At 39.2% G+C, this 53,055-nt stretch overlaps 2 protein-coding genes across 3 annotated transcripts; one reads left to right on the top strand and one right to left on the bottom strand.

Annotated features, from left to right (window-relative positions):
• Nucleotides 1-26,232: 26,232 nt before the first annotated feature.
• LOC143555311 (UDP-glucose 6-dehydrogenase 3-like) lies at nucleotides 26,233-28,990 on the top strand. 2 transcript variants are annotated; one of them, XM_077044882.1, is made up of 2 exons: nucleotides 26,233-26,264; nucleotides 27,357-28,990. In XM_077044882.1, exon 2 carries the CDS (start codon nucleotides 27,369-27,371, stop codon nucleotides 28,809-28,811), a length of 1,443 nt encoding a protein of 480 aa, XP_076900997.1. In that variant the 5' UTR covers nucleotides 26,233-26,264; nucleotides 27,357-27,368; the 3' UTR covers nucleotides 28,812-28,990. The 2 variants fall into 2 exon arrangements, with proteins under 2 accessions (XP_076900997.1, XP_076900998.1); XM_077044883.1 differs by having other exon boundaries at nucleotides 27,342-28,990.
• A 361-nt stretch (nucleotides 28,991-29,351) lies between these two features.
• Nucleotides 29,352-30,610, bottom strand: LOC143555316 (uncharacterized). Its single transcript, XM_077044888.1, has 6 exons — nucleotides 30,554-30,610; nucleotides 30,435-30,477; nucleotides 30,285-30,365; nucleotides 29,992-30,178; nucleotides 29,649-29,916; nucleotides 29,352-29,558 (listed from the first exon to the last, which is right to left on the bottom strand). The coding sequence occupies exons 1-6, from the start codon at nucleotides 30,608-30,610 to the stop codon at nucleotides 29,352-29,354; spliced, it is 843 nt and encodes a 280-aa protein (XP_076901003.1).
• Nucleotides 30,611-53,055: the final 22,445 nt, after the last annotated feature.

Here is a 53,055-nt window from a genome sequence, read left to right as displayed (position 1 = left end):
CGCTTCAATGGAAGGGTTTGACGGCAGTACAGAAACCCCCCTGGGTATCCTATCTTTCCCCGTCACTCTTACAGATGGAAAACACTCCCGCACAGAGGATGTGGACTTCGTCGTGATGAGGAAGCCACACCACACATACGACATCCTCTTCGGGAGAGACGGGATGGCAAGGTTCAACGCCGTGGTATCTTCAGTCCACGGCATGATGGGATGGCCAACAGCTGAGGGTGTGGCGATGATCACTGGCATTCCCCAGGTATGCATCGCATCTGTCTCATCTAAACCCAAACCAAAGATGGCTAAACCAACCATCACCGAACCGGAAAAATGGGCCTTCAATGGCAAATACCCCGACCAGGCCGTTACCATTGGACCAACAATCGTTGATCCCACCCGCACCTTACTCAAACGCCTACTGCAGAAAAACGCTGACATCTTTGCGTGGACACCAGCTGATATGACTGGTGTACCCCGAAGTAAGGCGGAGCATAAGCTCAAGTGCGATCAGGCTGTTACGCCAGTCGTACAAAAGCGCAGAGTAATGGGGCCTGAACAAACTAACGCGTGTAGAACCCAAGTCAAGGAACTCCTTGACGCAGGCATCATACGTGTTAGTAGATATCAAACATGGGTTGCAAATCCCGTAATGGTACCGAAGAATGACAAACAATGGCGCATGTGCATAGATTTCAAAGATTTGAACAAAGCATGCCCCAAAGATTGTTATCCGTTACCAGAAATTGATCTTAAGGTGGATTCGTTGGCACCATTTCGCCTTAAATGCTTCTTGGATGCGTATAAGGGGTACCATCAAATCCACATGGCCGTAGATGACCAGGACAAAACCGCGTTTCGGACGCCCGATGGTACATTTTGTTATAAAATGATGCCCTTCGGACTTAAGAATGCAGGGTCCACGTACCAACGCCTGATGGACAAAGAGTTTCATGCCCAAATCGGGAGAAACTTAGAAGTCTATATGGATGATTTGGTCATCAAAAGCCCCGAGCCAGAAGCGATGTTGAAAGACATTGAAGAAACCTTCAACACGCTCAGAAAGATAAACATGAAGCTCAACCCGAGCAAGTGTTCATTTGGGATGGAAGAAGGGAAGTTCTTGGGAGTCATTGTTACTAAAGATGGCTTCAGAGCGAACCCTGAAAAGGTCGAAGCCATTGTTAAAATGGAATCACCTACCACCATCAAACAGGCTCAGACACTGAATGGACGACTAGTCGCACTTAATCGCTTTTTGGCAAACCATGCAGATAAGTCGTTTCCTTTCGTGTCAACATTAAGAAACTGCTTGAAGAAAACGCACTTCCGCTGGACACCAGAAGCGGAAGCAGCTTTTCAGGAGATTCGGTCACGCCTGATCGAACTCCCAACACTTACAGCACCACAAGCGGGAGAGGAGTTAATCCTATACCTTTCCGCAACAGATAGAGCAACCGGGGCAGTACTGCTAACGGAACGAAAAGGCATCCAGATGCCAATCTATTATGTTAGCCGTGTACTAACAGACGTAGAAACCCGGTACTCTACCCTCGAAAAATTAGTCTTGGCACTTATACACGCTTCACGCAGGTTAAGACGATATTTCCAGGGCCACCCAATCACCATTCTCACCAACTTCAAACTCTCAAACGTTCTAGGCAAACCCGAATTATCGGGACGTCTAGCCAAATGGGCAATTGAATTGGGAGAATATGCAATTAAGTACAAGCCAAGACCAGCCATAAAAGGCCAGGTCCTGGCCGATTTTATTGCAGAAGTCCCCGCTACGCGGGAGAAAGAGTGCCAGGAGGAGGCTCAACCCTCCCCAGCACAGGACATCAACGATATCTGGCGACTCTATACTGATGGAGCAGCCAACAACGAGGGTTCAGGCGCAGGGTTAAAATTAACCAACCCAGCGGGCCAAGAATATACTTACGCTATTCGGTTGGATTTCCCAAGTACGAATAACGAAGCCGAATACGAAGCATTCTTGGCCGGATTGAGAATTGCGCGTAAAATGGGAGTGAAAAACTTGGAAGCCCACGTGGATTCCATGCTGGTGGCCAACCAAATAAATGGGACGTACACGGCTGTGAACGACATAATGGACCTGTACCTCGCCCAGGCAAAAACCCTTATGCGTGATTTTAATGATTGTAAAGTCATACACGTTAAGCGCAGCGAAAACAAATCTGCGGATGCGTTAAGCAAGCTTGCATCACTGGCCTTCACCCACTTGGGAAAGGACATCCGCATTGAACTCCTCGAAGCACCATCAGTCCCGCACAAGGAAATTTGTGTCATCCAAACTGGTACAGAAACGTGGATGACACCAATAATAAATTACCTTGCAGCAGGAACACTACCAGAATCAAAAACACAGGCAAGAAAACTACGCTGTAAAGCACTAAATTATCAACTCATCAATGATAACCTTTACAGACGTAACTTTCTTGGCCCACTTTTAAGATGCGTGGACAACCAAGATGCTGACTACCTCTTAAGGGAAGTACACGAGGGCATCTGTGGAGTTCACGCAGGTCCCCGCGCTGTTGTGGCTAAGCTGAACAATGCGGGATACTTTTGGCCGGGGATGCATATGGATGCACTGGCATACACTAGAAAATGCAGGTCTTGCCAGCTTTACGCACCCAACACGCATCGCCCGAAGAACGAACTTGTTCCAGTCACTTCTTCGTGGCCATTTCAGAAGTGGGCAATCGATGTGACAGGCCCATTTCCCACAGCAGCAGGAAATGTCCAGTTCCTAGTGGTAGCCATCGATTACTTCACCAAGTGGATAGAAGCAAAACCTTTAGCCCAAACAACCGCAAAACATATTAAAAAATTTATTTGGGAATTTATTATCTGTCGTTTTGGACTTCCACAGAATCTGGTGAGCGATAACGGCACCAACTTTGCTGACAAGAAGCTACAGCAGTGGCTGAAAGAACTTCAAATCACCCACACCTTTACCTCAGTGGCACACCCGCAAGGTAACGGTGAGGTGGAAAGAGCAAACAAGAGCATCTTCGATGGCATAAAGAAAAGACTCCTGAAACACAGATCCGGCTGGGTGGACGAGCTCCCGCACGTCCTTTGGGCAAACAGAACGCTGAAAAAGGCCAGTACGGGGGAAACCCCGTTCAGTCTCACTTATGGCACTGAAGCCATGATCCCAGTCGAAATTGGTTTACCCTCACCAAGGGTCTTGATCCAGCCAGAAGACAATGATGCGGAAAGACGGTTAGACCTTATGCTAACCGAGGAACGCAGAGACTTAGCCGCAGTGCGTGAAGAAAATTACAAACGACAAATGCAAAAGTACTACAACACGCGGGTAAAACTCTGCAGCTTCAATGAAGGAGACTACATACTGCGTAACAACGAGGCTTCAAACCAAGAGCGCCCAGGAAAGCTGGCCCCGGTCTGGGAAGGGCCATACATTATCAAAAAAGTCCTGGGAAAAGGCGCATACCGGCTTGAAAGGCTCGATGGCACTCCTATCCCAAGAACATGGAATGGAGCTCAATTACGCAAATGTTATATGTAGATCAATTCCAAACTTGTAAAGAAAAGGCCTAGAGCCACTTCTAATGGAAATGATTCTCCTTACACAATGTATTGATAGCCTAAACTTATGAACTTCCCATGTGTCGGTATTCACCGCACCAATGCGTGAAGAAGTAAGTAATTGCGTGTGGAAGGCGGCAAAACCCGCATAAACACAACGCTAAAAATGTTAAAAAGTTCTAAGGAAAACCTACACGCAGGTCAGATGTAAGTAAAGTTTAGCCATCCTTGTAAGTGCAAGTGACGGTCTTACCCGCACAATCACAAACAAGGAAGCAAAACTTCAACCTATCATCTACCACGTTCAAAGGTTAACTTATTCTGAACACTTAGAAAATTTCAAGGAAAAGATAAGGAAAACTTCCACGCATGATAAATGTAAGTTTAGCCATCCTACTAAGTGCAAGTGACGGTTCCACCCGCACAATCATGAAAGAGGAAGCAAAAATAAACTTATAATTTACCATGTCAAAAAGTTAACTTATCTAAGTACTAAAGAAATTACTAAGTGTAAACATGCGTAAAATAAACAAAGAAAAGGACATTCTTTATTTCATCAACTTGAATATTACAAACATTGCTGGGTATATACCCGCATACAGAAGAAGTACAAGAGCAAATATCTACGCTAGTGGCGGAAAGGGATCTTTTGGATCATGCTTCAGGACCACTCCCACTTGGACCCGCACCATCAGCAGAGGGTGACGGTTCAAGGAAAGCTCTAAGGACAGCAAGCCAATCATCAGCAGCAACAATTTCATTTACCTTCTCCACCACCGGATGCGGGAAGGCAGCATACTGGTTCACTGCTTGGTCATAAATAGTTTCGGTATCCGCATTATACAAAGGGAAGTTGGAAGGCGGGACGCCTTTCTCAGCAAACCCTAGACCAAGCAGGAAGCCGGTCCGTTCCCCATCCTCATGAGAAGCGTTGAGGGCTGCGCTCATAGCATCGTCGTAAGATGTCTCTGAAAAGACCCGATGCACAACCTACAAAAAATGTACAAGTATAAGAACTTCTATCCTACAAAGGAAAGCGTGACGACATAAAGCTAAAATACCTGAGGCAACGCTTCTCGAAGAAGCCATTCCTTGGCAGCCAGAGCTTGGGTGCAGGCGCGTTCAGCTTCGTTCTTATTAAGATTAGCGAGAAGCACATCCTTTGCAGCGGCCTCTTCAATGCCCTTAAGCTTTCGCTCGGTGTGCGCAAGCACACCCCTCTGGTCCAGGATTTCTTGAAGCTTCTTCGCATCCTCCATGGCCAAGGCATCATGAGCCTGTTGAAGAGCCTCTAACTTAGCTTTAAGTTCTTCATTCTCCAGGCGGAGAGGCTCAGCAACAGCTTCAGCCTTGGTGGCCCTCTCGGTCGCGTTCCTCGCAGTCTCCTTAGCTAGCCGAAGCTGTTCGTTAACAGCTTGGGCAGCCTTGGAGCGGGCCTCGAGTCGCGCTTGAACCTCAACCTCGAGGGCCTTGAAGGCCTTCTCCTTCTCCGCAGATGCTGCGGTTAGTTTTTGGTTCTCCTCCCGGAGAGCACGCGCCTGAGATACTTCTTTAACGCGAGCTGCTTTCAACTTGTCGTTTTCACGACAAAGCAGCTCGACGCGTGGCTGCATCCGGGCCAGGAGAACCCGAAGCTCGTTGGTTAGCCTACCCTCCTGGTAGCTAACCATGGCTTCCCCCAACGCACCATGGGGAGCAGCGTGGCGAGCCCAGTCCACGCACTCCACAGGTGTGCGAAGGGTTGTTCCTCGGCGTATGTTCCATCTTGGAACATACACTTCATTGGAATCCGACACTGCAAAAGAAACAAAGCAGTTAGGAAAAGATGATAAAAATTACATAAAAGGACAAAAGAACCCTACGCACCTGTAGGGTCGATCACAGGCCGATAGCCACCGAACCCATCACGTGAACCTAAGGGAAATCCATTCAAAAGGTCAGGCAGATGGGAAGGTAACCAATATCGGCGAGAAGCCCCGCGCGTACCTGAAGGTCCAGCCGTCGAGGCCGATGGCGGAGGCGGCATGGTTTCCGCCGCAGTCGATGGCGGAGGCATGGTGTCCGCCGCGGACGCCGCCGAAGAGTCAGCAGCAACCGTAACCGCCGGCTCGGTGAACGATGCTGTAAAAATTGCACTCACCGCCGGCGGTGACGTCATCTCGGCTGGAACAGTTGGCTCAAAGGATTGAGCAACTGGACCAGCGGAAGCAGGCGAAGGTGCCTGGGTCGACGCCTCAGGTAGGCTGACCGAGCCTACCGTCATTGGCGGAGAGGTACTCCCCTGCGCTCCACCCTGGAATGCGTCAACATCCACGCCTGCACAAGAAGATAAGTGTTAATAAATTTATGAAGTGAAATCTACAAAAAGAATGTTTGTACTTACGGGTTTTCTTGAGCCTGAACGTACGGAGGGGCGGGGACAAGCCCGATGGGGCCGGTCTCTTGATGCCGGTCACCGTCGTCGTCGGTTCTCCGGAGGTAACAGTCGTAGCCTCCGGAGCAGTGGTCTTCTCACCACCGGGGTTCCCCGCCACCTCTTCATTATCTGACTCGGTGTCAGATAGAAGCACCGGATCAGCTGTGGAGGCCACCTTCTCCTTCCCTTTCCCGCCGGCAGCCTTCCTCTTCCGCACTAGCGGAGGACCATCTGCGGATTCCTCAGAAGAAGAAAGGACGTAAGGAATTCCAGCAGCGGGTACAGCATTGAGGGGTTGAGGATAGAATATCGCCTTACCTGGCCGCCGGTGGCTCAGGATCTCTTGGCCCGGCGGATAGACCTCCACAAACCGATCCGCCATTTGTTCCAGGATGGGCAACTCGTTCTCGTCTAGAGCACGAGTACCCATCCGCGCGGGACCGTCAGCTTCCCGCGGGTACAGGAGCGACTCCAAGTTGTTCCCCTCTGAAAGAAAATAAACAGTTAGAAGATAAACTCGTATAAGCAAAGAGAAACGGAGCATACCGTAAGGGATAGAGTTCGAACCGTATTCGAGGACGATTGGAACCTTTTGCGCGTCAGCCTCTTTCCACACTCGGCTCATCCCCAACATCACCATCCCGGACTCCGGAAACCGGAAAACCGGAGATTGGACCAGGGATATCTTTGCAAACCATTCCGCCTCCTGGTAGTTTGTGGCGTGGTGGCTCGGAATGGCTTGGCCATTTTTAAACTTCATGGCAATGGGGACGGCTGCGAGCAGAAATGTAGAAGAACTCCCGCTTCCACGATCGGAGACTGCGCTCTGTCGCGCAAATCTTCAAACCCTTGATTCGGGTTGTCAGGGTGTACCACCCCTGGATGCACCTCCAAGTATAGAAGGTCATCAGGCGGTCCACGTAGGGCTCAACACCCAATATCTGGCACACCCACTCGAAGTGGCCAATCTTCGCGATCGCCATTGGGTGCAGCTCGGTCAGATGAACACCGTGCCTTTCGAGGACACGGTAAACAAACTTTGTCAATGGGAACCTAAGGTTCCCATAAACAAAGAATGCAGCATATACCCCGATCTTGCCACTGGGGGCATCGTACACGGTCTGGTGGGGTTCAGGAAACTCAGGCTCGAGAGGATCGAGCATGAACTTCCTAACAACATACCGGTACTGATCGCCGGGCAAAGCACACTGGCACTCACCAGCAGTACTCTTGTCATCGGCCGAAGACTCAAGATCACGAGAAGACATTGTGCAGAAAAAAGAAAGCGATTTCGGGAAAATGCTAGCCTGAAAAGGGGAGTATTTGCCGGAAATCGCTAAAGAAGAAGAAGAGAAGGGTGAAAGTGTGGATTACAAACAGCCCTCTCCCCCTTTATATACTAATCGCAATTAATGCGATGAATTTAATGCGGAGGAGAGAGAAATCGAAGGTGCAATGAAACTATGACACGTGGCATAAAGCAGGCTGGCAACAGCTGTTGACAGGACGTGTGCCAGCAATTTCGCGGCCACGCGCCCGAAAAATCGCGCCCACGCGCCTGAAAAAGAGACTGGAATGACCATATAATGTCACGTCACCATAACTTCCTGCACGTCCTGACACAGTCAGAAGAAACCGTCGCACGACGTTTCAGACGTTTGGACTGTTCCTATCTTTCTACAAACTCTTCGAATTTTGAAATTCAAAATTCAAAAAAGATTCAAAAATAAGCGGGAAAACACCCCTTACCTTGGCAAACAAGTAACCATAAGCCGGGTGCGGGTACAGTGTTAAGGCAAAACCCTTCACATACCTAGCACCCGCAGGGAATTGAAGCCAAGAATACCTTGGCAACCAAGTAACTATAAGACAGGTGCGGGTACAGTGTTAAGGCAAAACCCTTCACATACCTAGCACCCGCAGGGAATTGAAGCCAAGAATACCTTGGCAACCAAATAACTATAAGACAGGTGCGGGTACAGTGTTAAGGCAAAACCCTTCACATACCTAGCACCCGCAGAGAATTGAAACCAAGAAGGATCTTCTAGGCAATGCTTGCGGATAGAGGAATAACATCCCCGCATAACGGGAACGTCGAGAATTATATTGTTTGAAACTCCGTAATGGAATTGGTGGTCTTAGCATAATTGATCACTATGTTGAAAACCACCAGAACCTCATGGAGACTATATACAAGTAAGCCTCAACGCTCCTGCCTTGCGAGAAGGTTACATACCTACCCGCATCATACCCAAAGATCAAGCAAAAAAATCGGGAATTTTTGCAAGTGACACTAGGAAACCCGCGGGAAGAATCCCCACGGAGAACCTTAAAACTAAAAAGCCTTTTCAAAACCCCTTGCTCAAAGTCCAAATGTTCACCTCACTTTATTAAACATTCATGAGAAGAACATTGGACTGGGGGGACTTGAAGAGGTAGGTCCCAGCAGAGCCCAGTTGGTCCCGCAAGACTCACCTTAAACAGGGACGTCTGCGCAAAGGCCATCTGCTTCCGCAGGACCCACCATGCTCAGAGAACCTTACGCGCAGTACGCAAGCTGTACACGCAGGGAAAGCCTCCCAATGGTGAAGTACCCCGCCTGTTCCCGCAGTTGCGGATACAAGCCATCAGGGAAGGCTGCCCGCAGACAGCAGGGCTACACGCACAAGACAATAGATACTTCAGTAGTCACATGAAGGAATGAGCAAGACGGGAACAATCCCGCCAAAATGAGCCAGTCCGTATGATTCTGAAAGATCTGTACTATACCTACCAAGGTATGGATAGGACAGACAATCTGACCAGAACAGCCCATGAGCCAATCACAGGGTGACAGCTCACCGACAACAGTACGAGGATGAGCACCCTCTAGTACTGTTTGTTATTATTAGCCGCTGCCTACTCACCAACCCTTACTGCAGGGCATGCGCAGCCTACAGTTGGTGAAATAGTGTTACTGTGGGCCGTAACTTATTCACCAACCAGCATGGCCTGCGTATAATCCACAGTAGGTAGGACGTGCATAATCTACAGTTGGAGGAATAGTGCAGCCGACATAGTTACTGTTGGCCGTAACCTATCCACCAACCAGTATGGCCTGTGCATAGTCCACTGTTGGTAGAACAGGAATACTATTCAGCCGGCTATACCTTCTAACCTACCTTCAGCTATAAATACTCCAACATCTTGGAATGGTAAGATCATCTGCTACCCAGTTATCTAGCAATCTCTTAATATACACTTATATTCAGAGCAACCTAGTCTGATTCTCACGCCGGAGGGTGGTCACAAGGAGGAACCCCCCCCCCCCCCTTCTCAGTGACGAGCTTACGGTGTTTGTTTTGCAGGTCTCCTGAAGAACAGCCTTCTCAGCTAGATCTCATCCGTGGGAAACATTACTTAACCCCCAGATTATCTATAATCTGTCTAGATTATCTATAATCTGTCCAGGGTTCACTTAGTGTTTCTTCAATAAGTTATTTAAACTTTATGCTAATGGTTACAAGGTGTTGCACCACATTGACAAGACTGGACCACCCCTGAGAGTTGAGATACATGACAAAAAAAAAGAACTCAAACAAGCATGACATAGACCATTTTAAATAGTACTTAGTAACTTTTGAGTATGATCACATCTTGCCGTCTTATAAAAGTAATTAGTTACACCTAATATGAACGTTTTAAGTAAAGCTTTTTTTTTTTTTTAACTATTTTTATGTATATTAAAGGAAAAATGAGTTTGAAAAACTGAATATCCTATTTTCTCACTAGTGTGTTCTAAATAAAGTATTCTACTAGAAGTGATAGAGAACTTGAAAAAGTATGATGGAAAATATGGAACAAAGAAATACATATTACATGTTTATAATATCAAACTTACACCCCGATCATGATTGCACTTGGACACGTGTTCACTTCGTTAAACGTTTTGTTGTTCCTTGCTCCCCAATACTCCGTAATACAACCTGAAAAATTACTTGGATTATCCTACTGTGAGTTGGCCTTTGGCCCAAGTGACTATTGTAATCCATGACATCCGACACTGAAGTGGCATAAAAGGGTGGGGTTCTACACCATTTAGCGATACCTTTCACACCGTATCCGCCAACAAACACATAATAAGTAGATGTTTAATATTTTCTGCATGGTCTATGCAAAAAGGACACTCCACCATCCCAACATGAATGTTCCTTCTCATTAATGCGGGTCGGGTAGCTTTCCTCTCTAATAAAGTTCGCCTACAAAAAATATTCACCTTGTAGGTATCAAACAAAGCCATTCGTATGGACGATGATTGTTTGTCACAAATTGATTTTGTGACAATTTGTGGGCTGATTTGAAGGCGAAGACAATACACCATCCGGGTCAGCCAGCCGTACCCATTTATTATCCTCGCTAGTAACCTTAACCGATCCAAGAAGTGAACACTCGCAATTGTGACCTTTCTATTTGTAGCTTTTGAATGACCCATCTTGTCTTATAAAAGTAAATTCAATTACACCTAACACTAGTTGACAAAAGGCACAAGAATTCATTTGTCACCGACAAGCACGCAGATTTTCATTACAATCACTTACCACCCATCATAGTTAATAATAACAAAAACCACCCCTCAAGTCATCAACAATTGTTGGACTTACATTTATGCTTAAGCCATATCTACACCAAGTAGGGGTGTCGTTTTTACCAGAACCCAAACACCGACCCTGAATAGCGCTTAACCTAACCTGACTAAACCCGAAAATGAACAAATGGAGCCCAAAACCCAAAGATAGTATTCGGTTTGGTAGTTGAGGGGTTAAAAAAGATAACCTGGTTAACCCAAATTTACATAATACACACACGCACACACATGTTGCTTCTAACTCCATCCCAAATAAGCAATTACTTATTGTGTTGGTTGTTTGAGTGACTAAGAAGATTTGGTTTCATTAATACGATTTGAAAAATCATATTGGGAGTGTTTTTATATGACATGTGCTTGTTATTTAATATTCCATGTTAAATTAAATTGTAAAGTATGCGTTATAGTTTATGCATAAAAACCCGCATACCTGATGTTCGGTTTATTTGTACATATTTAATTGTGTTAACGTACTTGTTTTACGTGTTTAGTTTAGGAACTTTGGTACTTCATACGTGTTTGTTGTGTTTCAGGTCACAGGTACTTAACGCGTTTAATTTGGACCTGTACGAGCATGGAATGAAGACCCGGGATGTCCAGCACGCTTACCGAGGCAATCATGTGAAGTTGCTGAGAAAGGAGACCCATCGCGTAGCGCGATGGGTGTTGAAGGTGGGGCATCGCGCTACGCGATACCCTGTAAATGACTGCGTTGACTTTTGGTCCATCGCGTAGCGCGATGGACCAGGAGAGGAGGCCATCGCGTTACGCGATGATCCCCAGAATCGTGAAAGTTAGGGTTTTGTTTTATATTACGTTTTGACGACCCGAGACGCCATTCTTGACCTTCCAGGCGATTTCCAGAGCAGAAGAGCAAGTCCCGATCATCTCTAAGTGTCCTACATGGCCTACCAGATCATAACCGAGGCCCGAGAGATGCCGATGCGCGGCTAGTTTCTTCGAGTCATACCTGGGATGTAGAGCATTGTATCTTTCAGTTTTTCTCATGTATTTAGAACGAATTGATTGTAATGATCTTTGATTAATCTATGAGTATTGATGTCTAGTATTATTGTGCACTCAGTCAGTTTAGGTTTATTTCGATCAGAACGATTATTGTGCCAATTGCTATGATAATTGCTTATAGGATTGTTTTGACTAGTTGAATGTAATGAAGCATACGCTTTCCCTTAGTTGAGTCACACTGGCAGGGACTGTTTGATAACCAGTGTCGTGTGTTAGTAAACGTTGATGCCTAAGGTTTGTCTAGTTAGTCAATCGGTGTTAATCAGTGATTGTTAATATGTTAAGTTGCATGAGTTTGCTGTTAAGTTAATTACTTGGATTCCCGGGTGTGATTTGTCTTTGTTAATTGATTTGAACACGTGATTACTTGCTTGCTTGTTACAACATATAAACCAATTGCTAGCGTGATCAGCACTTTAATTGATTACTTCATAAGTTTAGAAATTGATTTCACTTCACACTGACCACATACTCCTGGTGGATTGATAACTGACTTTCCCTAGCTGCTTAAGTTAATTAGGTTTTTGCATGACTCAAACGATGGTCATCAATACCTAACCTGAATTAATTAAAGGCGAAATCGAATAACCTGAAATCAATTAACATGAATCTTATTTGTGGTAATCGGGTAGGATTCCTATAAGAAAAAACCCGAAACCCAATTAAAAAAATCCTAACAAACACCTTAGTGGCTAAGTATAGCATGCTCAACGCCTTTGAAGATATATGGAAGAGTTAAGTGCCATTTTAGTACCTGCGTTTTGTCCAATTACGCAACTTTAGTACCGTTTTTGAATTTTGTGCATCTGGCTACTTCACTTTTCTAAAACTTGCCATTTTAATACTTTTTTCTAACCCCGTTTGTTTTTTTCGTTAAGTCAAAGGGTAATTTGGTAACTTCATTATTAGTTTCTTTAAATTTTTTTGTTTCTTATAAAGTACTTCCCACTTTTATATCCTTAGATTCCTAAAAATCTCCAAATCTTAAATCCAAACCCCCCAAATCCCTAAATCTATCGATCACAACCCTTTCTCCTCTATTGATTTATTTCTTGGCCCTATGATGCATTTACAGTTGAGTTCATTTCAAAACAAAATTTCAGTTATAATTTGTATATATGTGGAGTTGATAAAGTTTAGGAGATTTTGCTCCAAACACTACCTCTTATGAAAGCCAATCACACAAAATTATCACAGAATGTAACAAATCACAACAATCCAAACTTTTCTAACTTAAACTCCAAAGAATCAAACTCAAAAGCACAAAAATAACAAATCTAGATGAATAGAAACCCTAATTTGGTGATCGCCGGAAAATCGCCACTAAGGAAATCGTCGGAATTTCGGTCTAAGTACATATCGATCTCCTTAGAGGCGATTTTCCGGTGACGTCGATTTCCTAAGCTTTTCTATGTATGGATCGATCTCGTGATGGTCGCCTTTGAAGATCATGCGAACCCTAGCTTCTTCGGAAGCTGTAGTTTCTCGTCGGAGAATGGTTTGTTCAGTGGTTTCATAGGTATAGAATCGGTCTTTGGTAGCTCCATGTACACGGTATATTACAGTCAGGTATTTGAATCTTTGTATAAAGTACCAAGAAAGGATTGAAGGGCAACAGGTTTGATTTATACGGTGAAGGAAAGTGAGGTTAGGAGTTGTATCTGTATGAACACATGCTATGATTTAGGGATTTACAGTACTATAAAGTGGGGAAGGAGTTAAATGAAAAAAAATAAAGGAAATAACAAAGTTACCAAATTACCCTTGCTTAACGAAAAAATAAACGGGGTTAGAAAAAAGTATTAAAGGACAAGTTTTTGAAAAGTGAGGTAGCCATATGCATAAAATTCAAAAACAGCACTAAAGTTGCGTAATTGGACAAAACACAGATACCAAAATAGCACTTAACTCTAACATACTCTATATGGAATTTAGAATAGTAACTAGTAAGTCATGTACATGAGAATCTCGATGGATAATTTTCAATAAACCATATAAACTTATATACTCAATATTTGATGTTTAATTGGTAATAGCTATTCATTTTTATAATCAAGGAAAATTGGTTTTTATTGGTCCCAACTATTCCATTTTTGTCGGCGCTGGTCCCAACTTTCATTTTGGCTGGCAACGGTCCCAACTTTCACATACATTTCTTCCACCAGTCCGCGACTAACGGAGTACTAACTCCGTTATGTCATTGCTGACGTGTCCATCCTACTTGTCAAAAACGTATGAAATGGTAGCCTACGTGGATGTTGATTATACTTAAGCCCTAATCTCTCTCTCAATAAACATAACATGTTAGATAACCATCCAATGATTAGTTTAGTTGATCACACCTCACTCATTTGCTTACTCAAACTCAACCTCTCCGACAACAAACAATATCCAACATTCTCGCTGTCTTCATCAACTCTCCACTGTTCTTCCAAACCCACATCCCAAACCCCTCTTCGCATCTTCCCCAACACCAAACCCTCCCATCAAAATCATTCCTTCTAGTCTCCGCAGCATCCGACAACGGCCCGGGAGCCTCAGGCTTAACCACGGATCACATAATCAACAACGGAACCAAACTGATCACAATTACCACTGATTCGGGTTCAATTGAGGTGGATGAGGTGACAGAGGCCGATCTAAAGGAGAATGGGTTTAGGAGTACCCGGCGGACGAAGCTCATATAATCAAGGAGAATGTTTATTGAGTTGTGATCAATTTGGGGATTTTAAGAATTAGGGCTTGAGAGTGAATGAAAGTTGGGAGAGAGATTAGGGCTTAAGTATAATCAACATGCACAGACATAATATCTATGTAGGCTTCCATGTCATATGTTTTTGACAAATAGGATGGACACCTCAGCAATGACATAACGGAGTTAGTACTCCGTTAGTCGCGAACTGATAGAAGAAACGTATGTGAAAGTTGGGACCAACGCCGATCAAAATGGAATAGTTGAGACCAATAAAAACCAACTTTCCTATAATCAATTATGAGACCGAGATTCCTAATAGTTGTTCCAAACCGTCTCATTGTCGTCACTAAAAATATTTAAGTCAAATGTTTCGAGTGGATAATTAATAGCAGTAATATGCTTGTAAGGGTTCGAGTCTTATTCTAAACAAATGGTGTATATTTAAAAATAGGTTTAGAGGTATATATGAATTTGTTGCTTTGTGAATTTCAAAATTAAGGAAAAAATGGCTCCATTAGTCCATTAATAAATAAGTTTTGTTATTTATATGAACGTTAAAAATATATATTTTGGTTGGAGAATTGAGACTTAGGTTTCACTCAATTCCAGCTATGTTGCCATAATGCCATTGCCCCCAACTTTCAATCTTGATGTTCAAGTTACCTTTTATTAAATTTCTTATACAAATCTTAAATAAATCTATTATGTTTAAACTTTAGAGACTTTGCAACTGCTTTAATTATATACTAGATAGATATTTAAATAATATTATGACAATTTAAAAACATTTCTATAGCATGCACGGCATATTCTATTTACATAAAACTCTTTATTTGCGTCCAACTATGATCTTTTTTATTTTTTTCTATTTTGTTTTTAATTAAAATATGTTCTATATTTTTTAAAACTTTTAATATAGTTGTTTTATATAAACCTGAATACTACGTCACAAAAATTCACTAATACAAATTTTAAAAATTAAAACAGGTTTTGAGACGAAAACAGAATACATGCTTCCTAATTATTTTAGAGCACCTGCAATGTTAAAAACTACAAACCTCCACGTCAGTATTTCATATCATATTCAAACCTCCCTCTAAATTCTTTTTATAACACCAGACATTCACAAACCCCACTAAAAACTATTAAAATCTCGTTTGACCCTTGCAATTTTTTTTCATGGGCCCACCACTGTGTGTGAGAGTGGTGGCAGCCCATATCTCGTCGGACTCTAGTTTGCCGCCACAAACTAATTAAATTGGCTAAGCATGATGTGACACGGTAAATATATAGTATATTGGCTTTACATTTACGTGAACAGTATCAACGTCTCTTGAAAGTACTTAGATAGAAAAGTGTTAAATATAAAAACAAGCTACCATAAGTCATGCATCATAAAAAAGGTGTTCCAAATTTTTGTTGAAATTCGTTTTGCAAAGGTTCTCTAATACATAATCCTGATTTTTATACATGCAATCCACTAAAAGTTTAAGATTAATTTTAATAAAGAGTTATTAACCCGTGTGTTACACGGGATTCGTCAGATGATAAAAATAAATAAGGTCTTTTATTTGAAGTATGAACAAACTTAAATATAAAAAAGAAATGAAATATATAATACAAACAATAAGAAGTCTAAAGTCTTAATTTTATAAATTTGAGAAAATCTCTTTATATAAAGCATTTGTTGTTTTATCACAAATATTCTCATTTTCATCAAATGTTAACAATTTTAGACCACGTATGCTAGTTATTCTTGATAATACAACATGTAGTGTCCATGAGAAAAAACTAGACATCGTAGGAACAACCCACCCTAGAAAAAAGATTGTTCTTGGCTATTTTATACTTTTTTAACTTTCATATTTCTACTTGTTTGATATTCAATCGCTATTTTACTTTTAATCTTCTGACTATTTTCTAACCTAGTTGTCAAAATAGTTTTGACTCATAACTACGGATAGCTAGGATGAATGAGATGAGAGATCAAAAGATTTTGAGGGAAATTAACTATTTTATAACTCATTTACCAAAATGGTTTTGATTCATGATTCGTGGATAGCTAGGATAACGAGATGAGAGATTAAAGATTATGAGGGAAAATTATGCTATCTACCTATACTAATAAAAGAAAATAATTTTGAACACATGGCATTCAGAGATTAATTCTCACTATTAAATTCCCTCATAAATCACTTCTCTTCTATTGATGGAAAAGAAAAATAAAATATTTTAGTTCTAAATATAGTATTGATTATAAATTCAACATACCGTATATTAATTCTAAAAATTATATTGTAAACATACTTAATAGAAAAATATTAATACATATAATAATTACGTGTCATAAAAATATTTTTTTTAAATTAAAAAATATATAAAAGAGTTTATGTTTAAAGACTACACTAACATTTAATTTTTGAGACATATTAATATTGAAGAAAACTATAATAATTTTATTTATTTTTTACAAATATTCAATGTTTAATAAGTTTTAAAAATCATAGACAAATTTTTCATTTTTTATATATAGTATAAGACTATTATGACAGTTGAAGTGTTGAACAACAGTGTGTTTATAAGGATATCATGAAAGCTGTTTAAAAAGAAAAATCAGGTGTCTTTTTTGGTTTATAGTTTAGCGTTTAGCGTTTAGCGTTTAGGGTTTAAGGTATGGAGTGAAACACATTTTTGTGAAAGACTTTAACTACATCTACAGATCTAAAGGCCTCATTGTTTTAAATGTTGTTTTTAGTGACATTGCTTCATTATTGTATCCCGATGGTAGAAAAACTCATTCTCGATTTAAAATTCAAATACATTTGATGATATAAAACTTGTAATACATTTTTTACATAATATAAAGAGACTTAATTATCTTTTATTTTATTTGTATTAAATTATTCATTATAATTTATATATTAACTTATACTATGTAATACACGAGTTTCAAAAGCTAGTAGTTTAATGTGAGCTTACACTTAAGCGTCGTTATTTTACGTTGTTAGAAGAGTAAGATAAGATGTTTGTTCATTACAACTTTCTGTTTTGGAAATAAGCTTCGACATGAGAAATAGTGATATACTATTAATAACTAGGTTATTGACCCGTGCACGATACAGATGGAAATATAGAAATCGTCAAGTAAACATATATACAATTTCAAACGACAAGTTATTTTTTAATATATTTTTTGAAACAACATGATTTTTAATTGCAATTCATATTCATACGCAAACAAGGTACTTAAATACATAAACTTACAAAAAATGACTTTATATACTAAAATGTTTATGAAGAAAATTTAAAACTTTAAAACATAAGCTTCATAAACTTTAAAAACTAATATTAATATAAAACAAACAAACTTCGCTAACATTATTCTGGAAAGTAAGCAAATCAGAAAATAAGCATTCAGGAAAGATTCCCAATAAGGATCCAAGCATCCAAGAATGATCCGGGCTTCTTTTATTCCTGGATCGGGAACACAGTTGACGGCATAAACATTCACATACCAATCTAACAAACATGGTGACTAACTGGCTACGAAAACTGATTTTACATTTCATGTGAAAAGTCATGCATCTTCATAAACTGAAGCATATTCAAAGCTCATTTAAGAACCAGAACCAATTCTAAACCTTTTTAAAATGACATGTTTTGACCAGAATCAATCGATACATTTTGAGAATATGTCATTTTAACCCGAACCAAATCGATATATTCTAAAATTGACCTGGTTTGACCCGAACCAAATTGATTCGATTTTAAAAAGACCCGTTGAAACCCGAACGAATACCTTTTTATATTGACTCGTTAGGCATAACTAAGCTGATAACCTTTTAAAATAATCCATTTTGACCTGAGCCAAAGCAAATCGAAATATTTCTAAAATGACCCATATTCATAAATGAAAATTGAAATAACACACTTAAAGATTAAGAAGAAAAATAAAGGGTAGCACATACAGTGTTCTTAATTAGATTTTGAAATCATTTCTACCAAATGCGAATTCATTATATTATTACTGGTTGTGAATATCCAAAATAAATAAATAAATAAAGCTTCAATGATTTCAACCCACGTGAAAGTTGAAACTCATGAAAACATTTCACTAATTAATTTGTGATCCTTCATATTCTTTCATTTTTTCAATAGACACTTAAACCAAACATCAAACAAACCAAATACAAATTGAAACGAAACTAAATTGAAAAAAAAACAAACAAAACCGAAAACCTAAATAAAACCAAATACCAATAAAAGTAAATGAAAAACCGAAATGAAACTGAAAAACTAAAACCGAACAAAAAACAAAACTTGTAAAAACCGAAACAAAAAACTGAATAAAATCAAAACCATCTAAAACAAAACTAAAAATAGAAAACTGAAAAGAAACAAATTTATAAAAACTAAAACCGAACAACAACCAAAAACCAAAATTAAACCAAAATAATAAATAATTATCATGAAACTTTGAAAAGAAAAACCCCAATTCATTAAGGAACACTTGCATTAATAATATAATAGATTAAAATATATTGAAAATAATTAAGTTAAATGTAATTTAATTTAATTTTGAAATATTTTATTAGTAGAAAATTATAAGAATGAATGTTATTTATGAAAAAAATTATTTTTTTAATAGTATATAAGTAGATAGTGATTTAATCATGGAAAGCATTCAAAGTTTTAAAAAGGGAAATATATTTGTACATTTGTGCATAAGACTTTTTGATGGCATAAAGCAATGTAAAATAAACTGGAGATCTCAAAAAGTATGTGAAGAAATGTGCTTTATGACCACATATTCTCAAGTATGATAGGATAAAACTTGTCAATGAACGGGTTACGGGTTTGTGATTTTTATTTATAAACAAAGAAGTGAAAATAAAATTGATGATTAAAAAGCACTTTGAAGGTAAAAGAAATCTTCCAGAAGGTACCGTTGTTCGAAGTAATTGAATAAAATTAAGTGTAAAAAAATAAATGAAATATGTAGTACAAACAATAATAAGAAGTCTAAAGTCTTAATTTTATAAACTTGAGAAAATCTCTTTATATAAAGCATTTGTTGTTTTATCACAAAAATTCCTCCATCTTCATCAAATGTTACCAATTTTAGACCACGTATGCTAGTTATTCTGGATAATGCAACATGCAGTGTCCATGAGAAAAAACTAGACATCGTAGGAACAAACCAACCCTAGAAAAAGATTGTTCTTGGCTATTTTATACCTTTTTAACTTTCATATTTCTATTTGTTTGATATTCAGTCGATATTTTACTTTTAATATTTTGACTATTTTATAACCCAATTGTCAAAAAGGTTTTGACTCATGACCTATGGATAGTTAGGATGAATGAGATGAGAGATCAAAAGATTTTGAGGGAAAATTAACTATTTTATAACTCAATTACCAAAATGGTTTTGATCCATGATCCGTGAATAGCTAGGATAATGAGATGAGAAATTAAAGATTATGAGGGAAAATTATGCAATAACTAGATTTTATCCCCCGTATTACGGGGTTGTTTTACATTATTCGTTTTTTAATATTTATATATGTATATTTGGATTTAATTTTATTTATTGTAAGAAAGTTAATAATTAACATACTTGAGGTTTGATGATGAAATGGTTTCACAAATAAATGATATGTTATAATCCGATGTAAAAGTTATCTGGGTTTGGTGATACCCATTACCCGTTTATTTTCTTTATTATAAAATTGTTTCTTAATTATAAATAATATCTTTTTTTAAAATAAAATAGGATATTAATTTTTAGTATATTCCTATTTTATAGGATTTTCATATCAAATATTTGATAAGATTATTTTTTTTAATATAATGAGATGTTATAATTCGTTTAAGAGCTATTTGGGTTTGGTGAGACATTTACCCGTGAATTCGGGTCAAATGCGTGAGAAACCTTCATTTACAAATAAAGTAATCTGATGGCTTGAGAGAATGGTTGTTTTACATTTTTCGTTTTTTAATATTTATTTTTTGGATTTTAGTTTTCTTTATTGTAAGAAAGTTAATAATATACTTAGGGTTTGATGATGAAAGGCTTTCATAAATAAATGATAAGTTATAACCCATTTAAAAACTATCCGGATTTGGTGACCCATGACCCGCTTATGTTTTTTACTATAAAATTGTTTATTAATTATAAATAATATCTTTTTGTTTTTAAATTAGATATTAAATTTTAGCATATTCCTATTTTGTAGGATTTTCATATCAAATAATTGGTAAGATTAATTTTTAATTTAATGAGATGTTATAACCCGTTTAAGAGCTATCTGGTTTTGGTAAGACCCATACCCATGAATTCAGGTTAAATCAATGAGAGGCCTCCATTTAAAAATCAAGAAATCTTGTGGCTTCCATAAAAGGGAGGAACGATCACATTACGACACATAGGATTTTTGGATTTTCGTTTATATATATTATAGATTTAATATGAGATTACACTTAAGCATTATGATTTTACTTTCTTAGAAGAATAAGAAAGATACTTGTTCACTACAAATTTCTGTTTTCGAAATAAGCTGTGACATGAGAAATACTATTGATAATAGTGATTTCATCATGGAAAGCATTCAAAGTTTTATAATAAAAGGAAATATATTTGTGCATTTGTGCAGAAGACTTTTTGATGGCATAAGCAATACAAAATAAACCGGAGATCTCAAAAAGTATGTGAAGCAATGCAAAATAAACCGGAGATCTCAAAAAGTATGTGAAGAAATGTGCTTTATGACCGCATGATGTTTTCTCTAAGTTTTTGTGTCTTATATACAGGGAAAATTCTTAAAATATAAAGAAAGATTCTAAATATGTTTTTTCAAAATTCAAATTCTTTATTTGTTTCTTTATTAATTCGTCTTCACCTTTACGTTAGAAAATCGAGATGATATGTTTCTTAACTTGCCGCCTTCCCGTCATATTAGTTCATAACCCGTCACCTCCCCGCCATGTTAGCTCAAAACCCATCCCCTCCCTTCTATGTTAGCTCAACACTCGTCACATCCCCGTTGTGTTAGCTAAAAAATTAAATCTAATATTATATCTAAATAAGTTACACATAAAATGATTTGATGGTATGCATGAGTTTTCTAAATCATATTATCATCCAAAATCCAATATACAAGAACTTAAAAACCAATAAAGTTTAAAATATTCAAATATTTTTTTAATTACGTTTTGGATCCACGTTTTTAGTAAATATAAGGTAGAATCTTTTTGTAGCTAACACAACGAGGAGGCGACGGATTTTGAGCTAACATGAAGGGGGCGATAAGTTTTAAGCTAACATGACAAGGAGGTGACGGGTTATGAGCTAATATGACGGGTTATAAGCTAATAAGACAAGTTAGTAAAGGAACAAAGGGGGGATTTGAATGTTGAAGGGACATATTTGAAATCTCTCTTTAAAAATGAGACATTTTAGGAATTTTCTCATATATATTCTCAAGTATGATAGGATAAAACTAGTCAATGAACGGGTTACGGGTTTGCGATCTTTATTTATAAACAAAGAGGTGAAAATAAAATTGATGGTTAAAAAGCACTATGAAGGTAAAAGAAATCTTCCAGAAGGTATTCTTAATTTGTTAAATGATAAGTATGGTTTAACCTTCACAAAAGTATTTAAGACCAAGAAACATGATCACCAACCCTACCACTCGTGTAAGAGACACAAAAGTGCAACACGAAGGACATAGTTGATACACAGTTATATGCTAAAACAAGAGAATCAACATAACAATCATTAACAAACATGAAACAAATATACGGAAGTAATATATATTTCGCACGTCTTACATTGTTTTGCAATAAAAAACATGTTTGATAATGTTACACAAACGTAAAGTTGATACACGATTTCATAAGAGCTTAATCAATACCGATAGAATAAAAAACTGATAAACAAGTTAACGTAGAAAGTGAATTGGAGTTTTCTCATAATTTTATTCTTGAATTTCTCTAAATTAAATTACTTGACTTAAGGGCTATTTTCCAATTATGCACGACTAGTCCTTTGACCTTTAAAGCAAATCACAAATCCATTAGTTTTTTTAGGCAAATGGTTAGCATCAAGGAAGTTAAAAAGATGCTACAAGGAAGCCGTTTGTGGATGACACACTATGACAGTGGTGAAACATTACCGTCAAAACGCGTTGTTAAGCATAATATTGTTCTTGTCAAACTTGCTATATTTTAATTCAATATGTTAAAAACTCGGTCCTTCATGTTATATTTAGTTTGCAAGTTTAGCACATCAACTTTTGTCCCTTTTTTTGTTCTTTCTTTTTTCCAACAAACCAACTATTTTAAATACAGTAAAAACTAAAAACTCATGATTCAAACCTGATTTTAAAGTTTCATCTGAGCGAAATCATAATAATTGGGTTAAGATATATAGAAACAAAGCTCAGATTCGTTGTCTCACTTCATATGCATTTTATGTGTTTTGTACATTAAAGATTTGTATCTTGTAATATATACGATTTAAGTATAATGTCAAAATACCAATCCGTTAATTTATAGTATAAAGGATTTAATCAAATAAATATTAACGAGTAAGAAAGAACATGAAGATAGGTGGAAGATAAAATGATGATTCAAGAAAGAGTAAAGTGTTATTTTCGTCCTTGTGGTTTGGCAAATAATGCGAATTTAGTCTAAAAAGTTTATTTTTTGCATATGGATCCTCCACGTTTCTCAATTCTTGCCAATTACATCCAAATCACTAATCTCGTTAAATTTAATCGTTAAGTCAAGGATAGACATGTCTTTTTACTATTTCTTTATTATATGAGTAAAGTGCCAAAATCGTCCCTGAGGTTTGGTCATATTTGCGAATTTCGTCCAAAAATATATTTTTTCGCAAGTAGACCCTCGATTTTTCCCAACCGTTGCCAATTTCGTTCAAATTGTTAACTCGGTCTAAATTCAACGTTAACTTATGGGTGTTACTGTCCTTTTACATGTTTGTTTACATTATTGTTATTATGTGTTTGTTTGATGACATATATTAGGGATGAGCTCGGTACCGTACCGGTACTGACCGGTACCAGTACCGAAATTCCCGATCCCGAAAATCGCAAATGTTTGGTACCGGTACAGGTACTGAAATGTTCAGTTCGGTACCGGTATGGTACTGGTATTTGAGGTAAAATTCGGGAAATACCGGTACCGTACCGTACCGGTCCCGAAAACTCAAAACCTTGGTACCGATTCGGTATTGACGGTACCAAATTGGTACCGATTTCGGTACCGGTACCGATTTTGCTCATCCCTAACATATATAACATTTCACGGTTCCTATGTTTGAATCCAATATATTATCCGTTTGTTTATTCTTCTTTATTTTTAGTCATATAAGGGGTTTAGCTCAACGTAATAATAACAATGTAAATAAATATGTAAAAGAACAGTAATACCCCTGAGTTAACGTTAAATTTAGACCGAGTTAACAAATTGGACGAAATTGGCAACAGTTGGGAAACATTGAGGGTCTAATTGCAAAATTTTTTTTTTTTGGACGAAATTAGCAAATGTGACCAAACTTCAGGGACGATTTTGGAACTGTACTCATGTAATAAAGATGAGTGAAAAGACATGTCTACCCCTGAGTTAACGATTCAATTTAACGGAGTTAGTGATTTGGATGTAATTGGCAAGAATTGGGAAACGTGGAGGCTCCATATGCAAAAAATTAACTTTTTGGACTAAATTCGTATTATTTGCCAAACCATAAGGACAAAAATGACACTATACTCTTTAAGAAAGATGAGAAAAAAGTTTAAAGGTGCCCATGTGTCATGCACATGCTACGATGTTATTTGAAGGAATAAACCAGCAATATAAATTCTATGTACCTGATTTACACGAATAAACAAATAGGTTGACTAAAACTTTAGTATATTACATTGCATCCTTCGCATTCCAGCTAGATTAGACACAAGTCCTGGTATGAAGGGTGTGCTACTTAGGTTATTCTAGATAATGAATTATAGAAGTTAAATTTTAAGACAACACATTTTGATTTTGTTACTCTCAGTTTTAACTTTTATGTAACTAGATGAGAGCATTCTCATCTGGTTTCTTAAATATTTGTGAGAGAAGTTTGTAAATTATAGGGTGGATGCTTGAGTGGTTGTGAGTGTAAATTATAAGGTGGAGAGAGAAAATGTAATGATTTTTTGTAAATTTGGGGAGAGGGTAGTGATTTTTTGTAAATTATAGGGTGGAGAGAGAAAACTGTAATTAATAAAATACAAAAAATATATTATTTAATTAAACAAAAGAGAGAAATGTAGTGTTTTTTAGTGTAATAGAGATAGGGATAAGAAACCAGATAAGAATGCTCTAACATACCACCGGTTTTTGTACCTATTAAATTTTTTTTCTTAAAATAAGCATGTTTGACTTACAAATGAAATTCATATAATATGAATATATGATGATGTCACAATAACTTTTTTAAGGAATCTGTTATTCGTACACTCTTTGATTGTAAAATTTAATTTTACAATAAATTAATAAGTTTAAAACTGTATTATATATAAAAAAATAGTGTTAACATTATTGTGTTTTTTTTTTAATTTTTTTAGAATGACGATTTTCTTGTATTTAGACTACCGCACTCTTTAAATTTGGAGAGTCCTACTGCCCCACTATGAATAAACTATGTTGTCTTAACCGGCCTACACTGGCTTTAGAGTTTGACTTGGGCGTTCAACTGGGAAACCATACTACCGATTACTACTTGACAGTCGTTGTGCCATCACAAGAGTAGAACTCTCTGGCGTAACACACGGTGAGATGAAAACCCAGGAGAGCTCAGGGTTTTAACTGACAACCTTTGCACAAGACATAGCTCAAATCATTCATTATCAATATCCACCCAAAAATAACGCAAACATAATTCAAACTTAAGTCTTCGCTAGAGAACTCAAACCTTTTATCACAAATGGGGATAATAAATACTTATTCAATTTACCCAACAATAAAAGAGCCACTTATATTAGAAGTCACACACCATGCACTTTAATCAGAGGTGATAGTTTTCCTTTTTTAACAAAAAAATGTTGTCTATCATTAACACCATTAAACCTTGCACTTGCATTTGCCTTATTTTTCACCTTATTTTTATAACTGAGACATCATACCAGTGTACCACAAGACAAATAGTAATATTAAGAAAACAAATCACGTATTGATCTATCTTTGCAAACTCACTAGTCGTGCTCTCTTGTGTGTCAAACAAACATGAGTAAAATGCGTCACCAACAGTCCTCTATCATTTTATTGTCGGCAAGTCATGAGGTACATAATACGAACACGGAATATCATGTATTGTTAAGTCACGAAAAGGATCTAACAACACTACCCTCATAATACAATCACTAAACTCGGCTTAAGCCCAACTATTCGTCACATGTTATTAAAATTTGCAACTACAACGCCACAACAACAGTGCATGACCTCTGATATGTTTAGACCGTCATCTTTGATAAACAAAAAGCGTCACACACACTACAACATCTCTTTATACGCGTGTTTAAACGAGCCTATTAAAACACTGGGTTCGGGGTAAAAAAGACATATAAAAAGACTCGATGGGCATAAAGTGTTGAGAACCAATTCTACTGTACCAAACTCATAAAGTATATTTCACAACTTCACCACTCCGTCTCCATCCAAATGCGTGTAGGTGGACGCGTTGAGCTGTCCGCATCATAAGGACCATAACCGTCAACCACCAAATCCCAAGGGGTAGATTCTGTACTTCCAAACCATTATATAAACAAGTCGCCCGCTTTCTTTGTTTCCGTATTACAAATAACAAAACAAATCTCTCATATCATTCACTGTAACATTATAAGAAGCGTATAACGCGGATCTAACAGGTAACATTTTACGCTTCATAATTACACGTTTCAAATCCATATTTCCGATTATTATGCTATTCATTTGAATTGATTTGTTAGTGATCTGGTTGATCAGATCTAGTCAATTGCAGTGTTTATATGATCAGATCTGTTGACATTTGGTTAATTAAGTTGTAATTGAAGGTTTTTAATTGTTATTGAGCTGAATTTTAGGCTGTCGGTTATGGATCGATAGTGCTGGATTTAGATCTGAACTGTTTGTATTGTTTAATTGATGTGATCAAGTTGATGAAATGACTAGTTTGATCAAGTTAGCTTACATTTGGACCAGATCTGAATGTTTAACGAAATTAAACCAAGTGATCCGCAATTAGACTAGATCGGCAATGCGGTTACTGGACTGATATGTGTTCTAAGTTTGTCTGATTTAACTAGAGGTGCAAATACGGTTTTTGAATAAATTTTATTAACAGATTTAGTTAATGCTAACATAATTTGATTTCCCTGATCCTATTTTAATGAAAGTTGGTGTTTAAATTGAAATGAAAGGCAAACAGCTGGCAAGCTGCGTCGCTAGCCCTTTTAGAATGAAAATCTAGGTTGTTTTTTGGAGTATCGGTTACTAACTGTAACTGGTTATTGGCCAAAAATTCAAAATCTTTTATTGGTTACGATTCCTAAGCAGTTTTTGAGTGGAAAATCCCTAACCTATTTAACCAGTTTGGTTCGGTTAGTAACCTGTTAATCAATAATAACCTATTAAAATTAACCTTAATCTATCGAAATTCCTAACTGGTTCCAACCTACGTTTGGTCACCGGTTTCTAACAGTTGGTTAGTAACCGGTTTCTCATATACCGTTTATTAACTGGTTTCGATTAACTGGTTATGATTTGCACTCTAGATATAACTAACAATTTCCCCTCTAATTAATAAGTTTTAAGCAGCTTTTATATCATGCTAGTTAGTTGTGTCTGTTAAGAGGATTTAATATTGGACTGGCTTCTAGTATATGTGGTTAGATAGTGTATGTTAACTATGTGTTGACTTTTATCTGCTACGATGATACGATCCACGTGATTCGATGCTTATTCAGAATCTTGTTATACAGGAACACCAGAAGATGGTGAAGATCTGCTGCATTGGTGCTGGGTATGTTGGGGGTCCCACCATGGCCGTCATAGCACTTAAGTGCCCTGATATTGAAGTGGCTGTGGTTGATATTTCTGTCCCTCGCATCACCGCCTGGAACAGTGACCAGCTCCCTATTTATGAACCAGGCCTTGAAGATGTTGTGAAGCAGTGCAGAGGGAGAAACCTCTTCTTCAGCACTGATGTAGAGAAGCATGTATGTGAGGCCGACATAGTCTTTGTTTCGGTCAATACCCCAACAAAGACACGTGGTCTTGGTGCTGGTAAAGCTGCTGATCTAACATACTGGGAAAGTGCTGCTCGTATGATTGCTGACGTGTCAAAGTCAGACAAAATTGTAGTTGAGAAGTCAACCGTTCCTGTCAAAACAGCTGAAGCAATTGAAAAGATCCTGACACATAACAGCAAGGGGATCAATTTCCAGATTCTTTCAAACCCGGAGTTTCTTGCTGAGGGAACTGCAATTGAAGATCTTTTCAAACCCGACCGGGTCCTCATCGGTGGTAGGGAAACTCCAGGAGGCCAGAAAGCAATCCAAGCTTTGAAAGATGTGTATGCTCATTGGGTCCCTGAAGAAAATATCATCACCACCAACTTATGGTCTGCCGAGCTATCAAAACTTGCAGCCAACGCCTTCTTGGCTCAGAGGATCTCTTCTGTTAATGCCATGTCAGCTCTCTGTGAAGCAACTGGTGCAAATGTTAGCCAAGTGTCTTACGCAGTTGGAAAAGATACTAGAATTGGTGCAAAGTTCTTGAATGCCAGTGTGGGCTTTGGCGGTTCTTGCTTCCAGAAGGATATTTTGAACTTGGTTTACATCTGTGAATGCAATGGCCTCCCAGAAGTTGCTGAATACTGGAAACAAGTCATTAAGATTAATGATTACCAAAAGACCCGTTTTGTAAACCGGGTTGTAGCTTCTATGTTTAACACTGTGTCAAACAAGAAAATTGCCATACTTGGATTTGCCTTCAAGAAGGACACTGGTGACACCCGTGAAACCCCAGCCATTGATGTTTGCAAGGGCTTGCTTGGTGACAAGGCTCGATTAAGCATCTATGATCCACAAGTGACCGAGGATCAAATCCAAAGAGACCTTGCTATGAAGAAGTTTGACTGGGACCACCCGCTTCACCTCCAGCCGCTGAGCCCCACCACTGTGAAGCAAGTAGGTGTTGCTTGGGATGCTTATGAGGCCACCAAAGATGCCCATGGTGTGTGTATCTTGACCGAGTGGGATGAGTTCAAAGCTCTGGATTTCCAGAGGATATATGACAACATGCAGAAGCCTGCTTTCGTGTTTGATGGTAGGAACGTCGTGGACACTGAGAAACTGAGGCAAATTGGTTTCATTGTTTACTCAATTGGTAAGCCCCTTGATGCATGGCTCAAGGACATGCCTGCTTTGGTTTAAACAAACAATTCGGATGTCGTGGAACCTGAGAGCACTAGTCAGTTCAAATTCTTCACTATTTTTGGCTGGTCAGTTTTTTTATTCTTATATTTGTTCCCTGTAGGGAAAAGAACCAATTATGTGGGTTTGCCATATATGTTACATTCATCCTATGTTGTATTCAATGAACCTTAATATGACCTGTTTTGTTCCAACAGTTGTTTAAATAGTTCATGTGATATGTTTTTTCAGCGAGCAGTCTTGTTAATGCATCTTGGTGTTGCACTTAGTACAACTCAATTTTGCTTTTCATTAATCCTGTCTTGTGTTGCCTCTGCAATTTGAATATTCGATTGCATATATGATTTTGTATGAATGTTTCGTAATCAATGGAAATATATGTCAAAGGAAACTGCTATATTGGCATAATGGATTTAAGTAGGCAAAATTGAAAATCATGCATGGATGAAAAACCTAACAAGTTCTTAAATTGGAAAAAAAATATATCCCTTCAACCGTGGCCTTAGGCCACCGGGTTCTGTTTATTTAGAAAAATAAAAGCTATGCACTAACACTGAACAAATAGACCTTAAGTACAATGGAGAGAGCCAGCTGCAACAGGGTAATTCCAGAAACAATCCAAACCCACTTTTCACCTCCTGAAACTATGTGGTTTCTTAGATTTGACGCCACAAACATTGCCGACATGAATCCCGCTACACCCACAACCACCCACCTTAATATTTCCACTGGAATAATAGACAGACACTGCAATTTAACCCAAACAATATCATATTTCTTGTATAAACCAAACCAAACCGAATTCTGCTTTTCAAATCACAAAACTCAGAAGCTTACCACTGCGGGAATGAAGACAAACAAGGAGTACCCATAGAGACAGAGTAGTTGAACAAAACCCAAAGGCACAGAAAAGTACTTGAGAACTACATACAAAGTGATCGGGACAATAATAGCATAGCCGTATAGCACGCAAGCAGACCAAGTCAACAAATGTATGTCATAGTCCCATTCCTTGTGACGAAACCTGTCCGCAAGATAAGTGACCGACGTACCAATCGAAGCTGATGCAAAGATCAATGTGGTGCATATCCAAAAAGGCCCATACCTACAACAAGATGCGACATTTTAACATCGGGTGATACCAGTAGAAAAATATAACAAAGAGTCAAAGTCGGCTCACAAATCCGGGCTGCCAGCAGTCTTCTCATTGAAGTTTCCTTTAAAGGGAAAGAGAGAATCTTTAATCCTCTCTAAAATGTCTGACGTGTCAACATCAAAGTATGGCTGGTATGCAGTGACTGTAAATGCTCTAACCCAGTTAGCAGTCTGTTGCTCCGATGAACCCGATTTTGGACTTGTGAATGTGACTGCATTAACCATAATCATTTTCCCACACTAAACAATAGTATTAAACAAAACAATTTCAATTTCAAATTAAAATTCGATATCATCTCCGTGATTCGAAATACGAACCATCAGCATCACGAGGCGGTCCAGAAGCGCCTGCGATCTTCCCTTCCGATGCAGAAGGTGGAAATGTTTGGAGTGCTGAATCTGCAATATGTTATGAAATGATTAACCTTACAATATTATTTATATAGAATAGAAATACAGCAATGTTACCGTTGAATTTGACGGAGACTTGTCCGGATGGATCCGGTGCAGGCTGAAACAAAATAAAAATAAAAATTTGATTATGTATCAAAGTGATAACATGCAATTTGAGAAGATGAGATATGTACCGGAACAGATGAGGATGCATTCTGTTTATTAATGTTGGTGTAATTTTCTGACATCATCGCTTTGCTCCGGCGGACCAGGGATCTGTTAAGCCAATTGATGAAAATGTCCTCCGTTGTTGTTGCCACTATCAAAACGGCAACGACTTTGCAAATTTTGCCATCTGAAACTACAAGATAACTAATTTATTGATTCAGTGTTTTTTTTTCATTTTTTGATTTAGTAATAACATTAAAAATAATTACGCAATTTTTATTGCATGCAAAACCAATTATAAAAACATAAAACCAACTTGGTTTTTACGAAAACATAAAAAAAAAAAAGAAAATATTTAAATTTGATTCGGTTTTCTATTATATGTAAAACCAAAATGAAACCAAATCATAACAAAAGTTCAGTTTTTACGAAAGCATAAAACTAAATCTTCGGTTTTTGTTATCGGATTTATATCGACCCCAAATTGTTTTATGTGCCACATCATATTTCGTGAAATGACCGTATATTTTTGTTGAAAGCTTAGGCTTTTGGGCTTAGTTTGGCTAATCCTGGGCTTTGGATTTTTACACCTAGCTCAACCTGGTCCATTTCAGGTTTGGGACTTTTAGTCTTAGACGAACATGTTTTTGACAAAATGAGACAACAAGCTTTCATGATATATCGATACATAATCATGTTTACACACATATGACAGAGGTACATAAGGCGCAGGGCCGGCCCTTGGGGTGGCTGGGTGGTTGACGGCCATAAGCCCGACATCCCACTAGGCCCGATTTTTCTTTTAAATTATATGTATTTTTATTAAAAAAATATATAAATTTAATGTTTAAACTTGATTACATAACTACTAGTTTGGTTGAGTGGCAAATGGGTGTTACTCCTAACTAAAAGGTAATGGGTTCTAGTCTCATTTGAGACTTTTTTTATTATATTTTTATACAGAAGTTTTTTATACAACCCAAATTATAACCAAGTAAAATAATATAAAAATTAAAATGTTTAACCCAAACAAAATACTCCTTTTATTTGAGGCCTGAAAAATTTTTGCCTTCGGCCCAAAACTTTTCTTTGCCTTTTCGGAGCCAGCCCTGATAAGGCCGTTCACTTTCGTATAGGGTATTCAATGTTTTGGATATCGGTTATTCAGATATATTTTTTTGGTTGTGAATATGGCTAAGATTTCGTTTTTATCTTTCGGTTTATTTGCACACAGCCGCTTTAGAATCATAATAATTATTTTGAGAATTACATCAATGTATATACACACACAAAGCGCTTAATTATTGTTCTTTAACTAATACTCTTGTTTTTAACCCCCTCTCCTCGTATCTCCTATTAGCTTCTCTCATTATCTCCAAAAATTTTGAATAATACAAAAATACACATGTGTAATGTGGGTTTTATGCACATATACATGTAGATAGAAAACGGTAGTGCACATCTTGACAATTTACACCATAACCCCACGTTAACATTGTATGCAAAAGATAAATTATAGGGAAAATCCCTAAAATAGCCCATCTACAAAATGGGATTCTAAGTTTGTCCCCTAAACTTAATATTTCCAAAAGTGGTCCTCTCTAACTCATCTTTGACCATGTATTAGGAAATCTAACGCGCCTTTGACGACATAACGATTTCCTAACACATGGTTAAAGAGGCCAACACGTCATCAAAGACGGGTTAGAATTCCTAACACATTGTTAAAGATGAGTTAGGCCTTCAAACACGTAGTCAAAGATATGTTAGCATCAAACGCGTAGTCGAAGATATGTTAGCTTTTTGTTTGTTTTTTTAATATATTTTTATAACTAGTTTTACTTATATTTGTTTTTCTTTTATAACTTTTAATATATAAAATTTTATATTATTTCGAATATACCGACGAGAAATGTTTACTTTTATTTACGGACCGACATCAATTTTATTTAAAACCGAGCGGGATCAAATTTTATTGAATATTTCGATATTGATTTGGCATGGCTCAAGTTTGAGTTAGTTTATGTCGGTCAGTAGGTAAAAGTAAGCATGTCTCGTCGGTATATTCGAAATAATATAAAATTTTATATATTAAAAGTTATAAAAGAAAAACAAATATAATTAAAATTAGTTATAAAAATATAATATTAAAGAAACAAACAAAAAAACTAACATATCTTCGACTACGCGTTTGATGCTATCATATCTTTGACTGCGTGGTTGGAGGCCTAACTCATCTTTAACCATGTGTTAGGAAATCTAACGCGTCTTTGACGACATGTTAGCATCTTTAACCATGTGTTAGGAAATCCAATGCGTCTTTGACGACGTGTTATGCTAACATGTTGTCAAAGACGCGTTAGATTTCCTAATACATGGTCAAAGATGAGTTAGAGATGGCCATTTTTTAAAATATTAAGTTTAGGAGACAAAGTTGGAATCTCCTTTTGTAGATGGGCTATTTTGAAGATTTCCCCTAAATTATATACACAACAATGATTTAGAAAGACCACGTGATAGCATGCACGTTTGCCTCCAATGTACATCTATACAATTAACTAAAACTTACATTTATTTATGACAGAATTACAAATTTTGTCATTTAAAAAAAGCCAAATTACGGTTCGTGTTATTTTCTTACTTTCCTTGCAGGCGGTGTACTTTAAACTTTTTTTTTCCACAAGTTTTGTCCTTTACGCTAACTGGGTTAGAAAAAGTCAGTTAAATCCCCTCACGTGAGGTGCATGTGAGGGCATATTGGTCTTTTTGCCTACCCTGCAACTTCTTCTTCTTCTTCTTCTTCATTTTGCAGATCTTTACCTTCCCCTCATTTCTCTCTTATTTCTCTCTCTACGCCACCATCATCACCATACCACAACCACTCTGCCCATGGATATCCTCAAACACCATCACCACCGCCACCACAGCTCCAGCTCCGACCACTCCTATGACGCAGAAGCCGCCACAGCTCTGCCACCAGCCACTCCGGCCATGAATTAAGATCTGCGATTTCGATTTTTCAGATCTGCGACCACCAACCACAGCTCCGTACACCGCCGCCACCAACCACTCCGGCCACCACCACAGCTCCGCCACCACCGCTCCATCTCCGTCACTGCTTATTCGCCACCACCACTGTGACACCCGGTAAATTCCCAATCCCTTAAACCAAGTAATCAACCTAAATATTAGGTAATTATGTTATATGCGCCTTGCGCGAGCGCGCTATGTTAGAATCAGCGCGTGCATTTGTTATGTGCGCCCTGCGCGAGCGCGCCATGTTAGTCAGCGCGTGCATTTGTTATGTGCGCCCTGCGCGAGCGCGCCATGTTAGTCAGCGCGTGCATTTGTTATGTGCGCCCTGCGCGAGCGCGCCATGTTAGTCAGCGCGGGCATATTATGTGCGCCCTGCGCGAGCGCGCCGTGTTAAGAACCTGCGTGGGCATATGTTATATGCGCCATGCGCGAGTGTATTGGTTTTATGTTTCTATAACTTAATGTTGTCTAATGGGCTGACCGTCTCGCATGATGCTAAGGCGGGTGCATCCCAAATCGTCTATGCGCGTGCGGAAGGGGAACTAACCTCCCCGCATGGCGGGAACATTGAGAGCTAGTTTGTCTGAAGCTCCAAGATGGAATTGACTTCAACATAACTGATCACTATGTTGAAATACCAAGACCACCTGGAGAATCTACAAATGAAACTCAATGTCCCTAACTGCGAGAAGGTTACGCACCTACCCGCAGCAAAGAAATGTCCTTCACGCAGAAAGCTATGCGCACAAAGTGATACGCACAGAACACTTAGTCTATTCTCCAGACGTAAGGAGATTACTCCCGCCCAAAAGGAAACAGTAGCGTGTTTCAGAGATTTTCCACTTTTTACTGTACACTGACAAAAGTACCTGAAAAAGCACACTGTAACATGAAAAGTCAACTGTCAGCCACCCTATTCTCACCAACCCCAGACCTGCATGTCCTGACCAAATCAAATCAAAATCTTTTATCCACTACTCCACTTTTAAATAAATAATAATAATTTCCATACTTTATCATCATTACACCTAGATATGAAAAGATTACAATCCCCTAAAGCAAGGGATTGTGTTCCCTTGAGTTTGCCTATAAATATGTAACCTAAGTTATCACCCAAACACACTTCAAACTTCTCTCTTAAGAACTGCAAACTTGCACTAATCATCTCCCAAGCATCCGTTGTTTTCATTTCCGATCCTGTTACTAGGTAAGCCGAGAATATAACCTTGAGATCTACTTTCCAACCCTTATATTCTCCTATTTCTTGATCTTAATATATATACTTCTTGTTATTTAATCGTATTCTAGACCTTCAATTCAAAGGCCAACACCAAGAAAACCCGAATCTCGATTAATCCCTTAACAAGAACCACAGGTGAGTCTCACAGCCCCTATTTTCACTGTTTTCACTATTTTTAAACTGTTTTCGGGGCGAGGGACACGTACTTAAATAATGTTTTATCATGGTATACTTACAAGCTATGCAAGCGATTATGTGTTTAAGTTATGTTTCATGATGAGCAATGCGAACGGTTATCTATGGTTTTTCGATGTTAGTGCACCAGATTCGAGTAAGTGATCACTTTACCATTGGAACTCTAAGGGTAGGGACTGCTGGTTTGATCCACCCACTCGTAGGGGTCGCACCTCTTACACAGACGAGTGCCTAGCATGTCACGGGGCAGTACTATGGGATTGAGCCCGCTCGTAGAGGTCGCTCCTCTTACGCAGACGAGCGCCTTGTTTTCCGGCACAACGTCTGCGCGTAGCCCGCGGGACGGTATTATTCGCTCGTAGTGGCAGCGCCACTTACACAGACGAGCACGGTTTTTCAGATGTGTCCGCGCGTAACCCGCGGGACGGTATTACTTGTTTCGCTCGTAGTGGCAGCGCCACTTACACAGACGAGCACAGTTCCCAGAAATGTTCGCGCGTGACCCGCGGAACGATTTTATCAGATTATGTTATCAGAACTATGCTTTACTAAGCATGTGTTTCAATAATGCTATCAGAATTATGTTATAGAATGATTTTTATCAAGACTATGACGCGATACGATTTATCAAGTTACTAAAACTTGTGAACTCACTCAGTTTATACTGATCCAAATGTTTTTACGTGTCTTTCAGGAGATAACTAGGTAGCGCATGGAGTCACACTTAGAGCACCTCACGCTGAACATCTAAAACTAGCTTTTTGGAAGATTTTAGTTCTATCCCTTCGATGCGCGTGGTTGTTCCCGCCGCGCAAGGGGATATGGCGTGGAAATCTTCAACAGTTTTTATACTTGGATGTTTTTATGTAATTTTTAAACAATGTAATGTATTTGTATTAAACTTTTCATGCGCAATGAAAATCTTACTTTGAATGTTTGCAATGGCCCGTGCTTAATTATCAATCCCCACTCGCGCGCGCCCGGCTGTTTCCGCCGCTCAGGGCCGGGTGTGACAGATTGGTATCAGAGCACTGGTTATAGCGAACTAGGAAAAGAAGTTTTAACCTAGACTATAACCGTTGGGGAATCGCATGAAATATTTTTCAAAGAAAATATTTTCAAAAGAAACTATACACACACTTAGGAACACGGGTCACACAGTGTCTAGTGAATAAAGATAAAGAACATTATGTGCTCAGGGTAAATGCGCTAAGTTTAATATATTTTCGTTCTCTTTTAAAGCGAGAATGCCTCCAACTAGAGCCAAGGGAATCACCATGACACCCGAGGAACTCGCGGAAATAATCGCGCAGGCGATCGCGACACATGAGGCCAGCAAGGCCGAATCAAGTCAGGGTCGTCAGAACGAGACCCCAGAACCCGATTCAGGAGCCTTGGACAAAGGATGCTCCTATAAGACATTCATGGCCTGTAGGCCTTGGCCATTCAAGGGTACCGAAGGGGCCATTGGGCTCTACAACTGGATTGATAAGATGGAGACAGTTCTCTCCATTAGCAGATGTAGTGAGAACCAGAAGGTCCTTTACGCGACATGCATGTTCCAAGAAGCAGCTTCGTCTTGGTGGAAGCTTCAAGTGAAGACTTTGGGGCGAGAAGTTGCTCTTCACAAGACCTGGGAGGAACTGAAGGAAATGATGATGAGAAAGTTCTGCTCTCGCGCAGAAATCCAGAGTCTGCAGCAGGAATTCTGGAACCACACCATGGTAGGAACGGATATCGATGCCTACAACAACCGGTTCAACGAGCTTTGCCAGCTGGTGCCAGACATGGCAAACACGGAGGAAAAGAAGATCGAGAGGTATATTTTTGGGTTACCTCCTGTTGTTAGGGTTCCGCTCAACGCCGCAGCGCCTCCAACCTTTGATGAGGCGGTAGCGCGGGCCATCACCCTCACAAGGGATACGGTCCGTGCGGGTATGTTGACTACGCGCGGAAACGAGCAGCGAACCTCTGACTCCAAGAGGAAATGGAACTCTCACCACCGAGGGTCCGACTCCAAGCAGCCACCGTTCAAGAAGCAGGAAAGCGCAAGGGTTTACGCGATCCAAGCCGCGGAGCCATCAAGGAAAGGATACAGCGGGCCTTATCCATGGTGCAACAAATGCAAGTTTCACCACGAGGGTGAATGCGCGAGCGTCACGTGCGCCAAATGTAACAGGCCAGGGCACAAGATGAATTGCCGTGCTAAAGAAGCTGGAGCCAGTGACAACTGCTACGCATGCGGAAAGCCAGGGCATTTCAGTCGGGATTGCCCGCAAAAGGGAAACCAAGCTCGCGGGAGAGCTTTTGTGATCGGCGCGGGTGAAGCTAAAGAAGAGCCGAATGTGGTAACCGGTACGTTTTTGCTTAACGGCCATTTTGCATCTGTCTTATTTGATACTGGCGCTGACCTAAGTTTTATATCTGCTGAGTTTAAAAACTCCCTAGGCTTAGCAACCAGTAGGCTAGACACGCCTTATACTATAGAACTAGCCAATGGTAGGCAGTTATGCGCGAACGAAAGAACTGAACAATGCGTTATAGTCATGGGAGGTCACGGGTTCAATATTAACTTGTTACCAATAGACTTGGGAAGTTTTGACATTGTGGTAGGTATGGATTGGTTAGTCGAGAACCGCGCGGAAGTTATTTGCCATGAGAAGCAGGTTCGGATCCCACTGTTGAACGGAGAAACCTTGGTAATTCAAGGGGAAAGAAGGGGAGTTGCGACGAAACTGATTTCGTGCCTAAAGGCGCGCAAGTGCCTAAGGAAAGGGTGCTACGCCTTCCTGGCGCATGTCGTAGAGAAGAAAGGAGATGAGCGAAGAATTGAAGACTTACCAGTAGTGCGCGAATTTCCAGAAGTTTTTCCTGAAGATTTGCCCGGATTACCGCCGCCGCGACAAGTCGAATTTCGTATTGATTTAGTCCCAGGAGCTGCGCCAGTAGCTCGAGCGCCTTATCGATTAGCTCCATCTGAGATGCAAGAGCTATCCAATCAGCTACAGGAACTATTGGATAAGGGTTTCATACGCCCAAGCTTCTCACATTGGGGAGCTCCAGTACTGTTTGTTAAGAAGAAGGATGGTTCGTTCAGAATGTGTATTGACTATAGGGAGCTGAACAAGCTGACAGTCAAGAATCGGTACCCCTTACCGAGGATTGACGACTTATTTGACCAGTTGCAGGGATCCAGTTATTATTCGAAGATAGATCTACGGTCAGGATATCACCAACTTAGGGTCCATGAGGAAGATGTGCCGAAAACAGCCTTCCGAACTAGATACGGCCATTATGAGTTCTTAGTGATGCCTTTCGGGCTAACTAATGCGCCGGCTGTATTCATGGATCTGATGAACCGCGTGTGCAAACCATACTTGGACAAGTTTGTGATTGTGTTTATAGATGATATTCTGATTTACTCTCGGACCAAGGCCGAGCATGAGCAACACCTGAGATTGATTTTGGAATTGTTGAGGAAAGAAAAGTTGTATGCAAAGTTTTCCAAATGTGAGTTTTGGCTTAGAGAAGTTCACTTTCTCGGTCACGTTGTAAACGAGAAAGGAATACACGTTGATCCTTCCAAAGTCAAGGCCATCGAAAACTGGGAAGCGCCAAAAACCCCAACTGAGGTGAGGCAATTCCTAGGACTAGCTGGCTACTATCGACGCTTCATTGAGAACTTCTCCAAGATAGCTCTACCACTGACCGCGCTAACTCAGAAAGACAAGAAGTTTGTTTGGGGCGAAAATCAGGAAACAGCATTTCAAATGTTAAAACAGAAGTTATGTAGTGCGCCAATTCTGTCTCTGCCCGAGGGGACGGATGACATCGTCGTTTACTGCGACGCTTCACATCAGGGACTCGGATGTGTCCTTATGCAGCGAGACAAAGTCATAGCGTATGCCTCGCGCCAACTCAAGACCAATGAAAAGAACTACACAACGCATGATCTGGAACTTGGAGCGGTTGTCTTCGCGCTAAAGATTTGGCGCCATTACCTCTATGGTACAAAGTGTATAATCTTTACGGATCACAAGAGCCTTCAACATATATTTGATCAAAAGGATTTAAACATGAGGCAACGAAGATGGGTGGAGTTGTTGAATGATTATGATTGTGAAATTAAGTACCACCCTGGAAAGGCGAATGTGGTAGCAGACGCGCTAAGTAGGAAGGAGCGAATAAAAACGCTACGAGTCAAGGCTCTAAGGTTGACCATTCACACAGATCTCTCTACCCGCATCCGAGACGCTCAGCAAGAAGCCTTGAAACCAGAGTTTGTTAAAAACGAATGCCTTGGGGGTATAATTAAAAGTTTGGAACTTAAAGAGAACGGCAATCTATTTTTCGCTAACCGCATATGGGTCCCTCTCAAGGGAGGATTGCGCGAGCAAGTATTAAACGAAGCTCACAAGACACGGTATTCTGTACATCCTGGCGCAGACAAGATGTACCAAGATGTTAAAACGCTGTATTGGTGGCCCAATCTTAAAGGCGCCATCGCGACGTATGTTAGTAAATGCCTGACGTGTTCGAAGGTGAAGGCTGAATACCAGAAACCATCAGGGTTGCTTCAACAGCCAGAAATTCCCATGTGGAAGTGGGAACAAATCTCTATGGACTTCATCACCAAACTGCCAAGGACACCTGGGGGTTACGACACGATCTGGGTTATTGTGGATCGGCTAACTAAGTCAGCGCACTTCCTGCCGATCAAGGAAACCGATAAGATGGAAAAGTTAGCCCGATTGTATATTCGAGAAGTAGTTTCAAAACATGGAGTCCCAGTGTCCATCATTTCTGATAGAGATAGTCGGTTCACATCAAGGTTTTGGAGATCGTTACAAGGAGCTCTAGGTACTCGCCTTGATATGAGTACAGCTTATCATCCTCAAACGGATGGGCAAAGCGAGTGAACAATCCAGACATTGGAAGATATGCTACGCGCGTGCGCGATCGATTTCGGAGGTAGCTGGGATACTCATCTCCCATTGGTTGAATTTTCTTACAACAACAGCTATCACACAAGCCTCAAGGCTGCGCCGTTTGAAGCTTTGTATGGGCGCAAGTGTAGATCCCCACTGTGCTAGGCTGAAGTGGGTGACAAGCAAATGACTGGTCCAGAATTGATCCAAGAAACAACAGACAAGATTTTTCAGATACGGGATCGCCTTAAGACAGCGCGCGACAGACAGAAGAGCTACGCAGATGTGCCAAGGAAACCGTTGGAGTTTCAAGTAGGGGATAGAGTACTTTTGAAAGTCTCTCCATGGAAAGGAGTCCCCCGTTTCGGCAAGCGAGGAAAGTTGAATCCGCGCTACATTGGACCATTTGAGATCCTGGAAAGGATCGGTCCGGTTGCTTATAAACTCCGTTTACCCGCCGAACTCAGTGGAGTTCATGATACGTTTCATGTGTCCAACCTCAAAAAGTGCTTATCTGACGAAACGTTGATTTTGCCGTTGGAAGAGATTCACATCGACAAACAGCTGCACTTCGTAGAAGAACCTATAGCAGTAACCGATTGGAAAGAACAAAAGTTACGCAGAAGCAAAATCAAGTTAGTAAAGGTTCAATGGAAATCAAGGCGTGGGCCTGAATTCACTTGGGAAAGAGAAGATCAAATACGCAAGAAATACCCACACCTCTTTCAGAGCATGGCTTCTGCCAGCAACGTCTCCTAAATTTCGGGACGAAATTCGCTTAACAGGGGGAGAATGTGACACCCGGTAAATTCCCAATCCCTTAAACCAAGTAATCAACCTAAATATTAGGTAATTATGTTATATGCGCCTTGCGCGAGCGCGCTATGTTAGAATCAGCGCGTGCATTTGTTATATGCGCCCTGCGCGAGCGCGCCATGTTAGTCAGCGCGTGCATTTGTTATGTGCGCCCTGCGCGAGCGCGCCATGTTAGTCAGCGCGTGCATTTGTTATGTGCGCCCTGCGCGAGCGCGCCATGTTAGTCAGCGCGGGCATATTATGTGCGCCCTGCGCGAGCGCGCCGTGTTAAGAACCTGCGTGGGCATATGTTATATGCGCCATGCGCGAGTGTATTGGTTTTATGTTTCTATAACTTAATGTTGTCTAATGGGCTGACCGTCTCGCATGATGCTAAGGCGGGTGCATCCCAAATCGTCTATGCGCGTGCGGAAGGGGAACTAACCTCCCCGCATGGCGGGAACATTGAGAGCTAGTTTGTCTGAAGCTCCAAGATGGAATTGACTTCAACATAACTGATCACTATGTTGAAATACCAAGACCACCTGGAGAATCTACAAATGAAACTCAATGTCCCTAACTGCGAGAAGGTTACGCACCTACCCGCAGCAAAGAAATGTCCTTCACGCAGAAAGCTATGCGCACAAAGTGATACGCACAGAACACTTAGTCTATTCTCCAGACGTAAGGAGATTACTCCCGCCCAAAAGGAAACAGTAGCGTGTTTCAGAGATTTTCCACTTTTTACTGTACACTGACAAAAGTACCTGAAAAAGCACACTGTAACATGAAAAGTCAACTGTCAGCCACCCTATTCTCACCAACCCCAGACCTGCATGTCCTGACCAAATCAAATCAAAATCTTTTATCCACTACTCCACTTTTAAATAAATAATAATAATTTCCATACTTTATCATCATTACACCTAGATATGAAAAGATTACAATCCCCTAAAGCAAGGGATTGTGTTCCCTTGAGTTTGCCTATAAATATGTAACCTAAGTTATCACCCAAACACACTTCAAACTTCTCTCTTAAGAACTGCAAACTTGCACTAATCATCTCCCAAGCATCCGTTGTTTTCATTTCCGATCCTGTTACTAGGTAAGCCGAGAATATAACCTTGAGATCTACTTTCCAACCCTTATATTCTCCTATTTCTTGATCTTAATATATATACTTCTTGTTATTTAATCGTATTCTAGACCTTCAATTCAAAGGCCAACACCAAGAAAACCCGAATCTCGATTAATCCCTTAACAAGAACCACAGGTGAGTCTCACAGCCCCTATTTTCACTGTTTTCACTATTTTTAAACTGTTTTCGGGGCGAGGGACACGTACTTAAATAATGTTTTATCATGGTATACTTACAAGCTATGCAAGCGATTATGTGTTTAAGTTATGTTTCATGATGAGCAATGCGAACGGTTATCTATGGTTTTTCGATGTTAGTGCACCAGATTCGAGTAAGTGATCACTTTACCATTGGAACTCTAAGGGTAGGGACTGCTGGTTTGATCCACCCACTCGTAGGGGTCGCACCTCTTACACAGACGAGTGCCTAGCATGTCACGGGGCAGTACTATGGGATTGAGCCCGCTCGTAGAGGTCGCTCCTCTTACGCAGACGAGCGCCTTGTTTTCCGGCACAACGTCTGCGCGTAGCCCGCGGGACGGTATTATTCGCTCGTAGTGGCAGCGCCACTTACACAGACGAGCACGGTTTTTCAGATGTGTCCGCGCGTAACCCGCGGGACGGTATTACTTGTTTCGCTCGTAGTGGCAGCGCCACTTACACAGACGAGCACAGTTCCCAGAAATGTTCGCGCGTGACCCGCGGAACGATTTTATCAGATTATGTTATCAGAACTATGCTTTACTAAGCATGTGTTTCAATAATGCTATCAGAATTATGTTATAGAATGATTTTTATCAAGACTATGACGCGATACGATTTATCAAGTTACTAAAACTTGTGAACTCACTCAGTTTATACTGATCCAAATGTTTTTACGTGTCTTTCAGGAGATAACTAGGTAGCGCATGGAGTCACACTTAGAGCACCTCACGCTGAGCATCTAAAACTAGCTTTTTGGAAGATTTTAGTTCTATCCCTTCGATGCGCGTGGTTGTTCCCGCCGCGCAAGGGGATATGGCGTGGAAATCTTCAACAGTTTTTATACTTGGATGTTTTTATGTAATTTTTAAACAATGTAATGTATTTGTATTAAACTTTTCATGCGCAATGAAAATCTTACTTTGAATGTTTGCAATGGCCCGTGCTTAATTATCAATCCCCACTCGCGCTCCCGGCTGTTTCCGCCACTCAGGGCCGGGTGTGACAACCACAGCTCCGCCACCACCACAGCTCCGACCACTCCTATGATCAGTGAATCGGAGGTTGAAGAAGAATCAGCAGAGGTTGCTCAGGTGGCCGGAATTTCTGATGGTCACCTGAACCATCACCTCCGATTTCCCCAATTTTAAGCAAGCAACAACTGAACCCTAGCGTAACCGTAACTGGCCGTAACCCACCCAAATCCGTAACCCTAATCGCCGCATCATAACCCCCTCCAGCCACCCACCAGCACCAAATTCGTAACCCACCCATCATAACCCTAATCTCCGGAATTTCTAATCGCTGCATCATAACCCACCCAAATTCGTAACCCTAATCCACCCAAATCCACCACCACTACCGTAACCCACAACCGTCGCCACCACACTCCACCAACACCACCATCCTCGCGACACTTTATCTGTTGAGGTTAGTAATTAAAGGGTTTTTTTTGTGGTGGTGTGGCGTTGCGTCGGTGGTGCGATGGTAATGGTGTGGTGATGGTTGTTTAGAACTAAAAAGAAGAAGGTGAGGGTGAAGTTGCAAAGTTGCAGACATTAGAATTATTATATATATATATATTCTTTTCTTTTTTTTTAAAAAATTTAAAGACATATTAGAATTACAATTATGCCCATCACATGTCTGGCACATGTCATACTTAACTGACTTTTTCTAACCCAGTTAGCGTAAAGGACAAAACTTGTAGAAAAAAAAATTTAAAGTACACCGCCTGCAAGGAAAGTAAGAAAAGGACACGAACCTTAATTTGACTTTTTTTAAAGGACAAAATTTGTAATTCTGTCTTTATTTATTGGATAACTTAATAGAATAGTAACCTGTTCTAATTAGGTCACTCAAACTTTTTTTTTTGTATCAATTAGGTCATTAAGATTCATTTAATGTTTTAATCCTAGGTTTTTTACTTGTTTAACATGTTACAATCCTACTTGGCAATATTTTATTTTTAAAAAAACTAATTATTGGTGATATGAATATTTTACTTGAACCTAAAACAAGACCCATTTTTTTCATACTTCTCTTCATCTCCGATGAACAATTTTCCGGCAACCGTCTTTCTTTTCAGAGCTAATATATTAAATCAATCATCCATTATAGGAATCTTCATCTTCACTGGTCGGGAACACCTCTTCCAAGCATTACCAAATTCAAAACTACTTGAGAAATGCGAAGTCGCCGGAAACCTAATTGCTCCGGCCACATGCTAATAACACTCCTTTTCTCCTCCATCCTTTCATCAACTGCTGCTTCCCACCTTTTCGCCCTCATCCTCTAACAAGACAACCTCAAGGACGTTCCCGTCGACGACACTTCCGATGATTCATCAACCGTCGTCGATTGGGATGAATCGGTGAATCGGACGGCTGGTCGGATGAAGACCCCTGGCTGCTGTTAAGAGTTTTTGTGTGGAAACTTGATATGGTTTGATATTGGAAGATGGATTTAATGTATTAGCTGGAAAAAAGAAAAGCAAAAGGGCCGTCGAAAAATTGCTCATTGGAGATGAAGAGAAGAATGAAGAAGATGGGTCTGGTTTAAGGTTCAAGTAAAATATTCCATATTACCATTATTTAGTTTTTTAAAAAGAAAAATATTGCCATGTAGGATTGTAACCTGTTAAACAAGTAAAAAACCTACTATTGGAACATTAAATGAATCTTAATGATCTAATTGAGACAAAAAAAAGTTTGAGTTACCTAATTGAAACAGTACTGAAACTTCGTTACTATTCTATGAAGCTATCCCTTTTATATCTAAAGTTTGTTCATATTTTAAAAACTCTCACATTTCATTCATCAAATGATCATATCTAGGGATGTAAACGAACTGAACTGAACGAAGCCTTGTTCATGTTCAGTCGTTTAGTATTAAGCTTGTTCATGAACGTAACCGAATGAAAAATCTTGTTCGTGCTTGTTCATTAAGGAATTGAACTTGTTCGTAAACGACTCATGAAAACAAACAAATGAAAACATCAGCATTCTTAATCCAGAATGTTAAACATAATAACTTTAGTTAAATATAAAGTTAAGCACTTGGGATAATAATAATCACAAACATAATCATCCCCCATTTGGTTTTTTTATTTTGATAATAACGTCAACGAATGACAAGTTAGATTTTTTGTTAGTCAAACAAGACTTTATAAAAAAACCATTAACGAAACAACATATAATAGACAATAAATTAAGTTATAAAATTTAAATGTTAGGTTGGTTATTACAAATAAAATATTAAACAGACCTTTAACTAACAAACGTAAACGAACACATTACTTAAGTTTCACCAACACAAATGGAATTTGTTAAAATGGAATAAAAAGAAAGACTCTAAAGCATGACCTAGTTTTCCATTAAAAATCATCTTAGTTTTAGTTTGCTGGTCAAGATTCTAAGATGCCCACAAACTCACTGCTTGGAAATATTTTACTTCTTGTTTTTGCTTCTTAACCAACTATGAATGAATATTAGGTTGCAATAAAACTGCAAATAGGATGGTTTAACAACACATTGCTTGCCATTTATGTCTTAACATTCTTTTTTACAAATAAAGTTCATTCACCAACATGCCAATGCAAATGCCTTTGTAAAGTACTATGGACGCATTACGTCGTGTTCTGTATTTTTCGCTGGGACACTTGCTGTGTTATCTGGCAGCTTTTCCACAGCTTTTGCAACTCATATCACTAAACCCCTTTTACTCGTGACAGGACCCCCAATATCACTACCACTGAGAATTGCCCAATACTTTTAAAACTCACAAAACAATTGTACATGTAACATTTACTTTTAAAATATAACTTGCATAAACAACTTTTAATAAACCGTTTCACAGGCATGTATCTCAGCCCAAACACAATTGTAAAGAGCAAAATCAGTAGAACTCACCTTAACCTTTGCGTTTGTTGACAATTGTCAGCCTTTTACACCGTTCATCGTTTGCTTGTTACTTGGTAGCCTCCTATAGTTGTAATGTTTCACATTAAATTACTATCCTAGTCATAGAGGTTCATATATGGTTTTCCAGAATTCTTATTAGGCTGTTTACTATCATTAGCACCACTATAAGGCCATATGCATTATATAAGCTCATATTCTACCTTCGGTATTTTATATGGTAATATATGATTTTTAGTTCTTATACGGCTGTATACCGATGGGGATACAAATCGGATTTATGACAATTGGATGCTAAATGATAATAAAAACTGAAAATCAAATTAAATTGCAATGAAGAAGATGACCTCAATGGATCTACAAACTCATACAACCACAAGTGGTCCCAGGGCTACGCCCTACTCAATTGCAAAGCAACGAGCGTAAAAACTTACTGATATCATCCTTACCTCCCTAAGAAGTTATTAACCTATTTATAGAAAAGGAAATTACACTTAAATACCCTTTTAGAATAGACAAATGACACTTAGAGGCTAAACTATAACATAATCTCTATCAATGCTTCCTCCTTAACACAAGTCTTGTCCTCAAGGCTTGGTAGAAGAGTCCACAGCAGTGTTAATGACCCCATCCGACTGAAAAACATCCACTGACTCCATTTGAAAATGTAACCCGTCGGAATCATCCGATTTATCATCTCCTAGCAACATCACGCGAGGGCATTTATGGGCCGGACTATATTGTTGACCACATTTGTAACATAGCCCTTTCTTCTAACGTTCCTCCCATTCTGTATGCGACAGAGAACGGAGCGAACCCCTCGATCACGGTGATAAACACCTGCCCGGAATCGGAAGAAGTAGCCAAAACGGATTTGGGAGTGGAAACAGTGGAGCATATGTAGACCCCTTATATGATGTGTTAATGTTGAGTGAAGTTTTGGGCTCATAGTGGCCCAAAGTATTAAGACCAGCATGTACTCCAAACATTTGCAACCCAAACGGATTGAGATATCTGAAGCGGGACAACGAAGCACCGGAATTTGGTCAGAGCATCAATTCGATATCCTTGGACAAATACATTGCATCAACTGTGACTTTGGCCGATGCAAACGTACCTACTGTTTCACATCGGCTTTCAACCCGGCCACAAAATAACCCAACGCTTGAGATTCCGGTAAGCGAGGAACCAATGATAACAAATACTCAAAATCATCTATGTAATCGTAAATCGAACACCCTATTGAATGGTAGCCAATTGATCATACGGATTTTGCATCTCTAAGTCGCTAAAACGTTGCAACAGTTCCGATTGAAACTCCAACCAAGTAAGAGACGAACGAACCTAAGTGATAATTGTAAACTAATGTTGCGCAGCACGAATCATACTCACTTGAGCCATCTGAATGCGAGAATCGTCAGGAGTGTTGTTGAGATCAAAATACATATTCGCCTTCTGGATCCATCCTTGAGGATCAAATCCCGAGAATTCAGGGAGTTTAACCTTCTTCACAGCCCACGGTAACCCAGAAGGAGCATCAACTGAGTCGGATTTAGGCCCTGGCGAGGTGAAAACCATACCAGAAGATCCAGATCCAGATCCAGTTGAGTCAGTAACATGCTTCTTCTCCTGAGATTTCATCCAAGCAAGCACCACCTTACGGAATTCAGCCGATTCTACTCGATCTGCTTCTAACGCAGAGAGAGAAACCCTAATTTCAGTAACATCAGATTGAAGCTGTTTAATCTGTTATTCGTGAATGTCCAAACGAGAATTCTGATTCACCATAATTGAACTGGAATTAAAAATCAGACTTAGATCCGAAAAGAAGAACTGAAATAGAATTAGATCTGAGATCTGAACGTGAATGCAGATCTGGAAATTGAAATCAAATTGGATCTGAGATCTGAACGTGAATACATATCTGGAAATTGAAATCGAACTGAATCTGAGATCTAAACGTGAACGCAGATCTGGAAATTGGAATCGATAGGAGAGTGGAGGTGTGGCAGGTCGGACCAATGATGGGGATACAAATCGGATTTATGACAATTGGATGCTAAATGATAATAAGAACTGAATATCGAATTAAATTGCAATGAACAAGATGACCTTAATGGATCTACAAACTCATACAACCACAAGTGGTCCCACGGCTACGCCCTACTCAATTGCAAAGCAACGAGCCTAAAAACTTAATAATATCATCCTTACCTCTCTAAGAACTTATTAACCTATTTATACAAAAGGAAATTACACTTAATACCCTTTTAGGATAGACAAATGACACTTAGAGGCTAAACTATAATATAATCTCTATCATATACCCTATGGAATACGCTCGCATAATATATACCAAAACTGATAAGAGTCTAGAATCTGGACTCAAACAAACGATTCAATTACTGAAACATAATAACCCGATTCGAGATGGGAGGTCTCCAATACAAGGTTAATGAAATCCTAATACTTAGATAAAATTAACATTGACATCCCTAAATATAAATAAATGACCCTAGGCCTATTTATTCTAAATGAGTGTTGAAATTTCTCCATTACTTTAGCCTTTGACTCCTTACAATTAAGTCTTTGACTTTGACTCTCCTTTGAATACTCTTTAAACTAAATGATAGACGGGAAACTGAATCTGTTCTTTAACTGATTTGACCTGTTTAGCATTATGGGTATTAGCCCGAACCAGGTTTCTATCACAAACCCTAAAACGCCATATGTATTTTTTTATACAACTGCATAACCTCTAATCAGAGTCAGAACACATTTCTACCTACAAACAGAACACATTTCCGATAGCACGTTGTGTTTTCAACTTAATCTCGTCAATTTTGTCGAAAATCAGAACACATTTCCACCTACAGTTAGTTCTTATGATCCTAACTCGTTTCGAATGCACATTTTCACCATAAGCTTTTTAATTCAATCATAAAGTCATATATCTTTGTATTTTGAATCTGTTGATGATCAATATGTTGAAGAAGCCGCTGTAGATAATCCACAATCCTTTTTGTCTTTCTGATTTTAATCACTCACTCACTCTCTCTCTCTCTCTCTCTCACACACACACAGACACACACACCTCATTGATTAATGTGGCTTCTCATATCAAAAACCAATAACGTGTTTAGAACTGCATAATGTACTTATACATAGTACATAAAAGTTGCTCTAAAAGAATGTAGTACATAAAAGGCAATTGGAAGTTGTGGAAGAGAGAAACATAGGCGGCCCCATATCCGTCTTGTGTATCACTTTCAAAGCAATAGGTACACAAGCATTACATGGTTCTGAAATGAACATCCTTCTTTTCGACAATGTAGAGATCTTTATGTGTGATATAATCTATGAGAAGATGCTTTCTTATACTGGTTTTTGCATGTGAGTCATCAACTAAATACATAAAGTTTGCAGGGTGCAGCCGTATCTCAAGATGTTTCACAGCAGCTACTACCAGCAATCCCTACTCACACCACCATGGACCAATCCAATTCCAACTGTCCACACCTGGAAAAAGATCCCAAAGAAAACAAAAATTGTTTAGACTGCCTGGTGTAATATCTGTAAAATTTCCTGCAACACGGGGGACGCTCTTTATAACCATAAACTAGCTAAAAAACACTTAAAAATTGTTGAGAAACTAGTCTCGTCTGCTTCTGTTGCCACTACTTCCACTGCTACAAGCAACACAATCATAGGACCTTCAGAAAAGCCTAAAGGAAACTCTGGAATAAAAAAGAAGGCCGAGACTCCACTAGACTTAGAGATTAAGAGTATGAAGGCGCTGCAAGGTGGGGCTGATGCAAATGCTGTGAGAACATGTACGTTATGCAATGTTGTATGCAATAGTGATACGGTCTTCAGATTCCATCTTACTGGTCAAAAACATGCTTCCATGTTAAAACAGTTGCAGCAACCTGGTGCTGTTTAAATATTATTCTCGCGAACAAAGATGGTACATTTTCATTTGCTTTTCTTCTAGCCTCTTATAACTAATATATTAGATGTTTTATTGAATCTGCTGTTAGACAGTGGCATCCCATGGATCGTCCGTTTCTGTTTGAACTTAGATTGTGGCTTCATTCTTTGTTTCACAACAACAATAATACTTCAAATAAGATGAAAGAAAATAACAACTGAACATATATTAACAAAGTAACAGAGATTGTTTACAATTGATTTAGATATTGGTTTCTATAGGGATGAAGAGGTGCTTCAAGGGACGTCGCGTCTGTTTGTTTATAGCAGTTTGAAGAAACCGTTAGCCGTTCCTTGTTGCCTGCCTTTCTTTACCCTAATTTAACCAAGTCCAATCCAAATATAACATACATACAAATGGGCTTTTATTTCTAAAGTCTTATGGCCTAAATACAAATAAAATAAAACACATATGTTTACATAATAATGAACTACAACAAACCGATCGGATATCTTGAATGGATTAGCATGGCTATCATACACCCCCCTAATCCATACAATGTGAAAACCAATCTTTTTATTAATCAACAGGTTCTTCTTCAACAAAGAAGAAGTCTTCAACATCTTCAAGGTCCTTCAATGCATCCAGCTTTAGTTCATCTTCAAAGTCATCATCAATGTTATCTTCAACTTAGAATGTTTCTTTAATATCATTAACATTAGAATTTTCTTGTTCATTGGCATCTTCACAAACTTTATATTCACCATCTTTTTCTTGTAACATCATAACATCTTTTCCTTTATTTGCCAAACCATATTTTCAATCCATTAACTCCAAATAACCCGTGTAGATCATCATTAGATTTGCAGCATAACTTTGTTGCAAACCCAACTTTGACACTATATCCAACCACTTTCCATCTTTGGTGGCATTCTTATATCCCCCCGGCCTCTTGGACATATAAGTATAAGTCAAATAGATCAATTTCTTACCCATTGGGAAGTTTAGGCGGATATTCCTTATGAGTTTGATGGAAGTGTTCCTCATAGAACCACTTTACAAACTTCCCGAATTCTTCTCGTAATGATGACAAGACCCGAGCCCCGGTTCGGAAGCGTGAATAATGGTCGTTATTAACGGTGGAGCTCGGATCTGAGCTAGGATCGAATCGTATTCACTCTTGAAAGGTGTTTTGGACGGATGAGTGGTGTTTGGGAAAGAACCTGAATCGATTAAAATGAACAATAGACTGGATGAACAAATATATGTAATCGAAACACAAATAAAGAAGTGGTAGTATGATTTCATTAGTCAAAAGATTGTCATACAGAGCACTCATACATACACACATACATACAATAAAGATCAGCCACCTCCAGGAGAGCTCATCCTGGAGGCGGCGGCTCTCTCTAAGAGATAAAACCCTAGATCTCACCCAATACACAATACACTCATGCTAGACAAATTAACAAATACATCTATTTATACTAGTCTAGCATGTCTTGGTCTTCAAGCCATCAACGCTTGGTTGAGACCAAAAATATTAATTATTTTTCACCCATAATAATAATTCGATGCGTCGGTCTAAAATATAAGTCCCAACAATCTCCCCCTTAGACCGATGTCATCGAATTTCTTCCATGATCACCTCAAAAACTCGTTGTCTTTCGTTGAAATTCTCCCCCTCACGTTAAGCTTCTCCCGTTGTTCATTTTAGATCATTTCTCCTATATCATATTCAGATACATTTGTATGGGCATATGATAGGCTTTGAACTTCAAAGATCAACTTCAAGTATCAAGGTCATCACAAAAAGAAATAAACTCAATGTGATCATCAAATCTTCCATTTTTCAAATATGTTTCTTCCCTTGTAAATCATCTTCAAACCATTCTCTGAATCAAAATAGCACTCAAGTCAACCATAACCCGTTCTTGATTGTCAAGTGACTGTTTTCATAGAAGGTTAAACTCTACTGATCATTCATTCACCATGTTACTAGTGATGACTCTATCTTCTCAACCGTACTAGGAAATCTGAAGACTCACAAACAATGAAACATCTCTAAAGAATCTTGGATTATTGATCTTGATCAACTTTTCCTTAACTTAAGTCTTTTCACTTTATTTGAAAGCAAGCAATTTGCAATGAAATTCAAGAATTTTTACTCCCCCAATTTCGTTGCAATTGTCTTTGAAAACTGTGTCTTCAAATCAAGTATGGGTGAAACAACCTTGACCATCCTTATCAAGATTGTTGATACTGTAATAAACAAAATATTATGTTGGTTGACACTCATAAGTGATTAAATCCGTAAGCTTGGTCAACACTTGTTCTTGTAAAGCTCTTTGATGAAATTGTGAAAAATTGATAAGGCCTTGATTTCCTTTTGCTTGTTGATGATTGGATAAAATTTACAAAAATACCCCTGGTATATATATTCCGTAAAGATCAGCTTGGCCAAACGGTCAATGGCACCAAATATTTCAAAAGTTTCTTCAGAACGTGTAATTCATTCACGAGCATGGATTACCGGTTCACAAGCACACATAAGTCCTTTAAATCCCTTCACGAGCATACTCAATTTTCTTTTACTCGAGCATGCTCGAGGACATGCTCGAGAACACTTGTGTTTTTCTGTCTTTCATCGAGCATGCTCGAGGGCATGCTTGAGAGCATGCTTGAAAACACTTGTGTTTTTCCTTTCTTTTCCTGAGCATGCTCAAAAGCAAAAGTGTGCTCGAAGACAAAGTGTGCTCGAAAACACTTGTATTTTTCTTTCTTTTCATGAGCATGCTCAGGAGCAAAAGTGTGCTTGAAGAAGGTTTGCTTGAGTAAAACAAAGTGTGCTCGAGACCAAAAGATAGATTGTTTCGAGATAAACAAGGATGTGCCCGGGGTTCATGTGCTCGAATCCAAACTTGATGTGTTCGAGACAAGATATGCTCGAGATAAGCTGTGCTCGAAGCAACACTTAGTCATTTTACATACTCGAGGCCATTCTTATCATGCTCGAGACATCTAGACTTCTTTTCTGCATCATCAATCAATGATTTTCCAACACAGAACCTGCTTGAATATTCCCTTTGCATCTTCCATCTGCTGCTACAAACAATGATTAGATTGCTCCTAGTAAATGTTCATT

This window comes from Bidens hawaiensis, unplaced genomic scaffold (assembly GCF_021521415.1).
Source record: "Bidens hawaiensis isolate Kalapana, Puna unplaced genomic scaffold, B.hawaiensis_p1.1 tig00018044_1, whole genome shotgun sequence".
NCBI classification, from domain to species: domain Eukaryota; kingdom Viridiplantae; phylum Streptophyta; class Magnoliopsida; order Asterales; family Asteraceae; genus Bidens; species Bidens hawaiensis.
The sequence above is the reverse complement of the archived record's forward strand: the minus strand, read 5'-3'. Positions and strand labels throughout refer to the sequence as shown.

Excerpts from the sequence above, each read along its gene's own strand:
- LOC143555316 (XM_077044888.1), bottom strand. The coding sequence starts at position 30,610 with ATGATGTCAGAAAATTACACCAACATTAATAAACAGAATGCATCCTCA. Across the intron at positions 30,478-30,553 it reads ATGCATCCTCATCTGTTCCG|CCTGCACCGGATCCATCCGG; the intron begins GTACATATCTCA and ends ATTTTGTTTCAG. Across the intron at positions 30,366-30,434 it reads AGTCTCCGTCAAATTCAACG|ATTCAGCACTCCAAACATTT; the intron begins GTAACATTGCTG and ends AACATATTGCAG.
- LOC143555311 (XM_077044882.1), top strand. The coding sequence starts at position 27,369 with ATGGTGAAGATCTGCTGCATTGGTGCTGGGTATGTTGGGGGTCCCACC.